The sequence below is a fragment of the Callithrix jacchus genome, chromosome 5, assembly GCF_049354715.1.
Source record: "Callithrix jacchus isolate 240 chromosome 5, calJac240_pri, whole genome shotgun sequence".
Lineage (NCBI taxonomy): Eukaryota > Metazoa > Chordata > Mammalia > Primates > Cebidae > Callithrix > Callithrix jacchus.
The window spans coordinates 107,793,844-107,865,932 of record NC_133506.1 but is presented as its reverse complement, the minus strand read 5'-3'; the positions used below and the strand labels follow the sequence as shown (position 1 = coordinate 107,865,932).

The following is a 72,089-nucleotide window of genomic DNA, read 5'->3' as shown; positions in this document are numbered from 1 at the left end:
CATGGGATAATGGCACAAATTGAAGCAGCTTAGACAAATGAAATTAGGGTTGCAGTCTCCATTATCAGAGTTGAGCATAAATGGATGGGCTTCTTGATGAGTTAGTGAGCTCTTCATTCCTGGAAGGATTTAAACAGACATAAGAAGACTGACTTCTATTTATTTCTTAAGGATATAGTGGTGACTAAGACAGGCATTGTCTCTGCATTCGTGGATCAAAGAATCTGATGAGGAAGTCATACAGTTAACAACGTGACTTTACATATGCAGTCCTCCCTCATTATCTGTGGGGGATTGGTGTTTTTATAAAAAGTAGAAATTTGGATGGGAAGAATGCCTTATGGAGATGAAGGCAGAGATAAAACTGAAGCATCTGCACACAAAGAATTCCAGTAAACTATGAGAAGCTAGTGAGAGGCAAGAAAGGTGTATTAGCCCATTCTCACATTGCTATAAGGAACTACCCGAGACTGAGTAATATATAAAGAAAAGAGTTTTAATTGGCTCATGGTTCCACAGGCTGTACAGGAAGCATGGCTGGGGAGGCCTCAGGAAACTTACAGTCATGGCAGAAGGTGAAGGGGAAGCAGGCACACCTTCACATGGCCACAGAAGAAAGAGAGAGAGCGCAAGCGAAGCAGGAGATGCTAGACACTTTTAAACAACCAGATCTCATGCAAGATCTATCATGTGGTCTATCATGAGATCCACCACATGAGAGGGCTATTATGAGACAGCACTGGGGGGTGGTGCTAAACAATAGAAACCACCCCAGTATCCAATCACCTCCCACCAGGCCCCGTCTCCAACACGGAATTATAATTCAACATGAGATTTGGGTGGGGACATGAAGCCAAACCATGTAAAAGGGATTCCCCTACAGGTTCCAGAGGGAGCATAGTAATACTGATACCTTGGTCTCAGACTTCTGCCCTCCAGAACTGTGGGATAATACATTTCTATTGTTTAAGCCTCCCAATTCATCGGACTTTTTTTACATCAGCCCTAGAATACTAACAGAGAGAATCAGGGAGATAATCAAATCCAGGGTTGGGGATGGAGTCCAGAGGAGCAAGGATGAAAACTGAGGCTTGGGGCTTCATGGCCAGAGCTGACAGGGCATGTGAACAGATTGAGGGCAAAGAGAGGAGATCCTGGGGGATGGCCAAAGCATGTCTTCTGCTCAGTTTGGGTGTCTGCCAGGGCTGGAGCCTGAGGCTGATGGGGAAGCAGACTCAAATGATAGAGGAGCTTTGAAAATCCACCTGGATGACTCATGCAGGTGGCTGGCTGTTGAGTTTACCTGGGTAAACCAATCGCCCCTGTTTGCCTAGGACCAAGGAGTTTCCTGGGATACGGACTTCAGTGCAAACACTAGCAAAGCCTCAGGAAAATTACTATATTTGTCACCTTACTTGTGTAACCCCAAAGAGTACAGCTTCTTTGAAACAATGTAAAATCCTAAGGGTGGTTTTCAGGATAGCCTGCCAAAGGGTGATCATGTTGGCCACACCCTGATCACACCAAGGTGCTGATGGATCTGACTAGGCACAACAAGGGTGTCACGATGGTGTCTGTATGTCCCTAACCTTATACAAATCTCAGAACGGAAGCCAGACCAGAGTCTCCCTTAATGGAGAACCTGTACTGTGGTGAGTGGTGCCCCCCAAAAGATAGGTCCTTGTCCTTGTCCCTAGAACCTGTATTACCTTACATGGTAAAAGTTGTGATAAAATTAGAATCTTGAGATGGGGAGTTTATTCTAGATTACCGTGAAGACCATAGATTCCACTGTAGGTATTCTGATAAAAAGAAACAGAGGGAGGTTTGATACAGACACACAGAGGGGAAGGTGGCATGACGATGGAGGTGGGAATTGGAGCAATGCAGCCACAGGGCCAGGAATGCTAGGGCAGCCAGTCCTACAAGAAGCAAGGAAGGGTTGGTTCATTCTCCAGAGGCTCCAGCGGGAGTGTGGCCCTGCTAATACCTTGATTTCAGACTTCTAACCTCTAGACCTGTGAGAGAATCAAGTCATGATGTTTTAAGCCACCAAATCTATAGCAGGTTGTTATAGCAGCTACAGGAAACTGAGGCAGCACCCGCAGACTGAGCTTTCAGAGAGCCAGACAAGAGAATCCAAGCTTGGGTCCCCATCTAGTCATGGCTATGTCTCCACCTGACAAACTGTTACCCAGAGTCTCTCACAAACGACAGGAAGCTGGTTGGGGGCATTGTGTGTGTGTGTGGGGGGCAAGTGGGTGGGTGAGGGCCTGCTTCATGCCTGCTGAGCCTCAGCGTTAATTCACCAGTGAAGCCGACAGCAACTTGCTGCTGCACTTGAGAATCATGGGCACTTCTTCCCCGTAGTCAGGAATTAGACTTCACCAAGCAGCTGGTGTTTTGTGGAAAAAATAGGCACGCAGGGCCCTGGCAATATGATAGGCAGAAAAACTGGTGGCAGAGGAGGGAGGCGGGAATGCCTTGGCGATGGAGTTGGTGCTAATTCATTCAAACAGCCTCTCCCATTGGCGCAGCCTTTTCCAGCTTGTAAGGTGTTTACAGGCCTTTCCTCATCTGCTCCTGGCAAAAGCCCTGGGAGAGAGGCCAGGAGGGGGTGCTGATGTATTGGAAAGACAAGGTTCTGATGATCAGAGAAGGCATGGGCACCCGGGCCTCCCAGCTGGTGAGCCAGGGAGGCAGAACCAGCTGCCTCCAATTTAGTGCTCATTCCTCAGCTTCAAGGGGGCTAGGAAACTGCTCCGGCAGGTTCCATCAGGTGGTTCCCCTGTTTTGCTCTTGCAATGACTGTGAAGAGCTATCTCAGGTTGGGCTCTCTGGAAAGCACACAGTGGGCATTGCAAGATGTTTTTTTTGGGAATATTTTGGGGGCCAATGGCTGTGGAAGGGAGGGAGAGAGAGAGAAGTTGAGCTGCAATGCAATCTTCAGTGGTGGCCTCAGCCAGCCCCACAGAGAGCTCTGCAACTAGGATGACCCTCGACAGCTATTTCAAGGTGAGGCTGGAAGGCTGGGTCTTTTTACCCCTGCGTTGATCAGTCACTGGAGGTGGACTTCCCCAGAAGGAGGGCATGATCTTGGGTGAGGGACCCTCCTCAGCTGAGCAAGCCCTGGAAGAGGATGCCAGGTGAGGGCTCTCTGCCGGAAGGACTTCTAGCAGCTGGAGGTGCGTCCTTCATTTCTGCAGGGGGCCCTGGTGGTGTACCACATTATCTGCTACAGGGCCTTTGAGAAGGCTGGGGGTGACTAGGGGGAGTCAGTACCCTCCTGAGGCTGTTCTTGGAATATTGAGGGGGTTTGGAGGAGGCCCAGGGAGTGATATTTCCCAATATTGCATCATAGAGAAGGTGGTATATACTACAAGAATATTGCAAATAACCATAGGGAAAGATTTTGAACATGCCCACAGCAAACATATTTCAAGTAGTTAAGACTTGGTGATATTTTTTCTTTTTTGAGATGGAATCTTGCTCTGTCACCCAGGCTGCCATGCAGTGGCACAATCTCAGCTCACGCCAACCTCCACCTCCCTGGTTCAAGCAATTCCCCTGCCTCAGTCTCCCCAGTAGCTGGGATTACAGGCACACACCACCAAGCCCGGCTGATTTTTTTGTGTTTTTAGTAGAGACTGGGTTTCATTATGTTGGCCAGACTAGTCTCAAACTCCTGACCTCAGACAATCCACCTGCCTCAGCCTCCCAAAATGCTGGGATTACAGACATGAACCACCACTCCCAGCCAAGACTTGGTGACATTTCTAGGGGAAAATTGTCTCAGAGTTCCAGCCCACTTTTTGTTCAAACCACAGATGGTTCCTAGGCTGGGGGCATTATCTTCAGACCTGATAAATTACCTGGCAATAGTTCTGAATTAAGCAACCTTGGGGCACAGGGCTTAGAGAGACACTGGTGAACTGCTGCATGTGTCTCTCTTGGTACATGGAAGGTGTATGGGCTTTGAGGTCACAGACACGATTTTAAGTCTTAGTTCTGCTGGTTGCTAGCTGTGTGACCTTGGACAAGTTACTTGACCTCTCTGAACTTCAGTTTCCTGCCTCTGTGAAATAGGGACAATAACACCTACCCATAGGGCTGTCGGGAGGGTTAACTGGAGTAATGAACAGAATGTGCTTGTCATGGAAAAGGTCCTCAGTGCATTTAGCTTTTCTCCTGTTATTGCATCTCATAAAACTGTTTACTGTAGTTAATTGAAAGAAATATATGCATATGTATGTTTCTATGTACACACACACACACACACACACACACACACACACACTCTTTATTATTGTGCTTGGTAGGCACTCACTGTGCTCCCAGCCTTATACTAACAGATCTTTGGGAGTGAAGAGGAAGAGAATATTTGATCTATTCTCAAACAGCTTACAGTCTAGTGAAAGTGAAACAATATACTTAGGAAAAATATATACTTATTTAATTTAATCTCACAGCAGCAGTGTGCAAAAGACATATTTAACCCTTTTACAGATGGGAAACCTGAGGCTCACCACTTTCCTGAGGTCACAAGGCAGATCAGTGGTGATGGGACAGGAACTGGGACTCAGGTCTTCCCAGTCCCGTGAGCTTCTCAGGGGCACCTAGGACCCTGACACTCCTGGGCTTGTCAATTTCCACTAAGTGTTCGGAGTGAAGCTGTCATTGCTGAGGAAGAGACTGAATGGAGCTGGCTGGGTGAATGGGGTAATCCAGGCTGGGGATGAGGGAAGGGGAGCCAAGCGGTGATCTGTGGGAGGCTGCAGGGACCCCTCGTTGAGTAGGAACTGGGCACTGTCTGTGTGCGTGGTGTCAAACGCATTGTCCTTGCCTGTCTCTGAGCCTGGTGTATGAAGATAGGACTCTGCAATGTCTGAGGTTCCTTCTGAGATCTGAAAGGAGAGGGCTGACATCCTGGGATGTGGCAAACGTGGATTACTATGCCTGCAAAGATGTTGCGGCTGGGATTTGTAGGTGGGGATTGCGGGAAATGTTTTAAATTACCTTTTAAAAACCATCTTAAGTGTGCAATTCAGGGATACAAATTGCATTTACAATGTTGTGCAACCATCACCACTATCTATTTCCAAAACTTTGTCATCACTGCACACAGAAATTCTGTACCCATAACTCTTGGTTTCCACTGCTCTTCAGTCTCTGGTAATCTCTAATCTATCTTCTGTTTCTCTGAATTTGTCTATTCCAGATACCCCATAAAAGAGGAATCACATAATATTTGTCCTCTTCTGTCTGGCTTATTTCACCTAGCCTGTTTTTGAGGTCTGACCATAACCTGTATCCTTGTAATGGCTGAATGCGCCTTTTATGACTGTGCACACCATTTTTTTATTCATCTATTGCTGGATGCCTGGGTCATTTCTACCTCTCAGCTGTTGTTAATAATGCTTCTATGAACATTGATAAACAAGTGTGTGTTTGAGTTCCTGTCTTCAGTTCTTTTGGGTATGTGCCTAGGAGTGTAATTGCTGGTTCACATGCTAATTCTGTTTTGCTTTTTGAGAAACAGCCAAACTATTTTCCACAGCAACTGCATCACTTTACCTCCCAACCAGCAATGCACAAAGATTCCAATTTCTCCACATCCTCACCAACATGTGTTTCCTTTTTATAAATTAAAGCCATCCAACATCCTAATAGTTGTGCCGTGATACCTCATCATGGTTTTCATTCGTATTCCCCCAATGACTAACCATGTTGAACACATTTTCAAGTGCTTATAGTTCATTTATATATCTTCTTTGGAGAAATACCTATTCAAATCCTTTGCCTAATTTAAAATTAGGTTCTTCGATTTTTTGTCATTGAGGTTAAAATTCCTTACATGTTCTAGATATCAAACGCTTATAAGATATTTGATTTGTAATTATTTTTGCCCATTCTGTAGGATGTCTTTTCACTTTCTTGATAGCATCTTTTGATGCACAGAAGTTTTAAATTTTGTTGAGGTCGAATTTGTCTATTATTTTCTTTTCTTGCTCGTGCTTTGGTGCTATATCTAAGAATTTTTTGCCAAATCCAAGGTCATGAAGATTTACCTCTACATTTTCTTCTAAGAATTTTACAGTTTTAGCTCTTAGATTTAGATCTTTGATCTACTTTGAGTTAATTTTTGTATATGCTTGGAGAGTAAGGGAAATTCCTTTTAAACAAGTCTTTTGTTTAATGTGGTAATGCTGTTTTTTCAATGAAAAGAAAAACTGATATTTACAAGCTAAAATTAAAGGCAAAAACAAACACAAGGAGAGCTGAAGTGAAGCAGATAGACAGGGTCAGAAGCATTCAGAGGGTCTTAGACACAAATGCAGAGTTAGGTTTTCAGTGTCTGAAGCAAGAGATTTTTATCGGCTTTGTTTCTATACTAACCAAGATATGGGGTGGGATGCTGAACTTGGGGCTCTAAACCAGTGCCTCTCAGACTTTAATATGCACACGATCACATGGGCATCTTGTGGATGTGCAGATTCTGATTCGGTAGGTCTCTGTTAGGGCCTGAGATTCTGCATTTTCTTTTTTGGTTAACTTTATTTTATTGTGGTAAGAAGATTTAACATGAGATCTACACTCTTAAATTTTTAAGCATACAGTAAGGATAGTATTGTTGACTATAGGTATAATGTCATACTTTGGGTCTCTAGAATGTTTTCATCTTACTTAATGGACACTTTATGCCATTGATTAATAACTCCCCACTTCCCTCTTTCCCCAGCCCTTGGAAACACCATTCCACTCTTTGATTCTATGAGTGTGACTAATTTAGATACCTCATATTCATGGAATCATGCAGTACGGTTGGCCTGCTATCTGCAGGTTTCACATCCAATTCAACCAACTGTGTATTGAAAATACTCTATTTGAAAAAAAACCAACAATAATACAAATACAATATAAAAAGATAAATAACAATATAATAAAAGGCAGTCCAAATAAAATTGTAGTGCAACAATGTTTTACATAGCATTTACAATGCATTAGGTGTGATAAGTAATTTAGAGATGATTTAAAGTATACGGGAGGATGTGCATAGGTTATAGGTAAGTACTACACCTTGTTGTATCAGGGACTTGGGAATCTGTGGATTTTGGTATCCAAGGATGTCCTGGAACCAATCCCCCATAGATACGGAGGGAGGTCTGTATCTGCCTTTGTGGAACTGGCTTGTTTCCCTTAGTGTAATGTCCTAAAGGTTCATTTATGTCATCACCTCACATCTATTAGGGTGGTTATTATCAAAGAAAAAGACTAAGAATATTGGTGAGGATACGGAGAAATTGGAATTCTTGCACACTGTTGGTGGGAGAGCAGAATGGTGCAGCTGCTATGGAAAACAGTATAGAGATTCCTAAAAAATTAAAAATAGGACTATCATATGCTCCAGCAATCTTATTTCTGGGTATGTATCCAAAAGAACTGAAATCAGGATCTCAAAGAGATATGAGCACTCCTATGCTTATTGCAGCATTATTCACATTAGGCAAGGCATGGGAACAACCTAAATGTCCATTGACAGATAGATGGAGAAACAAAATGTGGTATATATATATATACAAGGGAATATTTATTCATCCTCTGCAGTGTTTGGAATTCTGCCCTTCTAGCAAGTTCTCAGGTGGTATGGGTGCTGCTGGCCCGCGGAGCATCCTGGCTACTTCAGGTGTCGGTGGTGAGGTTTGTGGCCTGGTCTATGTGCCCAACCGTCTGCTTCCCTCCTACCGTCTGTCCCAGTGATGAGTGGAATAATGGCCAGGACTGGGCTGGCCTGTGAGGGAAGCAGAGAGGCCCCCAACATAGGTTGTGGGTGAGGAGTCCACTTTACAGCCTGGACACTGGCTTAGCAGTAACCAGAGGAACTGAGTGAGGCAGCTGGGGTGCAAAATTTAAGGAGGAACTCATTTTGGGGGTTGTACAAGTGCAGGGTCAGCATGTATGTGACTGAGACAGTAAGGGCCTCCTTAAATTCTATGCCCTAGGCATCTCCCTTGCCTCATCCAGGTTCCAGCCCTGGGCTCACGATCTATCTGGGGGGCCTCTCCTGGCCCACATGGGACAGAAGGAGCAGATCTAGCTTGAGGACCTCAAATCCTTGAGGATTTTGTGGGAATGAGTATGGGAGTTCATATAAAGGATTCCCCAGTGGTCACAACCAGACCAGCATAATTGTAAAATGAAAACTCAAACACTGTTAAGAACTTTAAGACAATGGCAGCAGAGAATTCAACCAAGCACATGGTCTTCTGATGGGGGGGCCGGGGGGTCCCATGACGCTGCACAGGGTGGAGACCCTAGGCAGACCTGTAATGAGAGAATGGATGGCTTTGTCAGGCAGTGAGCTCCCTGGCTGTGGAATGATGAGGAGGCCCTCCAGCATCAAAAGAGAACTGCACTCAAGGTCACAGTCTGCAGGCTGCATTGCATTTGGAGGGCTGCTTCTCTGAGGCTCTGAGCTGGCAACCTTCTGACCCCCATCCTTTGGGCTGCCAGGGCCAACCCTGGGAGGAGCCCTTGGCCTCAGTTCTTCAAAGCCACAGCAGGAAGCTGGAGTCAGCTTCACATTTCCCCAGTGCAGTTGGAGTGCAGCTTTGCCTGGGGGCTCTGTCTTTACTCAGAGCCTCTCCAAGCAGGAGAAAGGTCTTGCAAGATCCTCCAGCAGAAGAAGAAGGGAAGTTTTTCCCGGGAAGCCTGGGGAGAGTTTCTGATGTGATAGAGTCTTGCAAAAGTGACCCGCTTGCAAGACAGACATAGCTGTCAAGGGCAGGGAGAAGTCATAGCTTCTGGCCAGCAGACAGACAGCAGCCTTCCCGGACCTGTCAGCTCTGGCTAGAGGGAGATCTCTACCCTGGTTCTGGCAGCCTGGCCTGGGGTTCTGTTTGACCCCTGTTGTCCCCACCCTATACCCTCCTGAGGGACTCAGGACTGAGGAATGGCACAGTTTAGGTGTCATGGTTCAGGATACTGCTGGTCAGGGTTGGAGGGTGGCTGCTGCATTGGCCAGGGGTAGGAGCCAGGTGACACGTGGCCTCGGCCTAGATTCCCTCAGACTCCCCAGGCCACGGGGTGTTCCTACCTGGCCTGGACTCTATAGCCTCCTCCCTAATCTCAGGTCCCACCTGGATGCTTCCTGCTTCAGCTCTATTTCCAACCTGCTGGACTCCAAGAGAGCTCCTGCAGATGGATGAAGGGACTGTGGCTCCTGATAACCTCTGGGCAGCACCCCAAAGTTAAGAAGCGCTTTCAATGCACTGTCCCATCTTCTCTTTGCCATAGCTTTCTGAATGAGATGGGGATCCTTGTTTTATCAATAAGACCACTAAGAAGCAGAAAGGTTCAGACTCTGCCCAAGTCAATCCAAAAAAGAGCATGGCCAAGGGTTGAACTGAGATCAGTCCAGCTCTGAAACCCAAGCTCATTGTACTGCCTCAACCAGCAGTTCTCAAACGGGATCATGCTCCATAGAGACTTAGAGAGCATGGAAAAACACAGGTAGCCACCCCCCCACCCACATCTTAGTCTATGACAAAATACCATAGACTAGCAGCTTATAAACAAGGGAAATGTATTTCTCATAGTTCTAGAGTCTGGGAAGTCCAAGATCAAGGTGATTACAGATTCGGTGGCTGGTGAGGCTGGTTCCTGAGCAACAATGTCTTCTTGTTGCATCCTCACATGGTGGAAGGGGCTAGCTAGCTCTCTGGGGTCTCTCTCTTTTTTTGTTTTTGAGATGGAGTTTTGCTCTTGTTGCTCAGGCAGGAGTGCAATGTCTTGATCTTGGCTTACAGCAACCTCTGCCTCCTGGGTTCAAGTGATTCTCCTGTCTCAGCCTCCCAAGTAGCTGGGATTACAGGCATCCACCACCACACCAGGCTAATTTTTTTATTTTTAGTAGACGGGGTTTCACCAAGTTAGCAAGGCTGATCTCGAACTCCTGACCTCAGGCGATTTGCCTGCCTCAGCCTCCCAAAGTGCTGGGACTACAGGCATGAGCCACTGCACCCGGCCTCTTGGGGTCTCTTTTAGAAGGACACTAATTCCTTTCGTGAGGGTGGAGCCCTCCTGACTTAATCACCCCCAAAGGCCCTGTCTTGTAATAGCCTTGGAGATCAGGTTTCAACATGTGAGTTTTGGGGGCAGCAAATATTCAGATCGTACCGCGACCCTTAGCTTCTGATTCAGTAGGTCTGGGGTGGGGATGGAGAATTTGCTTTTCTAACAAGTTCACAGGGGATGTGGATGCTGCTGGTCACGGGGGTCAGATTCTGAGAACTCCAACCTAGAAACAGTTCCCTTGTATTCAGGAGCTAGACCCAGTTCTGCAGGAACTACATACCCATCAGGATGCAAACCCACTGCAGAGTTTGGCATTGTCAAAATGGCAGAGCCAGGTTGAACTTGTGTCACACTAACTGTGTGCCAGATGCTCTAAGAAAATGAAGCAGGAAATTAGAGACTTGGAGAGACCAATGGGGAAACAGGAGGATTTCATTTAACGTGAACACGGGCTCAGTGGAATGGCTTCCTAAGACTGAGCACAGCACAAAGAAACTGAAGATCTTTTAGGCATCTTTGTGATACAGGATGATGAAGCAGGAAGTAATTTTACAGAACCAAGAACAAAGAACAGCTAATCAACCTGTAACATGTCTTGTGATGTACGTTACATTTGAAAAATAGCATTTTGAGAAACACATTTTTTGGATGTACCTTTTTTGGGTATTATTTTGCCCTGTTGACCTTGCAGCTGGTTCAGCAAGAAAAACAGGAGTCTTGAGATGCCTGGGAACTTTGCTGAGAATGTGGGGAGAATAGATAAGGTAGATTTTACAGTGAGGTAGTTCATTTTAAGTAGAGCTGGGGGTTAGGTTTTATATTGAACACAACACAGTAAATTGGCTTTATTGTACAGCAATTGCAAATTATTAATTTCTGTCTTCAGCGCCAGTTCATTTAATCCTTGTAGCAACACTGTGAAGTGGGAAGCCTCATTGTCCCCATTTTAAAAATGAGGAAGGCTGGGCGTGGTGGCTCACACCTGTAATCCCAGCACTTTGGGAGGCTGAGGCAGGCAGATCGCCTGAGGTCAGGAGTTCGAGATCAGCCTTGCTAACTTGGTGAAACCCCATCTACTAAAAATACAAAAAATTAGCTGAGCATGGTGGCACATACCTGTAATCCCAGCTACTCAGGAGGCTGAGGCAGGAGAATTGCCTGAACCCAGGAGGCGGAGGTTGCTGTGAGCCGAGATTGTGCCATTGTACTCCAGCCTGGGTAACAAGAGCAAAACTCCATAAAAAAAAAAAAAAAAAAAAAAAAAGATGAGGCAATACAGCTACAGAGAAAAAACTGCCCAAGGTCACACAGCCAGCAGACAGCAGATTTGGGCTTGAAACCTGGGCAGTCTGGCTCCTGACCTACACCAGCCCCACAGTCTTACAGACGTGGGTGTGAGTCCCTGCTCCATCATGTATCACCCCTATGACCTTGAACATGTTTTCTGGCATTTCCCAGCCTCAGTATCCAGGCTTGTGCAATGGGAAAAAGAGTGGTGCCTGCTCTTCGGGATTCTAAGGATTAGAAATCATGAATCAAAGGCCCTGGGAGAAGGGTGTGCCATACAGTGTTGGTGCTCACTAGACAGTAATGACTATTATTGAGATTGCTGCAAAGCACCTGCCTTCATCCTTGGGCACAAATCTCTCAGCCACGGATGTGGGGAAACCAGGATTTTCTTTCCTCTTGTCTCCCTCCCCATCCTCCAGCTCCCCGAACCCTGAGGCCTTCAGTGTTCCTTCTGAATGGGATGCCCCCTTTCAAGCAGAGCTGGGAGCTCTTGGTAGGGGTGCAGCATGGCCACTAGGGAAGTCAGTGTCCCCTTTAGAGGCTGGGAATCTACCATTTCTGGCTAGACTCAAACATGGCAGCTTTGGAAGTAAGTGCATTTTGCCCCGGATATAGGGACATAAACGATTTGGCTTCAGATGGGAGGCAGTTCAAAATCATAAATCACAGACAATCACAGAGGAGCCCTGTTTCCTTGTTAGGCAGGGAAACAGACTCTAACAGTCCTCGTTTTCATTTATGGGGTTTTAGGAGGATTTTCTAACTGCTGCCCTGGGGGAGAATGGAGAGGGGGCCAGCCCCTGGGCCCATGCCAGAGAACCAACTGTGGAGCCCTCAGCAAGTGGGCAGCCCTGCCCCTGCAGTTTGGGGTGAAGGAGGCTCTTCCCATGTCCCTTACCGACTGGTGTGTGTGTGAAACATTACACTTAACCATGTGCTTCTGGGCTTCCTCGATAGCCTAATGGGGCATGTCTTGGTCATGGGTAGCTTTTACAATTATATTCCTTGGGAGCATAAGAGGAAGTGTGAGCCAGGAGCAGTGGCTCATACCTGTAATCCCAGCACTTTGTGAGTCAGAGGCAGGCGGATCACTTGAGGTCCGGAGTTTGAGATCAGGCTGGACAACATGGTGAAACCTTGCCTCAACTAACAATTAGCTGGGTGTGGTGGTGCATGCTTGTAATCCCAGTTACTCAGGAGGCTGAGGCAGGAATTGCTTGAACCTGGGAGGTGGAGGTTGCAGTGAGCTGAGATGGTGTCATTGCACTCCAGCCTGGGCAACAGAACAATACTCCATCTCAAAAAAAAAAAAGAGGAAGTATATATATAGACACTGGATTTTGATAGGTTGGTATTGAACTCTAGCTCAGGCTCTTCTGAGCTCTTTGATAGAACTTACCATGGGCCAGGGACCAGTCTTACTGCTTTATATAAATTGTACATTTCATATTTGTATCAACTGTATGAGATACTATCATTTTTATTTTATAATAAGGAACTGAATCACAGAGCAGTTAAGTAAATTATCCAAGGTCACACGGTTTCGTAAGTGGTTGAATCTTGAAATACTGGCTGTAGTTACTATTTATTTATGGTTGTTTAAGGTGGTTTCTGTGGCCGGGCATGGTGGCTTTCGGCTATAATCCCAGCACTTTAGAAGGCCAAGGTGGGCTGATCACCTGAGGTCGGGAGTTCGAGACCAGTCTGGCCAGCGTGGTGAAACCTCGTCTCTATTAAAAACAAAAAAATTAGCTGCGAGTGGTGGCAGGTGCCTGTAGTCCTAGCTACTCCGGATGCTGAGGCAGGAGAATTGCTTGAACCCAGGAGGCAGAGGTTGCAGTGAGCTGAGGTCGCGCCTTTGCAATCTAGCCTGGGCAACAGAGCAAGACTCCATCTTAAAAAAAAGAAAAATGTGGTTTCTGTGTATTAACTCATTTAGTCTCACGAACCCTACAAAGTAGAAATTATTCTTATCCCTACTTTACAGATAGAAATACTGAGTCTCAGAGATTGGTCTTCTACAAGTTCATAAGAGAGGCAACATGATTTGAGGGTAAAAGACAGAAGGACCTGCAGCCAGATTGACCAGGGTTCAAATTCCATTGCCACCCCTTACTACCTATGTGACCCTCAGCAACTTACTTAACTTCTCTGACCCTCAATAAAGGAGGAATAGTGATACAGGATAGTAGGGGCTAAATGATAACAGTATCCACTACTTACAAGTAGAGATATCCTCTACTGTCATACTTAGTTCCTTACAATTTTAACCTGTTAAACTGTTACAATAACCTCATGATTCTATTACTAGTCACATATTTATGGATGAAACAAAGAGAAGTTATGTAACTTGCCTAAATTCACACAGCTAGAAAATAGCAGACGACATGATAGTATATCTAGAAGACCCCATCGTCTCCTGAAACTGGTAAGCAACTTCAGCAAAGAATCAGGATACAAAATTAATGTGCAAAAATCACAAGCATTCCTATACACCAATAACAGACTGAAAAAGAGCCAAATCAAGAACAAACTGCCATTCACAATTGCCACAAAGAGAATAAAATACCTAGGAATACAACTAACAAGCAATGTAAAGGACCTCTTCAAGGAGAACTACAAACCACTCCTCAATGAAATAAGAGAGGTCACAAACAGATGGAGAAACTTTCCATGTTCATGGTTAGGAAGAATCAATATCTTGAAAATGGCCATACTGCCCAAAGTAATTTACAGACTCAACACTATCCCCATCAAGCTACTAATGACCTTCTTCACAGAACTGGAAAAAACCACCTTAAACTTCATATGGAACCAAAAGAGAGGCCGCATAGCCAAGTCAATTCTAAATAAAAAGAACACAGCGGGAGGCATCACACTACCGGACTTCAAACTACAGTAATCAAAACAGCATGGTACTGGTACCAAAACAGAGATATAGACCAATGGAACAGAACAGAAGCATCAGAGTCAACACAACATATCTACAACCATACAATCTTGGATAAACCTGACAAAAACAAACAATGGGGAAAGGATTCCCTGTTTAATAAATGGTGTTGGGAAAACTGGCTAGCTATGTGCAGAAAGCAGAAACTGGACCCCTTCCTGACACCTTACACTAAAATTAACTCCAGATGGATTAAACACTTAAACATAAGACCCAACACCATGAAAACCCTAGAAGAAAATCTAGGCAAAACCATTCAGGACATAGGAGTAGGCAAGGACTTCATGACCAAAACATCAAAAGCATTGGCAACAAAAGCCAAAATAGACAAATTGGACCTAATCAAACTCCACAGCTTCTGCACGGCAAAAGAAACAGTCATTAGAGTGAATCAGCAACCAACAGAATGGGAAAAAATTTTTGCAGTTTACCCATCTGACAAAGGGCTGATATCCAGAATTTACAAAGAACTCAAACAGATTTACAAGAAAAAAACAAACAGGCCCATTCAAAAATGGGCAAAGGATATGAACAGACACTTTACAAAAGAAGACATACATGAGGCCAACAAACATGAAAAAATGCTCATCATCACTGGTCATTAGAGAGATGCAAATCAAAACTACATTGAGATACCATCTCACGCCATTTAGAATGGTGATCATTAAAAAATCTGGACACAACAGATGCTGGAGAGGATGTGGAGAAATAGGAACAATTTTACACTGCTGGTGGGAGTGTAAATTAGTTCAACCATTGTGGAAGACAGTGTGGCGATTCCTCAAGGACCTAGAAATAGAAATTCCATTTGACCCAGCAATCCCATTACTGGGTATATATCCAAAGGACTATAAATTGTTCTACAAAAAGACACATGCACACAAATGTTCATTGCAGCACTGTTTACAATAGCAAGACCTGGAATCAACCCAAATGCCCATCGATGATAGATTGGACAGGGAAAATGTGGCACATATGCACCATGGAATATTATGCAACCATCAAAAATGATGAGTTTGTGTTATTTGTAGGGACGTGGATGAATCTGGAGAACATCATTCTTAGCAAACTGACACAAGAACAGAAAACGAAATACCACATATTCTCACTCATAGGCGGGTGTTGAACAATGAGAACACATGGACACAGGGAGGGGAGCACTACACACTGGGGTCTATTGGGGGGAATAGGGGAGGGACAGTGTGGGGGGGAGCTGGGGAGGGATAGCATGGGGAGAAATGCCAGATGTGGGTGAAGGGGAGGAAGGCAGCAAATCACACTGTGTGTGCCTATGCAACTATCTTGCATGTTCTGCACATGTACCCCAAAACCTAAAATGCAATAATAATAATAATAATAAAAAAGAAAATAGCAGAGCTCAGATTAGATGATGGGTAGTTAGCTTGGGCAGTCTGGCTCCAGAGATGGTGCCCTTAAGGATTGCATTAAACTGACAACATATGTAACCAGTTTATAGAATGAACTGGAATTGTTAGGCTGCTGGCAGAATTTACCCCGTTAATTTTCTCTCTTGAATAATTTTTTTCTGTTTCCAGATGAAATCTTCAGCAGATCTTTAGCTTTTCTGTACACTCCTAGGAATTAGTAAATAGCTCATTTTCCCTCCAGTCATTATAAAGTCCCATTTTCTGTATTATTGAAGCTTTAATCTCACATCCAATTCAAAACAACTTTCTCTTCCCAACCACCTCTTAGCTTGGGCCCCCCCTTGGGCTGGGACACCTGCCTTGGGGAAAAGCGGTTATGATTGGGCTTCTTGATGCTTTCCACCACTGAGTTTCTGCACCTCCTCCTTCACTACCTCTTCTCTGTGGGTTTCCCCAGGTCTGGATCTGAGGGAGGAAAGAGAGGCAAGGGGTTGAGCCATGTGATCAGTGGAGTTACCACCTAGAGCTGGTGCCCTCTTGGGGTGGTACATTTCAAAAGCGGATTCTTTCACTTACTATTTGGAGGGTTTCGTGGGTACCTCTAAGGGCAGTTCCCTGGCATAGGTGGTCCCAGCTTAAGAGGCCCCTCTCAGCCCCTGGCTTCCTGCTGTCTCCGCATAGAACTATGGGTCTCTGGGTGGAGGCCCCTTCAAGACAAACTCCTCCTGGTGAAAAGGTTCCATGCTTTTGTCTGCCCTCATGGAAGGGAAACTCCTGCAGCCACCTCTTCTTGCTGTGTTATTCCTTTAGTCATCCCTTAAGCCTTTTCTGGTATCAGTGAGGTACAAGTCCTTGCAGCCCTGAGATTCAAATGACTTGAACCAAGCTTGTGAAGGGGGAAGCACCTCCTTTCTCCATGAGAAGAGAGAATAGCTCAGGACTCCAGAAACCCCCTCTCGAAAAGCATCTTCCTGCTCCATCCTCTCCTCATTAATTTTCAAGCCTTTCTTTCCATGCCTTCAAGGTGGGTGATGGATGAAGGGTGCCAGGTGGGAATTTTTTTGGGTGTCCCCCTTCTGCAAGTCTTTCAGAGATGATACCACAGATCTACAGTGTATGTGGACACCAAACACCCTGTGCTCTCAGCTTTGCACCTGTGGAAGTGGTTTTCAAAGACAGCCACTAGTAATTCCTCTGTTCATGCATGCACAGGCCACTGCTCCCATCAAAAGAGGGTTTGTTCCTCCTCCCTTGGCCTTTGGGCTGGCCTTACAACCTGCTTTGATCAATAGAATGTGGTATAAGTACTGTCATGCCAATTCTGGGCCTGGCCCTTAAGATACTGTTTGCTTTCCCTCCTGGAACCCTGTTGCCAAGCTGTAAGGAAGTCAGGCCATGATGCTGAGGAAAGAGGCCATGCTGAGAGGCACTGGGGAATGAGATGCCCCATGGAGAGGCTGCAAGGGAGGAGGGCAGAAGTGTGCCAGCTGATGGTTGGCTCCAATATGTGAGAGACCTTCTCAGACCTTCTGCCCATCAGCCAGCTGAATGCAGCCACACAAGCAATCGAGCTGGTGAACACAGAGCAGATCTGCCCAGTCAACCCCGAGAGTCATGAGAAATAATAAATCATTGTGGTTTAAAGCCCATAAATTCTAGACTATTTGTGATGCAGCTATTAATAGGTAACTGAACCTGGAGCTACTGCTGAAACTGAGATGCCAGGACACCTTCCCTGTTAGCATCCCCCACAATCAATAGGATACACGTTAGGAGGGATGCCGGGAACAGGTGATGATACTGGTGTCATTATTAATAGCTGATATTATAAAGACCTGTGTTGCAATTCTGACCTTGTCAATTAGTGGAGTCTTTTTTTTAGCCTAATGTTTTTTTTAATCTGTGATATAGGAACTTCTTCCATTCCTACATGGGATTGTGGTGAGAATTAGTGGAAATATATTAAACATGGTATAGACATAAATCAAAGCCATTTTTGGTTGGTTATTCATCTTCTTAACAATGGGGAGCCATAGTAGGTTTTAGAGGAAGGGAGGGCTGATGTCCAAGCTACTTGTCACTGTTTAGTTTTCCCTGAGCGGTCCGACAGGCTTACAAACACGTCCTGGAGAAACAGGCAGGGAAGAGAGAGGTGATGTGAGAGAGCAGAATGACAGAGGTCCTTGGGCCGCTCCCCTCTGCTGGGGACACTGGTGAGAATTTGGTTAAATTCTGGAGAGCACTTTTTGCTATGAAATGGGTCTGTAGTCTCTTGGTGGATGAGTCCTAGTTCTTTAGCCTCTCCCAGGAAGCAGGCTTCTGCCTTTGGGCACATTTCCTGACCCATTATAGAAGAAGTGTTCTGCCAGGGCCCTCACTGCATGCAGGTATCCGGGGGATGGATGCACAGAGCGCCTTGCCTGAGCCTCACTTCCCAGGCCCCACAGCAAATGGCTGCAAATGAGGCCCTGCAGGCGCAGCTAGTGGCCAGGATGACACTCAAGTGCTCTGTGGCAATGATGCTGCAAGATATTAATAAGTGAGGTTGGAAGTTTGCTGGATGGGGCCTACACCCTGCATGAAGGCTGACAGAGCAGGGGTATTGCCGTCTTGGACAAGCACTGTCATTTGAAGTTCACCTTGATCAAAAACTGCCTAAATCCAAAAGGCATCAGCCTAATGTCTAAGGACAGCATGACCATAAACCACAAATAACATCTCCGACCAGAAACATTCCAAACCCCTCCCCAACCAGAGACATGCCAGCCCCAAGATAACCTCCCCTCTGACTAGAGTCATTCCAACCCTGCCATAAAACTTCTCTTCCACACAGAAACGTTCTAAGCTTGTGATTAGCCCCCTCACCCTAAAACCGCTATGTATTCTTAGTCTGTAAGAGAGAATGCTCCTGAAAAAAATTGGCCAGAAGCTCCTCACAGGTTTATTTTCTCAGGTTTATTTCTTTAAAATAAACCTGTCTTTGATTGTTGAGCCACATTTCATGTTTCTTTCCTCTTTCCTTAACTCTTATTTTTTTGCATTTTAAGTTTTGTGGTACATGTGAAGAACATGCAAGATAGTTGCAAAGGTACACACGTGCATAGGTACACACGTGCATAGGTACACAGTGTGATTTGCTGCCTTCCTCCATTTCACCTATATCTGGCATTTCTCCTCATGCTATCTCTCCCCAACTCCCCCCCCCACTGTCCCTCCCCTATTCCCCCCAAGAGACCACAGTGTGTAGTGCTCCCCTCCCTGTGTCCATGTGTTCTCATTGTTCATCACCCACCTATGAGTGAGAACATGTGGTATTTGATTTTCTGTTCTTGTGTCAGTTTGCTGAGAATGATGTTCTCCAGGTTCATCCATGTCCCTACAAACGACACGAACTCATTATTTTTGATGCCTACATAATATTCCATGGTGCATATGTGCCACATTTTCCCTGTCCAGTCTATTATCAATGGGCATTTGGGTTGGTTCCAGGTCTTTGCTATTGCAAACAGTGCTGCAATGAACATTCGTGTGCATGTGTCCTTATAGTAGAACGATTTATAGTCCTTTGGATATATACCTAGTAATGGGATTGCTGGGTCCTTGAGGAATCGCCACACTGTCTTCCACAATGGTTGAACTAGTTTACACTCCCACCAGCAGTGTAAAAGTGTTCCTATTTCTCCACATCCTCTCCAGCATCTGTTGTCTCCAGATTTTTTAATGATCGCCATTCTAACTGGCGTGAGATGGTATCTCAATGTAGTTTTGATTTGCATCTCTCTAATGACCAGTGATGATGAGCATTTTTTCATATGTTTGTTGGCCTCATGTATGTCTTCTTTTGTAAAGTGTTCATATCCTTTGCCCATTTTTAAATGGGCCTGTTTGTTTTTTTCTTGTAAATCTGTTTGAGTTCTTTGTAAATTCTGGATATCAGCCCTTTGTCAGATGGGTAAATTGCAAAAATTTTTTTCCCATTCTGCTGGTTGCCGATTCACTCTAATGACTGTTTCTTTTGCCGTGCAGAAGCTGTGGAGTTTGATTAGGTCCCATTTGTCTATTTTGGCTTTTGTTGCCAATGCTTTTGGTGTTTTGGTCATGAAGTCCTTGCCTACTCCTATGTCCTGAATGGTTTTGCCTAGATTTTCTTCTAGGGTTTTCATGGTGTTGGGTCTTATGTTTAAGTGTTTAATCCATCTGGAGTTAATTTTAGTGTAAGGTGTCAGGAAGGGGTCCAGTTTCTGCTTTCTGCACATGGCTAGCCAGTTTTCCCAACACCATTTATTAAACAGGGAATCGTTTCCCCATAACTTGTTTTTGTCAGGTTTATCCAAGATTGTATGGTTGTAGATATGTTTTGTTGCCTCCAATACCTCTGTTCTGTTCCATTGGTCTATATCTCTGTTTTGGTACCAGTACCATGCTGTTTTGATTACTGTAGCCTTGTAGTATAGTTTGAAATCCGGTAGTGTGATGTCTCCCGCTGTGTTCTTTTTACTTAGAATTGACTTGGCTATGCGGGCTCTCTTTTGGTTCCATATGAAGTTCAAGGTGGTTTTTTACAGTTCTGTGAAGAAAGTCAATGGTAGCTTGATGGGGATAGCATTGATTCTGTAAATTACTTTGGGCAGTATAGCCATTTTCACGATATTAATTCTTCCTAACCATGAACATGAAATGTTTCTCCATTTGTTTGTGTCTTCTCTTATTTCGTTGAGCAGTGGTTTGTAGTTTTCCTTGTAGAGGTCCCTTATGTTTCTTGTGAGTTGTATTCCTAGGTATTTTATTCTTTTTGTAGCAATTGTGAATGGCAGTTCGTTCTTGATTTGGCTTTCTTTAAGTCTGTTATTGGTGTAGAGGAAGGCTTGTGATTTTTGCATATTGATTTTATATCCTGAGACTTTGCTGAAGTTGCTTATCAGTTTCAGGAGTTTTGGGGCTGAGGCGATGGGGTCTTCTAGGTATACTATCATGTCGTCTGCAAATAGAGACAATTTGGCTTCCACCTTTTCTATTTGAATACACTTTATTTCTTTTTCTTGCCTGATTTCTCTGGCTAGAACTTCCAGTACTATATTGAATAGGAGTGGTGAAAGAGAGCATCTTTGTCTAGTGCCGGATTTCAAAGGGAATGCTTCCAGTTTTTGCCCATTCAGTATGATATTGGCTGTTGGTTTGTCATAAATAGCTTTTATTACTTTGAGATACGTTCCATTGATACCGAGTTTATTGATGGTTTTTAGCATAAAGGGCTGTTGAATTTTGTCGAATGCTTTCTCTGCGTCAATTGAGATAACCATGTGGTTTTTGTTTTTGGTTCTGTTTATGTGGTGAATTATGTTTATAGGCTTGCGTATGTTGAACCAGCCTTGCATCCCCAGGATGAATCCTACTTGATCATGATGGATAAGTTTTTTGATTTGCTGTTGCAATCGGCTTGCCAGTATTTTATTGAAGATTTTTGCATCTATATTCATCATGGATATTGGCCTGAAGTTTTCTTTTCTTGTTGGGTCTCTGCCGGGTTTTGCTATTAGGATGATATTGGTCTCATAAAATGAATTGGGAAGGATTCCCTCTTTTTGGATTATTTGGAATAGTTTCAGAAGAAATGGTACCAGCTCCTCTTTGTGTGTCTGGTAGAATTCGGCTGTGAACCCATCTGGACATGGGCTTTTTTTGTGTGGTAGGCTCTTAATTGCTGCCTCGACTTCTGACCTTGTTATTGGCCTATTCATAGTTTCAGCTTCCTCCTGGTTTAGGCTTGGGAGGACACAGGAGTCCAGGAATTTATTCATTTCTTCCAGGTTTACTAGTTTATGTGAATAGTATTGTTTGTAATATTCTCTGATGATGGTTTGAATTTCTGTGGAATCTGTGGTGATTTCCCCTTTATCATTTTTTATTGCATCTATTTGGTTATTGTCTCTTTTCTTTTTAATTAATCTGGCTAGTGGTCTGTCTATTTCGTTGATCTTTTCAAAAAATCAGCTCCTGGATTTACTGATTTTTTGAAGGGGTTTTCGTGTCTCTATCTCCTTCAGTTCTGCTCTGATCTTAGTGATTTTTTGTCTTCTGCTAGGTTTTGAGTTTTTTTGATCTTGCTCCTCTAGCTCTTTCAATTTTGATGATAGGGTGTCAATTTTGGATCTCTCCACTCTTCTCATGTGGGCACTATTGCTATATATTTTCCTCTAGAGACTGCTTTAAATGTGTCCCAGAGATTCTGGTATGTTGTGCCTTTGTTCTCATTGGTTTCGAAGAACTTCTTTATTTCTGCCTTCATTTCATTGTTTATCCAGTCAACATTCAAGATCCAGTTATTCAGTTTCCATGAACCTGTGAGGTTCTGAGTTAGTTTCTGAATTCTGAGTTCTAAGTTGATTGCACTATGGTCTGAGAGACTGTTTGTTATGATTTCAGTTGTTTTGCATTTGCCGAGGAGTGATTTACTTCCAATTATGTGGTCAATGTTACAGCAGGTGTGATGTAGTGCTCAGAAGAATGTATATTCTGCGGATTTGGGGTGGAGAGTTCTGTAAATGTCTATCAGGTTTGCTTGTTCCAGGTCTGAGTTCAGGTCCTGGATATCGTTGTTAATTTTCTGTTTGGTTGATCTGTCTAATATTGATAGTGGAGTGTTAAAGTCTCCCACTATGATTGTGTGGGAGTCTAAGTCTCTTTGTAAGTCTAAGAACTTGCTTTATATATCTGGGTACTCCTGTATTGGGTACATATATATTTAGGATTGTTAGCTCTTGTTGTATCGATCCTTTTACCATTATGTAATGTCTTTTTTTTGTCTCTTTTGATCTTTGTTGCTTTAAAGTCTATTTTATCAGAGATGAGAATTGCTACTCCTGTTTTTTTTGCTCTCCATTTGCTTGGTAAATCTTCCTTCATCCCTTTATTTTGAGCCATTGTGTATCCTTGCATGTGAGATGGGTTTCCTGTATACAGCACACTGATGGGTTTTGGATTTCTATCCAATTTGCCAGTCTGTGTCTGTTGATTGGTGCATTTAGCCCATTTACATTTAGGGTTAATATTGTTATGTGTAAATTTGATCCTGCCATTTTAATGCTAGCTGGTTGTTTTGCCCATTAGTTGATGCAGATTCTTCATTTTGTTGATGCTCTTTAGCATTTGGTTTGTTTTTGGAGTGGCTGGTACTGGTTGTTCCTTCTATGTGTAGTGCCTCTTTCAGGAGCTCTTGTAAAGCAGGCCTGGTGGTGACAAAATCTCTGAGTACTTGCTTGTTTGCAAAGGATTTTATTTTTCCTTCACTTATGAAGCTCAGTTTGGCTGGATATAAAATTCTGGGTTGAAAGTTCTTTTCTTTAAGGATGTTGAATATTGGCCTCCACTCTCTTCTGGCCTGTAGAGTTTGTGCTGAGAGATCTTCTGTGAGTCTGATGGGCTTCCCTTTGTGGGTGACCCAACCTTTCTCTCTGGCTGCCCTTAGCATTTTCTCCTTCATTTTAACCCTGTTGAATCTGACAATTATGTGCCTTAGGGTTGCTCTTCTTGTGGAATATCTTTGTGGTGTTCTCTGTATTTCTTGGACTTGAATATTGGCCTGCCTTCTAGGTTGGGGAAGATTTCCTAGATAACATCCTGAAGAGTATTTTCCAGCTTGGATTCATTTTCTTCGTTACATTCAGGTACACCTATCAAACGTAGATTTGGTCTCTTCACATAGTCCCACATTTCTTGGAGACTTTGTTCATTCCTTTTTGCGCTTTTTTCTCTAATCTTGCCTTCTCGTTTTATTTCATTGAGTTGATCTTCGACCTCTGATATCTTTTCTTCTGCTTGGCCAATTCAGCTGTTGAAACTTGTGCATGCTTCGCAAAGTTCTCATGTTGTGTTTTTCAGCTCCATCAATTCACTTATATTCCTCTCTAAGTTGTCCATTCTTGTTCTCACTTTCTCAAATCTTTTTTCAAGGTTCTTAGTTTTTTTGCATTGAGTTAGAACATGTTCTTTTAGCTCATGGAAGTTTCTCATTACCCACCTTATGAATTTTGATTCTGTCCTTTCATCACACTCCTTGTCCATCCCGCTTTGTTCCCTTGCTTGTGAGGAGTTGTGGTCCCTTGTAGGAGGCAAGGTGTTCTGGTTTTGGGTGTTTTCCTCCTTTTTGCACTGGTTTTTTCCCATCTTTGTGGATTTATCCACCTGTTGTCTGTGTAGTTGCTGATTTTCCTATTGGTTTCCTAGTGGACGTCCAGACTGTTGATGATGAAGTTATTTCTGTTTCTTAGTTTTCCTTCTAACAGTCTGGACCCTCTGTTGTAGGATTGCTGAGGTCCACTCCAGGCCCTGCCTGCCTGGGGAACACCTGCAGCAGCTGCAGACAAGTAAGGGTTGCTACTGGCTTCTTCTTCTGCTATCTTTGTCCCAGAATGATGCCCGCCAAATGTCAGTCTGATCAGTCCTTTGTGAGGTGACTCTTTGGATATATGGGGGTCAGGGAGCTACTTGAGGAGACAGTCTGTACTTTATAGGAGCTCCCATGTTGCTCTGTGGGCTCCATTGTTTATTCAGAGTTGCTAGGCAAGTATGTTTAAGTCTGCTGCAGCAGAACTCATAAAACCCCCCTTTTTTCCCCAGGTGTTCTGTCCCGGGGAGTTAGCACTTTATTTATGAGTATCTGTTGCACTGTCCTGCCCAGCAAGGAGGCAGTCTTGTCGCTGCCTGCCTGCAGAGGCTTTATGAGCTGCTCTGGGGTCTGCCCTGCTGCGTGGGCTCCACCCTACTGCCGTGGGCTCTGCTGTGTGTATTTTCCTGCAGTCCTGTTTATATGGGTGTGGTTAGAACTGCCATGGCAATGGTGGCCCACCTCTGTAATTGTGGACTCTCTCTGTTATGGCGGGTTGCCTCGGCAATGGCAGGCTGTGTCAGCAATTGCAGACTACCTCCATAGGGGTGGAGTGCCTCGGTAATGACGGATGCCCTCCCCCACCGAGCTGCACTATCCTGGGTTCAGCTGTGCTTGCCGTGAAACTCTCAATCCGGAGCATTTCCAATTGAAGTTTTTGTTTGTTTGTTTGTTTGTTTTTGTGGGGATGGGACCTGCCAAGGCTGATCATCTGGCTCCCTGCCTCAGAACCCTTTTTTTCATAAGTTGAATGGTTGACTCTCTCCCAGGGGTTCCAGTCGCCTGCTGAAAGGGCGCCAGGATCTGTGTGATTTCCTGTGCAGTGACCCACTGCACCGGCTGAAACAACATCGCTGCCTGGGAATCTCCTGGCCTGGCTTTATGTTTCAGTCCCGTTTAATCAGATGAATGTGCTAATCTGCCTTCCCGGATCTCTAATTGCCAGTTTAACAGGACCACCAGAGCAGTGTATTTTGTATGGGGAGCCACTGCGCTTCAGTGCCAGTCGAAACAGCTGCGCCGGCTGAAAACAGTTGTGCCGGCCAAAACAGCCACACTGGCCAAAATAGCCGTGCTGGTGACCCGTGGGGCTCCTCCACCTGGGAATCTCCAATAAAGATCTGTCTGGAAATGTGGCGTCCACTCACCCTCTGCATTTTCACTGGGAGCTGCAATCCTGAGCTGGTCCTACAGCGCCATCTTCTCTGTTCCCTTTCTTTAACTCTTACAAAGGCTTTTCTCCTAGTCTGGGGCCAGTAGCTGTTCCTTTGTTTGCTCAGGAAGTAGCTCTGAGGCCACATAACTTCTCTGTGAGTCAGTATGTAGATTTAGGGCACAAGGTCAGCACTTTAGGGGAGCTGCTGGCAGAATGGACCCTGGGAGTACGGGGCAGGGGCAGGGCAAAGAGCCTTGGACAAGAGTCTGAAACAGGTTGGGTCCTGATAGTTTTTTGCTTATGGTATGGCATTGGGAAAGTTACTTCTGTTTTTGGAGCCTCGGTTTTCACATCTGAAAATTAGGAATGAATATGTCACTTTGCCAGTCCTCACAATGGGGCTATTGTGAGGACTGTTTGAGATAATGGAACTGGTGATTCCTCTATACTTTCTTAGCTAAGGGACTTGAGCTGGTTAATTCAGCTCTCAGCTTCTCAGTTTCTTTATCTGTGAAATGGGCACAACACAATGTTTTTTTTTTTTTTCTTTTTTGCCTGTTTGTCATGAGGTTTAAAGGATCTTTTAGTTGCAAATGACAAAAACCCTCTAATGATCTTCAGCAACAAGGAAAATTGTTGCAATCAGCAGGGGTTTGGGGCACCCTCCAGAGCACTCCACCCTTGATGTGACCTGGCTCCAAAACTCTCTGGTCAACATTTAAAGCTCACCTGGGGTGAAGTGTTCCTGTTTGGACCAATGGTCTCTGGCTAGGGAGACAGAGTCACATCAAAGACACGTGGCTGCTGTGAGTCTACCCACATGGCAGAGTAGACAGACATGTGCTGCTCATCCCCCAGAGCTCTGGGGACCAGTGTCTGGTGGCCTGCAGAGAATGGCAGTGGTAGATGAGTCCTAGTCCTCCAGCCTCTCCCAGGAAGCAGGCTTCACTATGGTCATTGTGACTGTGATGATAAAGAAAGGAGAGCCCAAAGTTCTTCCCATCCTGGGGCTGCCCTCCAGAGGAGTTGTAGTTACAGGTATCTGTCTCTCCTCTGTTGTCCAGGCCCTTGTCCTGCAGTCTCCCAACCAGATCCTGAGGGCAGCCTGTGGTTCACTCAAGGTTTTCAGGAACATCAAAGCCCAGCTCCACGATCATCTGCAGCACACGGGAGAGGCTGTAGAGCGGCACTCCTCACAAGCTAAGTACATGTCAGTCTATAAGGCACAGTATCAGATCTTCATTCATTTTGATTTTGTTCCTCAGGCATTTTTTTTTTTTTTTTTTTTTTACAAATGTTGATCTCAGCTTTATTTGTAATAGGATAAAATGCCTTAGTGTTTCACAGTAGAAAACTGGGAAATGACAACCTTTTTATATATAGTATTCTGAAGCCATTAAAAGTGATGTTTCTGAAAAGCTTCTAATAACACTGAAAAATGCTTATGTGATAATCTTAGGTTATAACCTAACTTAATTAAAATATTTTAAAAAGGACAAAAATTCAACATTTTGTGTGATTGTACATACATTAAAATATGTCTAGAAAATACTGCCAGAGGAAATAAAAACTTTCATTGCCTCAAATTGCCCCAAAGCCCAGGGCACTGCCCATGGCCAGGGAGGGTGAGTCCTGGAAGCACAGAGACTGCTGACTCCCAGCCCAGCAGCAGTTGTACCCTCAGCCCCCAGTGCCTGGTTTCCCCTTTCACGTGAATCCAGGTCCCAGCATCTTGTGATTGACAGGAGCAGCCCTGGCCCACTTGGGGACTGGCCTTTCCTCTTGGAAGACTGGAAGATGCTCATGGATGCTGGCTGTGAGGCAACCTGAGGGCTCTGCAGATCTCCTGTGGGGCTCACACGGGGGCCAGAGCCTCAGCCTCTGAAACCTGAAAATGGAGTTGGTGGGATGGGTGGGACAGAGAAGAAAGTTCTTGGGATGTCCTGGTTAGTCACCCTGATCCTGGGAAATGCACACTCATGGCTGAATCAGGGAGAATCAAGTCTCTTGGCCAGAAATACAAGCCATTATGGTCAGAGAAGCACTAAGCGCACACAAATACACATATATGTGCACCCACAATCACAAATACTTACATGCACACTACACACATATGTACATGCATGCTAACTCATTACACATGAACATGGGTGCACACAACACACCTGTCCACATACATTTATGTACAGATGCCGAAATGCACAGGTATTCAATCTGATCTCCCTGAATAGGTTAAATCTCTCTTCTTATGGGGTTTTTAGTGTCGGGAACTTTTACTTAATAGCACTTAGTGGTTGCTATTTGTGTAATTAGTTGTTGAGTGTCTCTTCTACTAGAACAGGGGTCAGCAAGCCATAGCCAGCTTTGGCCTGAAGACTGATTTTGTAAATAAAATGTTATTGGAGAAGATCAGGTGCCTATAGGGTCATATTGCTGTAGATGTGAGTAACTGATCAAGATTCAACATATTTTGATTCATTTGGATGATGAACTTAACAGAGAGCTTCCCTACAGTCTCAAGACTTGCATTTTTAGATATTTAAGACCTTTTGGGAGCCAGGAAGTGGCAGTTTCTTTGTTATAGGGAAATATTTTTTTTAAAAAAATGCTTAAGGAGTTAATGTGAAATATTGTGTTTTTACCAAGTGAAGGCCAAAGGATGTACAAAGAGCCTCTGTGTAACTTTAGGGATGAGTGGTGGAAGCATTCAGTAACTGCAAAGCATGCTGCCACAGATCTCAGGAGAATCTGCATGTGGGCAGGGAGTGCCACTTTCTCACAGTGGAGGGGAGTGACTGTTCTGCCTTTCTTTCAATACATTAAAATTGTAATTTGAATTTTATGAGGTCTCTACATTTGTTGATCTGCAAGTTTCTTCACGTTTTATTGTTGCAAGATATCTACATGCAAACATTCTTTTTTTAAAATTTTTTTAAATTGCATTTTAGGTTTTGGGGTACATGTGCAGAACATGCAAGATAGTTGCATAGGTACACACATGGCAGTGTGATTTGCTGCCTTCCTCCCCTTCACCCATATCTGGCATTTCTCCCCATGCTATCTCTCCCAACTCCCCACCCCCACTGTCCCTCCCTATTCCCCCAACCGACCCCAGTGTGTAGTGCTCCCCTCCCTGTGTCCATGTGTTCTCATTGTTCAACACCCGCCTATGAGTGAGAACATGTGATATTTCATTTTCTGTTCTTGTGTCAGTTTGCTGAGAATGATGTTCTCCAGGTTCATCCATGTCCCTACAAACGACATGAACTCATCGTTTTTGATGGTTGCATAATATTCCATGGTGTATATGTGCCACATTTTCCCTGTCCAGTCTATTATCAATGGGCATTTGGGTTGATTCCAGGTCTTTGCTATTGTAAACAGTGCTGCAATGAACATTCGTGTGCATGTGTTCTTATAGTAGAATGATTTATAATCCTTCGGATATATACCCAGTAATGGGATTGCTGGGTCAAATGGAATTTCTATTTCTAGGTCCTTGAGGAATCACCACACTGTCTTCCACAATGGTTGAACTAATTTACACTCCCACCAGGAGTGTAAAAGTGTTCCTATTTCTCCACATCCTTTCCAGCATCTGTTGTCTCCAGATTTTTTAATGATAGCCATTCTAACTGGCGTGAGATGGTATCTCAATGTAGTTTTGATTCGCATTTTTTAATGACTAGTGATGATGAGCATTTTTTCATATGTTTGTTGGCCTCATGTATGTTTTCTTTTGTAAAGTGTCTGTTCATATCTTTTGTTCACTTTTGAATGGGCCTGTTTGTTTTTTCTTGTAAATCTGTTTGAGTTCTTTGTAAATTCTGGATATTAGCCCTTTGTCAGATGGGTAAACTGCAAAATTTTTTTCCCATTCTGTTGGTTGCCGATTCACTCTAATGACTGTTTCTTTTACCATGCAGAAGCTGTGGAGGTCCCATTTGATTAGGTCCCATTTGTCTATTTTGGCTTTTGTTGCCAATGCTTTTGGTGTTTTGGTCATGAAGTCCTTGCCTACTCCTATGTCCTGAATGATTTTGCCTAGATTTTCTTCTACGGTTTTTATGGTGTTAGGTCTTATGTTTAAGTCTTTAATGCATCTGGAGTTAATGTTAATGTAAGGTTAATGTAACATTACATTAAGTTAATGTTAATGTAAGGGGTCCAGTTTCTGCTTTCTGCACATAGCTAGCCAGTTTTCCCAACACCATTTATTAAACAGGGAATTGTTTCCCCATTGCTTGTTTTTGTCAGGTTTATCCAAGATTGTATGGTTGTAGATATGTTGTGTTGCCTCTGATGCCTCTGTTCTGTTCCATTGGTCTATATCTCTGTTTTGGTACCAGTACCATGCTGTTTTGATTACTGTAGCCTTGTAGCATGGTTTGAAGTCTGGTAGTGTGATGCCTCCCGCTGTGTTCTTTTTACTTAGAATTGACTTGGCTATGTGGGCTTTCTTTTGGTTCTGTATGAAGTTTAAGGTGTTTTTTTCCAGTTCTGTGGAGAAGGTCATTGGTAGCTTGATGGGGATAGTGTTGAATCTGTAAATCACTTTGGGCAGTATGGCCATTTTCAAGATATTGATTTTTCCTAACCATGAACATGAAATGTTTCTTCATCTGTTTGTGTTCTCTCTTATTTCGTTGAGCAGTGGTTTGTAGTTCTCCTTGAAGAGGTCCTTTACGTTCCTTGTTGGTTGTATTCCTAGGTATTTTATTCTCTTTGGGCAATTGAAAATGGCAGTTTGTTATTGATTTGGCTCTCTTTAAGTCTGTTATTGGTGTATAGGAATGCTTGTGATTTTTGCACACTGATTTTGTATCCTGAGACTTTGCTGAAGTTTCTTATTAGTTTCAGGAGATTTTGGGCTGAGACGATGGGGTCTTCTAGATATACTATCATGTCATCTGCAAATAAAGATAATTTGGCTTCCACCTTTCCTATTTGAATACCCTTTATTTCTTTTTCTTGCCTGATTGCTCTGGCTAGAACTTCCAGTACTATATTGTATAAAAGTGGTGAGAGAGGGCATCCCTGTCTAGTGCTGGATTTCAAAGGGAATGCTTCCAGTTTTTGCCCATTCCATATGATATTGGCTGTTGGTTTGTCATAAATAACTTTTATTATTTTGAGATACATTCCATTAATACCGAGTTTATTGAGGGTTTTTAGCATAAAAAACTGTTGAATTTTGTCGAATGCCTTCTCTGCATCAATTGAGATAACCATGTGGTTTTTGTTTTTGGTTCTGTTTATGTGGTGAATTATGTTTATAGACTTGCGTATGTTGAACCAGCCTTGCATCCCCGGGATGAATCCTACTTGATCATGATGGATAAGTTTTTTGATTTGCTGTTGCAATCGGCTTGCCAGTATTTTATTGAAGATTTTTGCATCTATATTCATCATGGATATTGGCCTGAAGTTTTCTTTTCTTGTTGAGTCTCTGCCGGATTTTGGTATCAGAATGATGTTGGTCTCATAAAGTGATTTGGGAAGGATTCCCTCTTTTTGGATTATTTGGAATAGTTTCAGGAGGTATGGTAACAGTTCTTCTTTGTGTGTCTGGTAGAATCCGGCTGTGAACCCATCTGGACGTGGGCTTTTTTTGTGTGGTAGGCTCTTAATTGCTGCCTCAACTTCAGATCTTGTTATTGGTCTATTCATGGTTTCGACTTCGTTGTGGTTTAGGCTTGGGAGGATGCAAGTGTCCAGGAATTTATCCATTTCTTCCAGGTTTACTAGTTTATGTGCATAGAGTTGTTTGTAAAATTCTCTGATGATGGTTTGAATTTCTGTGGCATCTGTGGTGATTTCCCCTTTATCGTTTTTTATTGCATCTATTTGGTTATACTCTCTCTTTTTTTAATTAATCTGGCTAGTGGTATATTTTGTTGATCTTTTCAAAAAACCAGGTCTTGTATTTATTGATTTTTTGAAGGGTTTTTTTGTGTCTCTATCTCCTTCAGTTCTGCTCTGATCTTAGTGATTTTTTGTCTTCTGCTAGGTTTTGAGTTTTTTTTTTATCTTGCTCCTCTAGCTCTTTCAATTTTGATGATAGGGTGTCAATTTTGGATCTCTCCACTCTTCTCATGTGGGCACTTATTGCTATATATTTTCCTCTAGAGACTGCTTTAAATGTGTCCCAGAGATTCTGGTATGTTTTGTCTTTGTTCTCGTTGGTTTTGAAGAACTTCTTTATTTCTGCCTTCATTTCATTGTTTATCCAGTCAACATTCAAGAGCCAGTTATTCAGTTTTCTTGAAGCTGTGTGGTTCTGAGTTAGTTTCTGAATTCTGAGTTCTAAGTTGATTGCACTATGGTCTGAGAGACTGTTTGTTATGATTTCAGTTGTTTTGCATTTGCCGAGGAGTGATTTACTTCCAATTATGTGGTCAATGTTACAGCAGGTGTGATGTAGTGCTCAGAAGAATGTATATTCTGCGGATTTGGGGTGGAGAGTTTTGTAAATTTCTATCAGGCTTGCTTGTTTCAGGTCTGAGTTCAGGTACTGGATATCCTTGTTAATTTTCTGTCTGGTTGATCTGTCTAATATTGACAGTGGAGTCTTAACTTTTCCCACTATGATTGTGTGGGAGTCTAAGTCTCTTTGTAAGTCATTAAGAACTTGCCTTATGTATCTGGGTGCTCCTGTATTGGGTCTGTGTATATTTAGGATTATTAGCTCTTCTTGTATCGATCCTTTTACCATTACATAATGTCCTTCTTTGTCTCTTTTGATCTTTGTTGCTTTACAGTCTATTTTATCAGAGACAAGAATTGCTACTCCTGCTTCTTTTTGCTCTTCATTTGCTTGGTAAATCTTCCTCCATCTCTTTATTTTGAGCCTTTGTGTATCCTTGCATGTGAGATAGGTTTCCTGGATACAGCACACCAATGCATTTTGGCTTTTTATCCAATTTGCTAGTCTGTGTCTTTTGATTGGTGCATTTAGCCCATTTACATTTAGGGTTAATATTGTTATGCATGAATTTGATCCTGCCATTTTGATGCTAGCTGTCTTTTTTGCCCATTAGTTGATGCATATTCTTCATTTTGTTGATGCTCTTTAGCATTTGGTATGTTTTTGGAGTGGCTGGTACTGATTGTTCCTTTCTATGTGTATTGCCTCTTTCAGGAGCTCTTGTAAAGCAGGCCTGGTGGTGACAAAAATCTCTGAGTACTTGCTTGTTGGCAAAGGATTTTATTTCTATTTCACTCATGAAGCTTAGTTTGGCTGGATATAAAATTCTGGGTTGAAAGTTCTTTTCTTTAAGGATGTTGAATATTGGTACCCACTCTCTTCTGGCTTGTAAGGTTTCTGCCAAGAGATCTGCTGTGAGTCTGATGGGCTTCCCTTTGTGGGTAATCTGACCTTTCTCTCTGGCTGCCCTTAGCATTTTCTCCTTCATTTCAGCCCTGGTGAATCTGACGATTCTGTGCCTTGGGGTTGCTCTTCTTGAGGATTATCTTTGTGGTGTTCTCTGTATTTCCTGGACTTGAATATTGGCCTGCCTTGCTAGGTTGGGGAAGATTTCCTGGATAATATCCTGAAGAGTATTCTCCAGCTTGATTCATTCTCTTCGTCACATTCAGGTACACCTATCAAATGTAGGTTAGGTCTCTTCACATAGTCCCACATTTTTTGGAGACTTTGTTCGTTTGTTTTTGTGCTTTTTTTCTCTAATCTTGCCTTCTCGTTTTATTTCATTGAGTTGATATTCGACCTCTGATATCCTTTCTTCTGCTTGGTCAATTCAGCTGTTGAAACTTGTGCATGCTTTCCGAAGTTCTCGTGTTGTGTTTTTCATCTCCATCAATTCACTCATATTTTTCTCTAAGTTGTCCATTCTTGTTATCATTTCCTCAAATCTTTTTTCAAGTTTCTTAGTTTCTTTGCATTGAGTTAGAACATGTTCTTTTAGCTCACAGAAGTTTCTCATTTCCCACCTTCTGAATTTTGATTCTGTCATTTCATCACACTCATTTTCCATCCTGCTTTGTTCCCTTGCTTGTAAGGAGTTGTGATCCCTTGTAGGAGGTGAGGTGTTCTGGTTTCGGGTGTTTTCCTCCTTTTTGTGCTGGTTTCTTCTCATCTTTGTGGATTTATCCACCTGTCGTCTGTGTAGTTGCTGATTTTTCAGTATGGGTCTTAATGGATGTCCAGGTTGTTGATGATGAAGTTATTCCTGTTTTTTAGTTTTCCTTTTAACAGTCTGGCCCCTCTGCTGTATGACTGCTGAGGTCCACTCCAGGTTCTGTTTGCCTGGGGATCACCTACAGCAGCTGCAGAGCAGAAAGGGTTGCTACCAGTTTCTTCTTCTGCTATCTTTGTCCCAGAATAATGCCTGCCAAATGTCAGTCAGATCAGTCTTTAATATCTTTGGATATATGGAGGTCAGGGAGCTGCTTGAGGAGACAGTCTTTCTTTATAGGAACTCAAGTGTTGAGCTGTGAGCTCCGTTGTTCTTTCAGAGGTGCTAGGCAGGTATGTTTATGTCTGCTGCAGCAGAACTCATAAACCGCCTTTTTTTCCTTAGGTGCTCTGTCCTGGGCACAAACATTCTTTATATCTATATGGAGTTTCGTTCTTGTTGCCCAGGCTGGTGTGCAATGGTGCGATCTCAGCTCACTGCAAACTGTGCCTACTGGGTTCTAGCGATTCTCCTGCCTCAGTCTCCTGAGTAGCTGGGATTATAGGCATGCGCCACCATGCCTGGCTAAGTTTTTATTTTTAGTACAGATGTGGTTTCTTCATGTTGGTCAGCTGGTCTTGAACTCCTGACCTTAGATGATCCACTAGCCTTGGCCTCCCAAAATGCTGGGATTACAGGCATGGACCACTGTGCCCGGCCATAGATATCAATTTTTAGTCAATTCTTGGTGAGGTCAAAAGCAAAGGGACAGGTAGGATGAGGGGCCTAGCAGCCATGCGTGCCAAGTCAGAGGCAGGAGGAGGAGCTGGGATATGTGACTTGTAGGTGGCCTGGGGCAGGGAGTCTCAGCAGGTGGGGAGACATCAGGGCAGGCAGGCTGGCTGGCACTGCAGTTTACCATAACTTCTTTATCCTCCCACATTGCTTTTTCAGTCTCCTGGATGATGCTGTTCTACTTGACCCACCTGTGTTGTCCGTGAATCCGTCCAGGGATAGGCGGGTATGTTTAGTGGGTGGGAGCCCCTCATCTCTCCCCACCTCCATTGCTGTGGAGGGATCAGTGGCAGCTGCTGGGGTTGCACTGACCATTTTGGTTGTTGGGAACTGTGGCTGGCAGCTCTGGGTGGAGAAGACCTGCTTGCTGCAAGAGCTGCAAGATCCTTGTGCTGCGTCTCCTCCCACTCCATCTGCAAGCCTGAGGGTCTGGGCTGGTGGTCTTTCCCCAGTACCTGAGAGGCCGCCTTCTGTGGCCAATGGGAGCAGCTGGGAACTAGGACAGGGAGCACTGTGGGAACTGGGCCAGGGAGCATTGCTGGAGCTGGGTCAGGCTTCCCAAAGGGAAGGACACCTCCTGCAGGGCTGTGTGCGCTGGGCACTCCACGGCCCTTGGAGTGGAAACTCATTGCAGGCATCTGGGCCTTGTCAGTCCTGTTCGTTTCTGTCAAGCTCCTGCTATGGACATTTCCCTTTAAGTCCCTGGCATTGCAGTCAAGGGAAGCAAGGTTTCCCTGAGTCTCCAGGGGCCTTGAGGTGGATGCTGCTCCCCCATTGCTACAGGGGACCCCTTTCTCCTCCTCCTGCCCCTGGGTCTCTATCTGATTGTCCACCTCCATTGGTTCTTCCGGCTCTTCTTCCGCCCTCACCTACGTCTTCAGGATCTGCCTGGCACTTGTAGCAAAGGCAGTCGGAGAGGAAACTTGAGTCTTAGATGAGGGATCCTCACAGGGCTGAGGCATGCGAAGTTGCATGCAGATAAGCATGAGTTTCTCCCTTTGCGGGGGGCCTCCAGACCAGAGGAGGCAGGTCCCACAGTAGGGCACTTGAGTTCGGGATGAAATTCCAGCTGGCTGGAAAACAAGGCCCAAGACCTTGCTGAGGGTTCAAGACGAATTAGGAACAGTGTAGGGCTTCTGGGGCAGGCACACGCACAGGAGCCGTGGGATGAACCCGGCCAGCCGAAAAGTCCTCATGGACAAGAGGAGACCATTGCAGTTGCCACTGCTGCTGGGGCCTGTGGTGGAACCAGGAACGAAATCTGCTTAGGAAATTTCCCATATTGCACAAGTTGTGCACAGACAAAAATCACAGTCAGAAATGGAGAGGGTACTCCTGAGTCACCCAGTAGTCTGTGGCTGGGCAGGCATTGGGCAACTGGGCTCTTATGACATCTCAATGGGGCTGGTGACAGAGCAGGGTGTGTACAGGAGCCCAGCCAGGGCACCTACAAGTGGAGTCAAAGGGCAAAGGGCGGGGCTCCCTGGGGCTCCCCATCCATCCAGCTGAACCCTCCTGCTCCTGGGGGCAGGTGTGTGGCCCTGGATGGGCCCTGCTGTGGGGCATATGGGGCTCATCTGCCAGAGCCCTTCCCACCTGGTGCCTGGTCCAGGTGCTGGCTGGCACCCAGTGGCCATGTCTTGGCTGACCTTGTCCCCTGGGTTACAGGGTCAGACCCTGCTGGAAGCAGAGTGCAAGACTAGCCAGATCCTGCCAGGCTCCCCTAGGGCCTCCTCAGTGCTTCTGTGCTGCCTGCAGCCAGGTCTGCCTTCTCTGTTGTGGTCCTGGCCTCGCCGGGCAGATTTCAGTCATGCCCCGGCTTGACTGGCTGCTTCCCCTTACCACTTCCCTTCCTGGAGGGCAGGGTCTCCACTTCTTTTTACAAATTTGCCTGAGAACTTTCCTCAGGTCTTTTGGGTGATCATGACCCAGCCAGGCTTTGAACCCAAGCTGTGTGATTCCACAGCTGGCACTCTGACCTGTGTGCCTCCTCATTGTGGATACAGCATGTATTCCTAATTTTCCTGTAGTCCTAGGGTACTTAGCACCATGGCATATCTGTAATAAGCACAAGCATACATAGAAGGAGGTCTTCAACACATAAGTTGACCATGGCCCACTCTGGGCTCCAGTCCTCAGGCATTTTTAACTCTCATTAGTGATTAAAACTTTAATCCTTCCCAATGTCACACAATCTTTACAAGGCAAGGCCAAGACTTTAACACAAACCTTTTAATTCCTGATTCCTGATTCCTGATTACCAGATTCTGATTTGATTTCTGATTGCCAGACCAGTGCTCAGAAGTAGAAGTTGCTTATCTGGTCACAAAGAAAGCTCACATATGCAATAGCTGCAAAAATCCACAGGATCACTGCTCATTTGCCCCCATAACTTCCCTGCTGCCTGTCCCTCTCTCCATCTATTCAGCCTCCGTCCATCCATCCATCCATCCAGTCATCCATCCATTCATCACAAAATTAGAGCATCTGGCCCTGTGCTGAGCAATCAGGAGAGAAAGATGAATTAGTGTGGTTCCCACTCTCAAGGAGATACACATATGAACAGACAAATCAGAGCTCAGGATAGAGTCATGAGCTAATAGAGGGTGGCACTGAGGCAAGGGAAGACCATGGAAGCTTGAAAGGATTGATGGAAGAGATAGTGCTTTGTGCTGGAGACATCAAGGAGCCACTAAAGTGTTTATGAAGAGAAGCTTAGTGTTTTATGGTGGGACAAAGAGCAGGATGAATTGGGGTGGGATATGACGGTCTCTGTTCCTGTGCTCAACCATTTGCTCCCTCTCCCTGTAAGAGGACTACATACCTTTACCCGTTGTTCTGCGACTTGCAATGTTCCCATAGGTATTGATGTCGGGATGATCTTGTGATCTGTTTTGGCCAATTAAATGAGAGTAGAGTGACATATGTCAATTCTGAGACAAAGCTTCAAAAGGCTGTGTTAGTTATCTACTGCTGCATAACGAATTACTGTTAAACTTCGTGGCTCAAGGCAATAAATATTTATGGTTTCTCTGAGAAAGGAGTCTGGGAGGAGCTTAGCTGACTGGTTCTGGCTCACTCAACCTTGAGGTTTCAGCCAAGATATTGGTTGGGCCACAGTTATCTGAAGACTTGAGTGGGGCTGGAGGATCTACTTCCAACGTGGCTCCCTCACACACCCGGCAAGGTAGTACTGGCTGTCGGCAGGAGGTCTCAATTTCTTACCACAAAGTCTCCTCTATAAAGATGCTGAGTGTCCTAGTGATATGGTAGCTGGCCTGCCCCAGAGCAATGATCCAAGATCCAAGAAAGAGCCAAAGTGCTTCTATGACCTAGTTTCAGAGACTGCACACCAACAGTTCTGCTATGGTCTGGTAGTTATAAGCAGGTCACTAACTTTACTTATACTCAGGGGAAGAGAATTGAACTCCACCTTTTGAAGCAAGGAGTGAAAAACATTTGTAAACAGATTTTAAAACCACCACAGAGGCATTGGGTTTTTGTGCTGCTCTCTCACCTTTTCTCACTAGGAAAATGGTATGTCTCAGAAAGGGACTGTTGCTCCAGCCTGAATCCTGGATCCTGCAAGGGTGGGAAAGTTGCAGCTAGATCTTCCTGTTGGAAGATTCTAAAATTGAGAGGTTGTTTGTTACTGCAGCGTAACCAACTGAAAACTGCCTGCTACAAGGTAGTAGGTCTGAAGCCAGGGAGACTGGCTGAGATTTGGTTTGGCCTGAAGCAGGGGAAGAGGACGTGGAAGGTCCCCTTCCAAGTCACAGAGAGGGCTTTGCGACTGAGGGACCATGGGGAGAGGAAGTTGCCAAGAGAACTCCAGGAATACTTGCCTAATTGTATGAGGCTCACTCTGAAGGCAGTAGGATGTTTTTTAAAAAGACCAAAGAGCCCCCCTGGAGCAACTAGAAGAGGCTTCATGGAGGGGGCATTTGGTGGAAGGGGGTCTTTAAGGCTGGGTTGGGGGATCTACTGCCAGAGAGCCTGCTGCAGCCTGGACAAGCCGAGCTCTGGCTTGGCTCGGAATGACGTCCCCAGGATTTGTTCAGCCATTGACTCAAAAGCTAGCATTTATTTAGGACCTACTATGTGCTAGGAACATTCCTAAGCTTTGGAAATATTAAGATAGTCAGAAAAACAAGCCAAAGTTATCAAGAAGTTTAAAGTCTGGTCGATGAGAGAGGCAATAAACAAGTGACTGGTGTTGGGATCTCCCTTGTCACCATGTCTGTCCCACTAGGTGAGGATCTTTCTCCACCTTTCTCTGCCAAGACATCTGCAGGAATCTTTCAGGACATCTGCTGCTCACCTGTCAGCTGCGATCTGAGTTTGACCTGAAGGGCAAACTTCCCGCTCCATGCCCCGACTTGCCCATCTTTGTGTGTCAGCCTTGTCACGTGTTGCTGCACGGGCCGTGCTTTGTGTGGACAGAGGTGTTACAGGTAAAGACAACCTTGAGAGCAATCCAGGGAGGACCAGGCTTTTGGAAACAAAATGTTTTGGCGGCAGGGCCTGGTGTGTTCTCCATGTCTGATGTGTGACCTTCACGCTCCCAGTGACGACTGCTGTAGCTGTCGCCACAAAATCCAATTTCAAATGATATTCATTTTAATATCACTGTCTCCATCTCTGTCTAATTTTTATTCCTATAGTTTCTTCATGCTTCCATTGACAACATCTCAGTTCTCCAGGATGGCCATAAAATAGAGTCAAGGTACATCAGATTTCCTTCCCAGGGGTGATAAGTGCAGTAGAACAGAAATCCCTTTCGTAAAGGAAAACATGTTTTCATTTTTATTGTTGAAAAATGTATGCAAAATTTCCTTGAAACAAGATACTTGTTATTAGCCAGTAACTTTTATTATGAGGTTCTTTTTTTCTTTCTTAGCAAAGTAGAAACTAATAAAAATGTTCCCAAGGTTGGACAAAGACTGATCAGAGGTCAAGGAAAGATTTATCATTAGTTTGTCTCTGGCTGGGCAAAAGGAGGAGGTTCCTGGGAGTTCATTCCTTTGTGTGGTGTCCAGAGACCTGGAATTGTGTGTGGAGCCCAAGCCCTAATCTAGGCTCTACCACTGACTAGCTGCAGGGCCTTGGGCAATTCCATTGCCTGGGCTGGGCCTCAGTTTCTCTCCTGTAAAATGAGGGTGTCCTGCAAATGAACACACTCAGACATTGCTGGTGGTAGTGAGAAGTAGTACAGCCACTTTGCAGAGCAATTTGGCAATCCCCAGCCACACTGAAAATGCAATCAAACCCAAGACCCAGCAATTCCACGTCTAGGTTTCCACCCCAGAGAAACCCCCCAGGCGTGTGCAAGGCTATTTACTGGAGCACCAATGAATGACAAAAAAAACTGGAAACAACTTAGATTTCAGGCAATCAGAAGAGTAACTGAATAAAATGGAGTCCATTCATATAATAAAATGAAAAGCAATGAAAGGAATGTGCTAGATTCACGCAGCAATATGGATAAATCTCAAGACTTTCATGTTGAATGAGAAAAGTGTGTTGCAGAAAGCAGTGAAGAAGGTCATGTAAAAATTCTACCCCTTATGCTGATCAACACACAGAAAGCAATACAGCATATTTATCAGAGGTTCCTGTGTCTATGCCGAAGTTTAAAAATGGAACCGGAAGTGTGCACATTTAATTCATGATCATGTTTGCCATGGCAGGAGAAAAGAAAGTAGAATTAGGAATGAGGAAGAAAGAGACTTTGAATCTAGCTGTCATGTCATATATATATATATGATTTAAATTTTATAATTTTTTTTTGAGACAGAGTTTCACTCTTGTTGCCCAGGCTGGAGTGCAGTGGCATGATCTTGGCTCGCCGCAATCTCTGCCTCCTGGGTTCAAGAGATTCTCTTTCCTCAGCCTCCTGAGTAGCTGGGATTACAGTCATGCACCACCACACCCAGCTAATTTTGTATTTTTAGTAGAGACGAGGTTTCACCATGTTGGTCAGGCTGGTCTCGAACTCCCACCTTCAGGTGATCAGCCAACCTCAACCTCTCAAAGTGCTGAGATTACAGGTGAGAGCACTGTGCCTGGCCTAAATTTTACAAATTTCTAAAAAAAAAAAGACAAGGCAAATAACATGAACAAATTGTCAGTTCTGCATGGTGGATAAATAGGCATGTGGGGTGCTGATTGAATGTTTTTCCTGTATCTTTAAAATTTCTCAACAAAATAAAAAATGAAATCATACTCATAAAAATAAGCCGGAAAGGGCTTATTAGAAGGAAAAAGGTGATTCAGTCCTTTGGGCTCAACTTGCTGGGCCTCTAGGGCTAAGGAGTGTGAGCTGAGGGTTCCACATCTCTTGGGATTTCCTCCCTGGGAAACTCTACCCACAGTATCTCTTATTCATCAGCCCAAACCAGGGAAGCCTGTGAGCAGTTGGTGTTGCTAAAATGTAGTATGTGAAGAGGAGAGGGTGGGAATGTAACAGGAAAATGAGGCTAGGACCCACTCACAAGAGACTGAGGTGGCAGATGGAACAATCGGGGTTGAAAGCGTCATTGGAGTTTTCCAAGGTGAAAGAGGTGATGGGGAGGAGACACTCTAAGGTGTAGGCATGGCACAGGTAAATGAATAAAGGTGTGATGGATATGGGCATTAGGGAGCAGGAAGCTGGCTCAGAGCAGCTAGAGAATGGAATGGGTAAGGAAGGAGGTGAAGCTGGACATGCGTGTTTGGGCCAGGTTATGCAAAGGCTGTGAGTACCATGCCCAACAGGGCAGGACTCCATGCTAAGGGCCAGGGAAGCAGCAGGTCTTATAAGCCCCCCTCTGGCAGCTGGCAAGGAGGCTGGGCGAGAGGAGGCACTGGAGGCAGGGGTGCAGGAAGTTCCCACTGTCCGGGTGAGCATCCATGGGCAAGGCTGATCTGAATTGCAGCAGCGCCAGTGAGGAGAAGGAGTGAAACTGGCTGGCAGGCGTGGCAACAATAATAAACACTTGCTTTTGGGCAGGCCCACAGCTTAGCACTTTACACAAGTGGATTTTTAAAATCCTCCCAACATCCCTAGGAAGGAAGGATCATGTCTGTCATCTCCGTTTTACAAATAAGGAAACTGAGGCTAAGGGAAGTTAAGAAACTTGGCCGGGCGCGGTGGCTCATGCCTATAATCCCAGCACTTTGGGGGGCCGAGGTGGGTGGATCACAAGGTCAAGAGATTGAGACCATTCTAGTCAACATGGTGAAACCCTGTCTCTACTAAAAATACAAAAATTAGCTGGGCATGGTGGTGTGTGCCTGTAGTCCCAGCTACTTGGGAGGCTGAGGCAGGGGAATTGCTTGAACCCAGGAGGCAGAGGTTTCAGTGAGCCAAGATCGTGCCATTGCACTCCAGCCTGAGCAACAAAAGCAAAACTCTGTCTCAAAAAAAAAAAAAAGAAAGAAACAAAAAAGAAACTTGTCTGGGGCTTCTCCACTGGACAGTGTCAAAGCCAGGCTTTTCACCCAAGCGGTCTCCATTGGAGACCAAGCCTAGACCACTGCACCATGCTACCTCTAGGATAAGCTCTGGGTAGGAACTGTGAAGTCCCCTTTGGAAAAAGATCAACTAATGAGTTGACGGTCTAGCCTTTGAAGGGGGCTTTACCATTTTCAAGGGGCTTTCATCCCAGCCTTGGCTCCAAAACCACTCTGTGAGTTGCACTAGGCAGATATCAGAATTCCCACTTTAGAGACAAGAAAACTGAGTCTTAGGTGGATTAAAAGACTCACCAAGCCCCCAGCTAGTGACCCTGCTGAGCAGCCTACTGAACTTCCAGCTTCCTGGAGTGACCATCCGTGCCCACTTTGGGCTGATCTTACACTGCTGTCATTTTAGGTGGGTCTTGCACTGTTGTCTCTTCCCCTCCTTCGCCTTGAAGCATCACAGAAGGCCTTGTGGTGTCTTCGTGACTCCACCTCATCCTGGTGCCCTTCACATCCCCAGTTTCACAGGAACGCCTTCCTTAGCACACAGAATCCCTGGAGCCTTCTATTGTCTCCTTGCAGATGCCTAGTGATGAAAGCGCCAGTCAGGCCTTTTGTTGGCCTCTGAGGCCACCTTTCCTCTAGGAGGCCTATTAGAGCAGTGCTTGCGGATATTTTTATGGCTCATATTTTAAATATTACATCCAAATTAAATGTGTGCTGATTTAATTAGAATATGGAAGCTGAGGGATTTCTTTATTGCTCCCGCTGCTGGGTCCTGGGTGAGTGGCTTCTCTTTGGAAACCGCTGTGTTCGCTGTGAACAGATGTGGGGCAGGCGGGGCCATCCTTTGTCTGCCTGTAGGTTAAATGCCCTTAGGAAGTAGAAGGTGAGAACTGGAGTGTCCTTGAGACCGTCAAGTCCTTGTCCCTCCTTGCAGAGAAGACAGGCTGAGCCCCAGAGAGGGCCAGCAAGCCACTTAAGGTCACACAGACAGGGCCAGATGGCTTCAACCATTCTAGCATCTCCTAGACAACCCAGAGAAGGGTGTTGTCTAGTGAATAAGAATCTCCCCTCAGATGCTGCGAGGCACAGCAGAGCTGTGAGTCAGGACCCAAGGAACAGTTTGAGGCTCAAGAGACTCCCGGTAGCAACACCTCTAGATATGGCTTTAGGCACAGTGCTTTTGGGGCTCTGTTCCTCTCCAGCTCTCAGTTCTGTCTTCTCCTGAGCTGTTTTTAGCCTTAGGCTTTACTGGTAGCAAGACTAGGGCAGCAGCAGCAGACTTTATATTCTCTTGTCTTGAAATATTTGGGCAAAAGGACAATTTTTTAAACCTTCCTGAAGCCTCAACTGAACCCTCCAATGGGGCATACCTCAGTCCTGCATCCTTTCTGGAACCGAGGCAACCATACAGCTGAGATCTAGGGAATGGCATATTGCCAGATGAAAATAAAAGGCTGTGATCACAAGAAGCCAGGAGGTGGGGTGGGGAGGAATGATAGCACACCCCAAAACAAGAAGGGCCACTGGGAAGCAGGCCAGCATCGTCTTCAATGCACATGCTATGGGAAGGCAGTGGTTCAAATCCAAGTGTGACAACTTACAAGCTGTGCAGCCCCGAGCAAGCCAATCGATATCGCATGCCCCATAATGCTCATCTAAAAAATGGGGAAGCTAATCTTCACCTTGTAGGGAATTTGTGGGAATTCGAGATATTAATATTACGTATAGAAGACACTTGACAAATGCCTGGTCTTGAGGAAGTCTGATGATGACAACAGGTGATGAGTTCTGATGATGATGATGACAGTGATGATGAAGACCTTGGGCTGTAGGTCTGCAAGTGCACACTCTGGTATCCTTGGTACCCGAAGGACTGGCTCACATGCTTTTGCATATCGAAATCAATCAGTAAGTTAAAGAATAAAAATAGCTAACAAGAAAAAATCAAGTGTATCTTTTGGCATAAAATGGAATTGGCAAAGGCTCCAAGAGAAAGTTTTCATTCAAATGCCACTGTTCAATCTGAATATTTAAAAATATCTTCCTACTGAGCATATCCAGTTTCTGTTTCTTGGAATGGAAAGCAGATAACAAAAGTCAACAAACAACTGCCTTCCTTGGCGCGTAACAACTACCACTGACTCACTGTCCCAGGCAAATGTGCTGTGGTTCTTCCCTTCTCAGATGAAAGACTCTGTGCACCTTGAGGGTAATGCTCTTGGGACCAGTCAATCCTGGAACCAACGAACAATTCTTCTCCTTGGGAGAGCCCATGATAATGTGCTCAGCCTCCAGATGTCAATCTTGGGCTGTCAATCTTTGGTGGGAAGGAACCTCCCACCAAACCTCCCACCACGCCTGACTTGGACCTCATGGCAGTCAGTGGGTGAGCAGGTCTGAATTTCCAGCACTCTTGCCTCCCTCACTCCTTCGGTTTTCATGGCGCCTCTATGACTACATGTGCTTTACAAGTGAGAATGTTGTGGTTCAGACAGGAAATTCAAGTCATTTAAGGTCACACAGCAAGAGCATATCTGGGCCTATCACCTCCATCTCCTGCTTCCCAGCCATTCCTACTGTTGGTGTCACATAAATGGACATTTGGAAATTAAATTGACTATGGAACTGGAGCTATTTAGGAGTAAATAATCCACATCTCAAACATATATGGCCCAAGCAATGTGTTAATTAAAACACAGATTAATGACACCCTTGTAGAGCTTACCTGCTTCTCAGGAAAAACAGTTCCCCATCTCCTCTTGCCAACAAAATCGCAAGAGATTGCAGAGGTCCCATTCTTAAGCAAGATCTCGATGCTATCACCCTCTTCACTGTGATTCCCAGGGCTTTACATCTACTTTCTGGGCCTTTGCCTCCTTTTTCCTTGCATCATGACATTCACACATGTCTTCCCTTCGGTGCTGAAATGTGAGCCTCCTGAGGACAGAGGTTCTGTCTTCTGCCTTTCCACACCCCACGTGGCACCTTGCAGAGCACACGTGTGCAACACCTGCTCTGTGCACTTTCAACAAAAGGATGTTCAGGTGGTGATGACTTCCCCATCAAACAGACCTCACTGCAGCAGAGGACTTGCATTATCTGAGACAGGAATGTCCTTCCTGAAAGGGAACAGGCTTTGCTGAGTCATGAAGAATATCACCAATATTCTTTGGGACCTCAGCTCTCTGACTGATTCATAGGCATCTCCATAGGTCACTACAGGGAGGGATCTTGGATGTCAGGCTGAGCTGGAGTAACAGGATTGGAGCACGGTTGTTGGAGCCACTGAATGGGTCTGACCCAGTGGGCAAACATCATGCAAGACTCCAGTCTTAACATTCATAAAAAGCACCTACCATGTGCCAGGCATGGGGCTTAACGCAGTAACAACTTCAAGGGATTCACTGTCTAATAAAAAAGACCAACTCATAATCAAGTGAGGCCATAAGAACAGCTTCAAAACAGGTCTGTAGGAACAGAGAGGAAAGGGAAAAGTGGTTTCTGATATAAAGATCCTCAGGGAGAAGCTGAGTTTTCCCCCTGGGTAAAGATGGCCAGGCATGGTGGCTCGAGCCTGTAATCCAAGCACTTTGGAGGCCAAGGCGGGAGGATCACCTGAGGTCAGGAGTTCGAGACCAGCCCAACCAACATGGTGAAACCCTGTCTTTAAAAATAATAATAATAATTAAAAAAAAAAGAAGGCCTGAGGAGGTAACTAGATACTGTATTTCACACAAGCGGCTTGTTCTTCTACTTCATTGTGATGGTTGGTACGGTCCTCTTCTGTGAATCCTTCTCACCGCCTAGACCATGAGTCCCCTAAGGGTGAAAATGCTGTCTTTTGCTCCTCTTTCCTATTCTTCCCAAGAATAGGTCTTCTAGGCTGGGCACAGTGGCTCACGCCTGTAATCCCAGCACTTTGGGAGGCCAAGACAGGTGGATCACCTGAGGTCAGGAGTTTGAGACCAGCCTGACCAACATGGTGAAACCTCGTATTTAGTAAAAGTACAAAAATTAGCCGGGCGTGGTGGTGCATGCCTGTGATCCCAGCTACTCAGGAGACTGAGGCAGGAGAATCGCTTGAATCCAGGAAGTGGAGGCTACAGTGAACCAAGATCACACCATTGCACTCCAGCCTGGGCAACGAGAATGAAACTCTGTCTCAATTAAAAAAAAAAAAAGAAAGGAAGAAGAGGTCTTCTAAACCTCATAGGTGGGAGCTGAATAATAAGAACTCATGGACACAGGGAGGGGAACATCACACACTGGGGCCTGTCGGTGGGTAGGGGGCCAGGGGAGAGATAGCATTAGGAGAAAGACCTAATGTAGATGATGGGTTGGTGGGTGCAGCAAACCACCATGGCATGTTTATACCTGTGTAACAAACCTGTATGTTCTTCATGTGTACCTCAGAACTTAAAGTATGATAAAAAAGATGACATACATGCTTAGCACAGTATTTCTCGAATATAAATCTCAATAAATGTCACCTATTGTTATTAAAAAAAAGAAGAAGAGATCTTCTAAACTGCTAGTAAGAACTTCACCTTTGTTTCTATTCTTAATTCCCCAAGGCTTGGCCTAGGATTTGGCTTCCTACCTTCCCCCTCACGCCTGACTCTGACATGGGGCACACTGTATGCTTGATCTTCATAGATGTGAGGTTTGGGAATGACTGATGGATAGAGGGGGTCTTAGCCAAGCCCAGGCAGCTTCATTCACTGAATGATGCAAGGCAAGGAGGCTGCCTTCATCTGGAGATGACTTGTGCTGAGAACTGGCAGTGGATGTGGGGACTGTGAACATGAGCAGCGTGGTTGGGGCAGATGCCTGGTACAACTCTTAATTTTTTCTCTTCATTCCCCTCTTGGTCTTTAGGCCAACATCTAAAGCTGGGGCCAGGATTGAGTAATCCCACCACACAGACATTACATCTTTCAAATTGCTTGAGGTAGAAACACTTCAGTTTCTAAAATTGTTTTATTTTAGGATGAAGTCTTGCATTGTTGCCTGGGCTGGAATGCAGTGGCATGGTCTCAGCTCACTGCAACCTCTGCCTCCTGGGTTCAAGCAATTCTCCTGCCTCAGCCTCCTGAGTAGCTGGGATTACAGGCACGTGCCATCACGTCCAGCTAATTTTTTATATTCTTAGTAGAAACAGGGTTTCACTATGTTGGCTAGACTGATCTCAAACTCCTGACCTTGTGATCCACCTGCCTCAGCCTCCCAAAGTGCTGGGATTACAGGTGTGAGCCACCACACCTGGCCAACACTTTAGTTTTAATTGCAGAAATTGATAACCTCTTGGAGACAATATTCTCTAGCCAATTAGGCTATCTTTCCTCTAATTTCTATGCTATCTTCCCCAACTCTAATGGGGGTGTATTCGATACAGATTCCTGTGGTCCAGGAAGTGTACATTGCCCTTGTTACTCCATCTTTGCTTTGATGAAATGCTAGATGACATTTGCAGAAAGATGAATCATGCCACAGCCAAAAGAACACTTCTGAGAAAATCACTGTCAAAAGGATAATTGTAGTGTAGAAGGTCTCCAGTCTCCTCAGACCATTCTCTTTTTCTTATCTTCATAAGACAGGAAGAGCTCAAAGAGACTTTAAATCATTGATTGCTGAACAATGGGTCATGTACTGAGAAGGTGGAGTCTTTATAAATTGCAGTGGCCTCTGGCCCCTGAGCTTTGCACGGTTTGTGTGCGGGTGCTAGGATAAAATCCTAGACTTCTTACTCTGTAATTTATGACTTACTTTATCTTACATCAACCTGATCTCCATGTGCCATCTCTTTTGTGCCACTTCTAGGAATGCAGAGTCTAGTAAAATATGCAGATGTAGCATGGGTGCGGTGGCTTGCACCTGTAATCCCAGCACTTTGGGAGGCCGAAGAGGACACATTGCCTGAGCTCAGGAGTTTGAGACCAGCCTGGGCAACACAGTGAAACCCTGTCTCTACTAAAACACAAAAAATTAGCCAGCATGGCAGTGTGTGCCTGTATTCCCAGCTACTTGTGAGGTTGAGGCAGTAGAATTGCTTAAACTCGGGAGGCGGAGGTTGCTGTGAGCCATCAAGCCACTGCACTCTAGCCCGGGTGACAGAGCAAGACTCCATCTCAAAAAAAATGCAGATGTAGAAGAAAATTATAATTGAGAGTTCAGTGCAATGGTAGAGAGCAGCACAGTGAATTGCAGGGATGTAGAGTTGGGGGTGATTTATTTCATTTGAGGTAACAGAGGATAACAGTTTTCCTGGTAAAGTAAACTCAATTCATGGGTAATCAAGGAAGGCTTCCTAAAGGAGGTGACACTTAGGCGAGTCTCAAAGAATTTGTAACCAGTAAGCGCTATGACAAATGAAGAGGGGTGTGTGTGTGTGTGTGTGTGTGTGTGTGTGATTTCAAAAAATAGCATGCATGAAGGTCCAGAACTATAAAGAGGCTTGCAGTGTGGGAGAAATTACAAGTCAGACCCTGTGGCTGCAGTATGCGATTCTTGTCGAAGCATGGCTGGAAAGGGGAGAGTTAGAAGACGACGGGGTAAATCAGAGATCCAAGTAAAACATCTGGGAAATAATACATGCTTTCAGGACATAAGACATCTTGTGCAACCCGATGTAATCCTGTGCTGGAGACAACATTCAGAAATGAGAAAGCAGAGCTGACTTGGAGCCTTGAAGGACAGGCTTTGTTTCAGCACCATGGCCAGTGGCTAGCACATGCATGGGATCTGAGGCAAAGCTCATTCTCTAAATCTGAGCTGCACCCTAAAATCTCAAAGCCCTGTGGAGTAGGAAGTGGAAGTGGCTGAAGGGTTGATACTCAGACTCTGGTTATAATGAAGAGTGTGTTTGTGTTCAGTTATTTGTGGATTAGTGCAGAAGGTGATCTTAAAAAGTTAATGCACTTTGGGAGGCTGAGGCAGGTGGATCACAAGGTCAGGAGTTCAAGACCAGCCTGACCAACATGGTGAAACCCCATCTCTACTAAAAATACAAAAATTGGCCAGGTACGGTGGCTCATGCCTGTAATCCCAGCTACTTGGGAGGCTGAGGTAGGAGAATCACTTGAACCTAGGAGGTGGAGGTTGCAGTGAGCTGAGATCATGCCATTGCACTCCAGCCTGGGCAGCAAGAGTGAGACTCCATCTCAAAAAATAAATAAATAAATAAATAAATAAAATAAATAAAGTCAATGCTGTGATTCAAAATTGGGTAGAGTTAGCAGACAGTTTTCCTGAATTCATTTCTGAATTTCCTGATTCATTCTTTCTGAAGCACAGAAGAGCCAAATTTGAACTTCTATTGTATCCCATGATGAAAACGTTCTCTTTCATGGATGTGATTTAATTACCGTATTGGTTATATGAACCAGCTCAGAGACTAGAATCCTTGGTCTCAGCTTGAAACTAAAGCCTCTCAAAAGAAAACTGCTCATTACAGTCTAAAAGCCAGGATGTACAATTGAAAATTCTCAATTTATTGAGGATACAATGCATTTGAACATTTTTTGATATACGGTAAAAATAATAACTATTCCAACATCCTTTGCTTCACACACCTTCCATTTTTGGCAAGTCTAAAGAAGTATTTCTTATCTTTCTTCTGCCTGAGTTAGGCTCTGCCCTTTTCCTTCTCACCTATGAGCATACACAGGCCTGAGTATGTAACTGAATAATTATTCAGCAATCTCTCAACTTTTTAATTCATCAGTTTTATGGCCTCTATGACAGTGGTGGGCGTGGTGGTTCATGCCTGTAATCCCAGCACTTTGGGAGACTGAGGCAGGTGGATCATGAGGTCAAGAGATTGAGACCATCCTAGCCAACATGGTGAAACCCTGTCTCTACTAAAAACACAAAAATTAGGTGGGCATGGTGATGTGCGCCTGTAGTCCCAGTTACTTGGAGGCTGAGGCAGGAGAATCGCTTGAACCTGGGAAGTGAAGGTTGCAGTTGAACTCCAGTCTGGCAATAGAGTGAGACTCTGTCTTAAAAAATAAAAAAGAAAAAGAAAAGAAAGTAAAACTTGTTGGAGAGGAGTAGAGGTTTGCTTGGATTAGACAGGACTGGTGGAAATAAGTGGGTTCTAACCTGAGATCCACAAGAAGGCTTCCTTCCATGGATCATGGATTCTCAGAAATTATTTGTAAATCATAAGCAAAAAGAAGAAAGAGCTAAAAACAGAACTGCCATTCAAACTAGCCATCCCATTACTGGGTATATTCCCAGAGGAATATAAATCATTCTACCAAAGACACATGAACTTGTATGTTCATTGCAGTGGTGTTCACAATAGCAAAGACATGGAATCAACCTAGATGTCCATCAGTGATGGACTGGATAAAGAAAATGTGGCATGTATACACCAGAGAATACTATGAAGCTATAAAAAAGAACAAAATCATGTCCTTTACAGCAGTGTGGACTCAGCTGCAGTCCATTATCCTAAGCAAATAAGCACAGAAACAGAAAATCAAAAACTGCATGTTTTCACTTAGAAGTGGGAGGCAAATACTGAGTATATATAGACACAAAGAGGGGAACAATAGACCCTGGGACCACTTGAGGGTGGAGGGTGGGAGGTAGGTGAGGGTTGAGAAAACTACCTATGGCACTATGCTTGCTATCTATGTTGCTGATGAAATCATTTGCATACAAAACTCCAGCAACATGCAATTTACCCATGTAGTAAAACTGTACACATACCTCCTGAACTGAAAATAAAAATTAAAAAAAAGAAAAAAATTACAAAATGGGTTGTGTGTGAGAGAGAGTGTAGGGTGGGTATCCATGATAATGTTTCACGTAAGCAAGAACATAACTTTCTTTTGATGCTCTAAGAGGCTCATAACTCCTCCAAATGAGATAATAACTCCAGGATAGAGAAGCATAGATTTAGAGAACTCAACCGTCTCTGGCTAAAGTTGCTACCCACATCCCTACCCAACTCCTCATTCAATAAGTAAGCTCTGAGGTGAGCTAGACTGTGAGCCATGTGTGGGAAAAGTCTGTGTATATTTCCTGCTGTTATAGCCCAGAACCTAGAATTGCACTTGGCTTGTAGAGTAACTTTAAATAAATTCATGGGCTTGAGTGGTACGGTGGGGGCAAGTAAGCAGTTTTCAGGGATTCCCATGCAGGAAAAAAGGAAGAAAACCCTAAGATTCCTAAGGGTTTTGTAGAGGCTGGAGCTGCTCCGATATGGTCCCAAGTGAGCAGGTCAGCAGTGCTGCTGCATAGAGTGGCAACGGCCCTGGGCTTCATCCATTAATAATGGTGATATCAGACCCATATCCAGGCCCACAGCAGTGCAAAGCACTCTCACATCAAATACTTGATTTTTCCACAAATCCTGGGAGATAGGCAAGGCCCTTAGATTAACATATGAGAGAAAAAGAGTAATAATTCTGATGGTGGTGGTAGGGATGTTGGTGAGTGATTTATTCACAGGTCTTCTCCTCACATCAGTCAGCTCTTTCCTGGAACTCCAGAAAGAAGGAGCTTCCTCCATATGCTTCTTTCCTGCTGTCTAAAGAAAAGTTCATATCATCCAAATCAGGTCACCTGAGTGGGACAACCTGGAAAGATAATGATATATGTGTCTCTATGTTGTATCAGGAGGTAGGGGTGGGCAAGGTGGGGGAGGGAGAGCTGAGCGTTACTACTAACTCTGTTGTATTCTCTTTCTTTCAAGGAGTCTTAGGAAAGCTGAGGATGGAAGTTCACTGCCATGTAGACCCCGGGAAGAGGGGAAGAAGAAGAGCAGCAAGAGGTTAGAGAGGTCTGTCTGCGGAAGAGGCCAGGCTCAGCCCTGACTGGGGCCTCAGTCACCTGACAGGGTAAGGACGAAAGGGGCAAGTGTGAATATGTAATATGCTTTTCCTGTGTGCGAGTCCTTATGACATGGTTTGCATCAGATGTTTCATTCATTCATCTCAAAGACGCTGCAGGGTACATGCTACCATATCCTTTGTAGAGAAAATAGCCAAGAGGGCATGAAGCAGCTTGTCCTTCCACAAACAGCTCATTTCAGAGCTAGAAGAAAGGTATTGGGGACAGGGTTGAATCAGACGACCTCAGAGTTTTCTTCTATCCTGAAAGGTTTGTTCAAGGAAAGTGTAGTAGAATGAATGATGGCCCCCCAAAAGATATCCATGTCCTGATCCCCAGACCCTGGGAATATGTTTCCTTATATGGTAAAAGAGATTTTGTGGATGTAATTCAGTTAAGAATTTTAAGATGGGGAGATTATCTTGGATTATTGGGGTGGGCCCAGTATACTCACAGGATATTTAAAAGTAGAGGGCATAGAAGAGTTCATCAGAGGAAGATGTGACTGCAGAAGAAAGGCACAGAGATGCATTGCTTCTGTCTTTGAAGATGGAGGAAGGGACCACGAGCCAAGGAATGCAGGCAGCCTTTAGAATTTGAAAATGAATCTTCCTGCCAGCCTCCAGAAAGATCACCGCAGCCCTCCCAAGGCTTCTGCTTTAGCCAAGTAGGACATGTGTCAGACTTCCAATATGTCAGAACTGTGAGATAATAAATTTGAGTTGTACTGAGCCACTAGGTTTGTGGTCATTTGTTCCAGCAGCCATAGAAAACCAACAGAGATCCCAAGTGCAAGGAAGCTGGGAGTCGTGGTAGAACAGCTGTAGGTGGCTGGGGCTGGGCTGGTCAGGAATAGCCCCTCTGAGAACGTGGCATGGAGTTGAGATCTGAATGGCACACAAAAGTCAATTCTAAAAGATCCGAGAGAACAGTTTTCCAGGTAGAAGGCACAGAGCAAAGGACCTGCACTGATAGTGAGTTGGGTGATTCCAGGAACAGTGAGGTCAGTGTATAGAGACTGAGGACTCAAGGTGTGGTCCACAGACCAGCAGCATCAGCACTTGGGGGAGTGGTTACACAGGCAAATGTCCTGGTCCCATCTTACATCCATTAAATCAGAGCCTCCAGAGACAGAGTCTAGAAAGATGCTTTTTGTGCAATGATCACACTTTTTTTTTTTTTGCAAATATGACACAGAAAAGTTGAAAGTACAGTACAAAAATCTTCTGTTTTCTTGAAGCATTGGAGAGCAAAGTGCTGACTGGATACCCCACCACTGTCTAATACTTCAATGAATATTCTGTATAAACAAGGGCATCCTCCTACACAATCACAGTGCAAGCATCAAAATCAGGAGATTAACCATGGCACGTGGATGCATCTAATCCTCAGAGCCCATTCCACTTTCTCCAGTTGTTCCTATAATGTGTTTTATAGCAACAAGATCCATTACAGAATTGTGTTGCATTTAGTTCTCATGTCCCGTTAGTCTATTTTCATCTGAAGAAGTTCCTCAGTTCTTCCTTGACTTTAAAGACCTTGACACGTCTGAAGATTACAGGACAGTTATTTTGGGTCTGTCTGATGCTTCCTCATGATTAGATCCCGTTTATGCATCATTGGCGGAAATAGCACAGAAATGACGCTGCGTTCTTTCTCCTGACGTCCTATCCAGTGGCACATGATTTTAATTTGCTCCATTACTGGAGATGCTCACGCTGATCACTTAATTAAGCTGCTGCCTGCCAGACTTCTTCACCATAAAGTTACTCCTTTCCTCTTTGTAATTAATATGGATTTTGCAGAGAGGCACTTTGAAATTACATGATTATCGTATTTCTCACTACATTTTCGGGGTATTCGCTTATTTGTTTATCTCTGCATGGGCCCATGGTTTCCAATCCTATTCAATGGGTCATAATCCACCGCTATCATTGTCTAGTTTTGTACTTGAATTGTCTCATGGTTAACCAATGGGAGTTCCTTCAAGCTGCCCTTTGTGTCCTGTGACATATACCCACCATTCTTGGAGCATTTCCTTGTTTTTGGCACAGTAAGATCATCCAAGTTCCCCCTATACTCAGTCTTGGAATCAGTCATTTCTCCATTAACCCTTTTTCTTGTTAGTGGAAAATGCTACTTAGATCTGGGTGCTGGACACGTTCATTGCTATGGGGATGTTGCCGCAGTCAGGTTTTCTCAGACCACAGAGCTAAAAACATGTGTAGTACATATACACACATGGCATTTATACTTATGTCTATATCTCTAAACATTGAAAACTGTGAGTTTACCTTGATACATCCAATTCAAATTCAGCATCACAAGATTCATTCCAGTCTTCTTCTCCCTTTTGATGTTCATAACTCCCTCCCTTAATAAAAACAAGTCTGGTGTGTTGATTTTCTAGGGTTATTGTAAAATAAAACAGTGCCACAAACTGGGTAGCTTAAACAGCAGAAATAGAATTTATTGCTTCATAGTTCTGGATGGAGGCAAGGTGTCCAAGATCAGCCTGTTGACAGGGTTGGTCCCTTCTCTTGGTGTAAGAGAGAATCTACTCCATGCCTCTTCCATAGCTTCTGGTGACTGCTGGCATTTTTGTTGTTGTTGTTGTTGCCATTTCTTGGCTTGTAGACACGTCATTGCAATCTCTGTCTTCATTTTCACATGGACACTTCACTGTGTGCATGTCTTTGTGTCCAACTTTGCCCTTTTAATAAGGATATCAGTCATATCGGATTAGAGGCCCATTCCACTCTGGTATAACCTCACCTTAACTAGTAATAACTGCAGCTTCCATGACCCTATTTCCAAGTAAGGTCACATTTTGAGGTACTGGGGTTTAGACTTTTAACAGAAATTTTCAGGAGGATGCAATTCCACCAAAAACACCTGGCTTCTATTACCCTTTGTGTTTACTTAACGGTCCTCTTCAGTGTGACCGAACTTCCATCTCGCTGCCCCTTCTTCCCACATGGGCCTCTGTTTTCCTGCTTGGGATCTGACCCTCAGTGGATGCTGTTCTTTCCCTCCTTGAGCTCTGACACCCCTGCCAGTCACTCGTCTGCAGGGATGACCTTCTCTCTCACTTGGACTTGGGCCCTCCAAACAGGGCTGCCTCCATCACGGGGCTCGGGATCTGACATGCATCAGGCCACTCACCCCTCATGGGAATGTCCTTCTCAGCCAGTCTGGTGCTGTCACCCCTGCCAGGACGCTCCTCTGCAGTGGCTTCCTCCTCCCCCTCCGTGGGTGCTGACATGCCACACTATTTTCTTCCCACCACATGGGTACTCTCCTCACCCGGTTGAGGCTCAGACACCATTTGTTGGGGAGCCTCCCAGTGCCATCACTGTCCTGGCCCCAGCTCTGGGCCACCATGGCTGCTCTCCTTTCCCAGTAGAGGCCTCCCTTACTGTGCTATACCTGATGGCAGTAGGACTGAATGTCAGGAAGGAAGGGCATAGGAGAAGGCAGAGGAGTGGGAAGATGAGGAGTAGGAAGAATAAGAATTTGTGCTTCTTCAACAAACTCTCTGGGTAATTCTTATGCAGGCTAACGCCCTCAGCTTGGTGGCCAGTGGGCGATAGCACAGGCTGGGGCTAGAGAGTGGGCAGAGGCCAGATCTTGGACAGCCTTGTGGGCCTTAGTAAAGAGACTCTTTTGTTTTATTTATTGTTTAAAAAGAGTTGACAGGAGAGGCACAGTAGCTCACTCCTGTAATCCCAGAACTTTGGGAGGCTGAGATGGGCAGATCACAAGGTTAGGAGCTTGAGACAATCCTGGCCAATATGGTGAAACCCCATCTCTACTAAATATACAAAAATTAGCTGGGTGTGGTGGTGCACGCCTGTAGCCCCAGCTACTCGGAGGAGGTTGAGGTAGGAGAATCACTGGAACCCGGGAGGCAGAGGTTGCAGTGAGCTGAGATTGCACCACTGCACTCCAGCCTGGGCGACAGAGCAAGATTCTGCCAAAAAAAAGAGAGAGAGTTGACAAAAACAAGCTTATCTGGGGGAAGAAATACCATGATGAACAATATGAATTAGTGTCAAGTCTCCTCTCCCAGAAACAGGAGTCATCTGTTACCCCAGCAAATCACCACCCTCTTCTCCACGGTTCTTCCCTTCAGCATTTAGCATGCCCAAGTCTCTCCATTCTAACACAACGGAAGCGCTTTCTCATCAATCTGTCTGATTGCAACTCTGACTCTCTCCTTCTGTCTTTCCTTTCCCAGGCATGTCTCTTGCAAGCATTTCTAGATTCTTCATTGCCGTGTCCTAAAATCCTATTCGCACTTTGACTCCCATGCAATGTGGCTTCCACTCAGTTTTGTTTTTATATTACATGCCCTGAGAATAAGGGTTTTAACAAGATGAATATGACTTATGTTTTGAAAACATCCCTCTGACTATTTTGCAGGGAATGGATTTGAAAAGCCAAGAGAGGAGCGGGGTACTGTGGCTCAAGCCTGCAATCCCAGCACTTTGGGAGGCCGAGGCGGACAGATCATGAGGTCAGGAGATCGAGACCATCCTGGTCAACATGGTGAAACCCTGTCTCTGCTGAAATTAAAAAAAAAAATTAGCTGGGTATGGTGGTGCATGCCTGCAGTCCCAGCTACTTGGGAGGCTGAGACAGGGGAATTGCTTGAACCTGGGAGGAGGAGGTTGCAGTAAGGCAAGATAACACCACTGCAGTCCAGCCTGGTAACAGAGCAAGACTTCATCTCAAAAAAAAAAAAAAGAAAGAAAGAAAGAATAAAAAGAAAAAAGAAAAGCCAAGAGAGTTGGCAGGTTTCTCAGTAAGAGGGTTCAGGTGTAGACAGAGTGGCAACCGGGGACCTGGAGAAAAGGAGGCAGACTGGGGATATGTTTGGGAGGTAGGGCTGACAGGGCATTCTGGAGTAGATGGAGGGGTAATGGAAGAAGAATAGTCACAGATGACATGGGGGTCTTGGCCCAAGGAGTTGGGTGGATGGTAGTGGCAGGAGAGGACACAAAGAGGAACAAATTTAGGGATGGGGTTTTCTGAGCCTGTTTGGGTCATACTTTGAGACCCTTATCTATATGGCGATATCAAGTAGGCAGGTTGGATATCTCTAATTGGGGTTTAGAGGAGGGGTCAGGGCTGAAGATCCAAATCCACAAGTTGAATTCAAAGTCATCAGTGGCTGCCTCCTGGAGGAGCCTCTACAAGAGTGTTAAATTTGAAAAATGACTTCACTGTGACACAGCAAGGGAGGCTGGGGACAAGGTCCTGGGGAGTCATGGACACATTGGCTTCATGGTGGCCATCAGGGACAGGTGGTCTGCCAGCTGTGGACAGCTGCAGGTCACCACTTCATGACACTGGTCTGACACTGACTTGCAGAATGGAAGAAGAGCAGATATCCTCACATGAACTTGTCCTTAGGACAGCCGCTGAAACGTGGGACCACTGCCAGGCCCATCAGGACAATCCCTACATTGAAGAACAAAGTTTTCTCCAGCTTGATGGTAAGTTCAAGGCTTGACTTGGAGCCCCAGGCAGTTCCTGTCTCCAATTCAGCTTCTGCCTTACCATGCCATTAGCGGCTGCCTCCATAAGCACAGGGCACTTCATAGTTTACATATCATGCTGACAGCCATGACCCCATCTAACCATCACACCAGCTCCTGGAGGGCTGGAGAGATTTTTTTTTAATACTTATTTTACAGATGAAGAAACTAAGGCTCAGAGGTTAAACCATTTGGCCAGGATCACACATTCAGAATGTGGTTGAGTCTGAACTTCAAACCAGGACTGTCGGCGTCTAAAACCTTCTATCAGAGTTCTCTAGCTGCCGCTGCCTCTGCCTCTATCAGAGGTCATGGCCAATTGCCTTGGTTGCTGCTAAGATGTGAGAGCTCTTTGCTGGCAGTGCTTTCTCAAAAGGCCAACCAGGTGCTACTTTCTCTCCAGCCTTGGTTCTTCCCCTTGCTGAGAGATCACACTCTTTTCTAACTACCTGGCTCACTTGTGGCTTCTCTTCCTGGTGTGTCTTTAACCACTCTCTGCTGGTAAGAGCCGGATCGCTGGTTCCACAACTTCGGCTAGTTACGCACAGTCCTTCAGACTCACCTCCCCAGGGCTTCCTCAGCACTCTAGTCTCTCCACCTGACCTCTTCCAGGGAGGTCTCCCTGATTTCTCTGGCCTCCCTGCCCTTCTCCAGGGTTCTCCAGACTCAGTAACTCCAATCTTTTCTCCCTCACCTATAGTGTGCCTATGGCACATTTTACTCCACCAAGCCACATAACATGGGATTATTCCCACATGGTCCTGTCCATTGTAACTCTTCTGACCACAGTTACCTCATCTCAGCATCTTCAAGGTCAAGTTCAGCATCCCTCCTTGATCCAGGAAAATAGATTCATCTTTCTCTGAATTAGCAGAAGCAAATCAATCAAATATGGACTCTAAGTCGCAGGCTCTCACGGGACCTCAAAGGTCCCTTACTTTGGCCTTCTGTCTTATCCTATATTAAGCCTGCCCAACCCAAGTCCTACAGCCCAGATGGCTTTGAATGTGGCCCAACACACACTTGTTAACTCTCTTAAAACATTATGAGATTTTTTTTAAATGATTTTTTTCTTTTCAGCTCATCAGCTGCTATTAGTGTTAATATATTTTATGCATGGCCCAAAACAATTCTTCTTCCAATGTGGCCCAAGGAAACTAAAAGACTAGACACCCCTGTGTTATACTTTCCACTCCAACATTCTCCCAAAGTCAAGCCTTTCCTGACACCTGAGGGCTCACTAACTCTTAGGGAAAGCCATTCCTTCCTTGGATGGCTTTCTTAGAAACTTTTTCCTTTTATCCCCCCTCAAAAAGTGTCTACCAGCAACAGCCTCCCCTCTCTGCAGGCCACCCAGGTTGGGGCCAATCCTGCTCCAGGGTAGTATTCGGAGGAAAGAAGGCATGGTTCTGACCCCAAGCCTTCTCTTCTTCGGGCAAAACAACTTTCCACCCTGTATTTCAGCCCCCATGGGCTCCTCTGTCCTGGCCCCCTTCCCAAAACATGCCTCGGTTTCTTTTGTCCTAGCAACTCTTCTTGCCTTTCATACCTCAATGCAAATTCAGACGAAATGCAGCAAGTATTTATTGAGCCTTATCTCTTTGCCAGACATTGGCCTTGGAGCTGAGGATACAGCAGTAAATCTAATAGGGAGAAGTCCAGGTGGAGCTCACATCCTGGTGGTCAATTGCATTTGACAATTGGCCTCAAAACCATGGTTATACAAAAGTGCCAGGTGCTGTGCTAGGCACTGGGGGTGCAAAGATACATAGAATATTGTGCCTGCCTTGAAAGCCCCATGGCCCCATTGGCTTAAACAACCTGATTAACAGGTCTAGGATGAATCGCTCAGTCTCTCTCTTATCTCTCTCTGTCTTTTACACACACACACACACACACACACACACACAAACACACACACACCAATTGCAGGAAATCTACTGGTGTCTAGTCTGTGTAGGCAAATTTGTGCAGATTCTAGGCATCAGTGCCAGCCTGAGAAACTTGCCCCCATCTCCCATCAGCTCCCCACCCCCCATCTCCCATCAGCTCCCCACCCCCCATTGCCCTTTCGCAGAAAATTCTGGGAGCCAAGGACCTGGCAGCAGCCTCCAAGGGGTTATAAGGACAGGCCTCTTGAACTGTGTTGCTCTGGACCAGATAAATAGTTATCACCAGCCAACATGGCTAAATAATCATCAAACCACATAATTCAGAAATCACGCTCCTTGAGAGTTCCCCATTTAGTACCCGACAGAAAATGCTAATCCGCCGCACACGACTGCGTTTTATTTTTCTAGACAGGAAGCATTTTCTTCAGTCCCATAATGACTTCCCTTGACATAATAATGAAGGAATGTGAATTTAAAACAGGCTGAGAGGCTGGGCGTTCTTTGTTATCTGGGTGGGGGGCTGGTGGCTCGGAAATCGCCTGAGTAACTGCTGACTTGCCAGGCTGTGTCGTCATTGAATTCACTGCTTACAAAGACTGAAATTTACCAAATTAAATTTTAGTGAGTAATTTCTGTTCACATAAACGACAGAAATTAAACCGTTGTGGATGTGGTAGATAGGCCGTCACATGGAGCTGACATTACCCTGGGGAGTGCTGTGAAGTCAGGCAGGAGGAGATCAAGACTCGGTGAGCAGGAAACCCCTGCTTGGACTGGGGGAAGGGTGATCCTGAGCACCAGAATCAGGCAAGAGAGGTTCAAATCCTAGGTCTCACACTCCTTATTGATGTGACCCAGGGGATCCTTATCTGTGGAATGGGCATGATTAAAGGCTATTAGGGATACAAAATGGATTACCTCTATGCTGGAAATAGATGTTGGAAACATATGCTTGGTGCCACAAAGAAAAATTAGCACTGAGACAAAAGATCTTTCAGCAAAGCAATTTTTACTTCCTGGACTGCAGGAAGGGTACCCTCCCTAGCCATGGTGCCATGAGAGTACAATGAATAAAGGAAAACACACGAGTTTATCCCTTACACATTTGGGGCTGTCCTTAATGCTGTGTCTGATCTCCATTGGCTGGAGCCAGACCTCACAATCTAAACTAAAACCCGATTGGCTAACAACTTAAAACTTTTCTAAACAGGTAAAAGCAATAGAAAGCTGGGACATGCCTGTGAGCACGTCCAGCACAGATATTTTGGTTAAAGTACAAGGACGTAAAATATACTACGTGCCTATAAGCGTGGCATGTTTAACAGCTACATAGGATAGGGCTTAACAAAGAGTTATTAACTCACTTATGATTTATTCTTTAACAAGAAAGGAAACTTTAAAAAGGAACTTTTCTACTTCCTACAATCTATAAAAGCACTTGGCTCTCAGTAAAGGTCTGTGTACGTGTTGGTGGTTATTATGTAGCTTCTAGCCCGAGGACGTTGAGCAGGGAGAAAAAAGGAATAAGAAAGGAAGCTCCCTGGAGAACCCTACCTTTTGCAAAGAGGTAGGTAGCTAAAGCTGGTGACTTTCTAACGCATCATGTAGCACAGACAGGATGCATGGGGCCCAATGCACCCGTGGAAATCAATTTCGCTGGACACAACCGAAGAGCCAGTTTGTCCAGGGGACTGATGGTCAGTTGGATTAACTACAGCCCGACCAGTTGCTGTGAGGCCAAAACGAGATATCTGACATTTCTGTCCTTAGTGGGGTTGAAAAAATCGTGATAAGGAACAGTCCTTTCTTATAGTACATACAGAACAAGGAGGTGGTAGATTGGATTATTGTTTAAAAACACTTACTCCCTCTTCTCCATATACGTGGGAGTTTATTTGCTCACTCCTTGGCTAGGGGTGTGGCCATGTGACCTACTTTGGAAGATTAACATACATGATGCAAGTGAGGACGTGAAACGTGTTTGTGCAGCTGGGCTCACCCACTTGCACCTCTGCTATTGCCATGAGAAGAGCTTCTCACCAGCAGATGATTCCTTTTAATCCCAAGCTCCAGGGTAAACATACAAGGAACACGCCAGAGCCCAATGTATGGCAGGGAACCCATTCCAACCAAACCCATCGCCTAAAGCAGAACCACTCAGCCAGTCTAGCTCTGATCAGACAAGTCTTAGCTGACCTCCAGATATGTAAAGGAAATACATGTGTACTGACTCTGAGATTTTGTGTGGTTGCTTGTCACACAGCAAAGGTTGACCAACACGAAGTGTGTTCATATTCACTGGCTCATTCAATCTGTAGAAAACTCCCATAGTATAGAAAGGTCAAGTTTCTCTTTTTTTAGATGAGGAAACTGAAGCTTAGAGACAATAAGTGAATTAGGAACGGCATGAAGTTAGCCAGAAAACGGAACCTGGCCTATTAGTGCTGAGGGTTTTTCCCATGTACAGTGATGGCTTCTCTACTGGGGAACTGGGAGCTGGGGAGATCCGTAGCTTCCCAAGAATAGAAAAATAAGCTTCTCCCATTTCATAATTTCACCAAAGACCAATCTGTCAGCAGGGCTGGAAGGGCTGAGTGACCTCTCAGGGACAGTTAATAATTGGCCTATGGCTCACACCACAACATTTTTTTATGATTTGGGTTGGTGTCAAAGTATCACTGGGCAGAGACAGAAAGCACTTTATCATGTATAAATTTAACAGGCAATAATGCCAGCTACTAAATAGTGTGTCATTCCCAGTGATGTTGTCAGCCTCTAATCGGTCTAATTTATATTGTCAACATGATGTAATAGTCTACCCAGTGTGGGCTTTCAAAAATACAAGATACAACCATAGGGGGACCAAAGTGACTTTCTACCATGTCTGACTCTGAAAATCAAGTTAAAATTGCCGACTACCACTTCAGAGAGTCAGAAAGAAAGCGTATAAAGTCCCCAGCACACGGCCCGATAGCTAGTAGGCATGCCACGGGGCAGCTGGTGGTGTTTTGTGCTATCATGCAGCTGCATTAGCTAGTGATGGGAACCTTGCCCTTGGAGCCACAAAGAGGAGGGATGGGTCCCAGAAATGCCCTCACCCTTCACTATCCTTCCCAGCTCCTCTCTGTGGTCACTGTGTCTTTTGTTTTGTTTTTTTAAGGAGATAGCTGTATGGTTTCCAAAGGTGCCTGCACAGGTGGTATTTATTTCCCCCTGTAGCGCCAGAAGCTATAGGAGACAAGAAGGAGGGCACTGGCACAGAGAAGGATCACCTGAGGTCAGGAGTTCAAGACCAGCCTGACCAACATAGAGAAACCTGGTCTCTACTAAAATACAAAAATTAGCCAGGCATGGTGGCGGGCACCTGTAATCCCAGCTACTCAGGAGGCTGAGGCAGGAGAATCGCTTGAACCTGGGAGGCAGAGGTTGCAATAAGCAGAGATTTTGACATTGCACTCCAGCCTGGGCAACAAGAGTGAAACTCTGTCTCAAAAAAAAAAAAAAAAAAGAGAGAAGGTGTTTAGTAAAGAAAAACTCATATATTCTCAGCATTCCATGTATAAAAATCCCCTCCTTTTCCTACCTCAGCAAATGGCAGAGCCACTACCCAGAAATCTGGGCTTCATTCCTTACTCCGCTCCTTCACTTACTCCCACATCCATCACTGTAAAATACTGCAAAGCCCTCTGTTTGTCTCAATTCCCTGCTATTACCCTTGTGCAAGCCTCTGCTCTATCAGCCTCTTCACAGCACTCCACGCTTTTGTTCACTTAACCTCCACACCATGGCCAACGTCACAGGTTTAGTTCAGAAACTAAATCATGACACTCTTCTGCATAAAATTCTTGGCACTTGGTTACAATCCAAACTCCTGACTGTGGCCTATGTCAGTCAGGGTTTATCCAGGAAAACAAAATCCATGCCAGATGGATATTAATAGAAAAACGTTAATACAGGGAGCAAGCTACTGAGGTGTGCAAGGAGCTGAAAGAGCTACAGGGAAGGCGAGATGGCCCAGAGAAGGGAGAGAACTCCTCCACCCCAGAGCTGTGGACAAGGGAAGGAGCTGGTGGGATTGGAGCACAGGAGCCAGGGTCACCTGGTAGGAGCAGGGCCTGTGGAAGGGGATGTTTGATAGAAGCTGGAGCCAGAGACAGAGCGAATCAGCCACTCTGTCCAAAGCAGGCAGCATGAACACAATCTCCTGGTGTTTCCTTTGCTTTGCCTTTTTATCTTCTCAACCTAGGAATCTCATGTCCACACATCTGTCCCAGAGAGAAACATATTTGTGTACAGGAAATGTACTGTACACAAATGGTGGACAGTCATGTTTTCTAAAACACTTTGAAATGCCACAAAGCTAGAAATGAGTCTTAGTGTTCATACACAGGAAAATGGGTACATATCCTGTGTCTTTTTTTTAATCCTAAAAGAATATTTAGATTCAGGTATACATGTGTAGCCTTGTTCCATGGGTACATTGTGTGATGCTAAGTTTGGGCTTCCAAGGATCCCATCACCCAAGTCATGAACATAGTGTCTGATAGGCAGTTTTTCAACCCTTTGTCCTCCTCCCTCCCTACCCCAGCTTTGTGTCTGTGTGTACCAAATGTTTAGCTCCTACTTATGAAGTGAGGATGTGCAATATTTAGTTCTCTGTTTCTGCATTAATTTGCTTAGGAAATGGCCTCCAGCTGCATCCATGTTGCTGCAAAGGACATGATTTCATTCATTTTTAGGGCTGTGTAGTATTCCATGGTGGATATGTACTGCATTTTTAAAGTTTAATCCACCGCACGCAGGCACCTGGATTGATTGATTTCATGTCTTTGCTATTGTGAATAGCATTGCAATGAACATACCAGTGTGTGTGTCTTTTTGGAAGAACAATGTATATTCCTTTGAGTATAAACTCAGTGATGGGATTCCTGGTTCAAATGGTAGTTCTATTTTAAGTTACTTGAGACATCTCCAAACTGCTTACCACGGAGGCTGAACTAATTTACATTCCCACCAACTGTGGTCTAATCACACACCAGACTACTGCTCTACAGGTAACATGAATGGTGTGTGTAAAAAACACAAACAATGGAACACAGCTGAGCTGGTCATGTGTGGGTTTATTGTGACATCTGTTCCCTGCCCTGGCTCCCTTTTTCCTGGCAGGGAGGCTGATCCTAACCCACTGGGTCTCCCAGCATCTGTGGGACTGGTGTGCAGCAAAGTGGGGCACTGGCAGGAGATTTGAAGGTGAGAGGAACAACCCTTGCCCTCCTCCCTCCCTTTAAACAGAGCCAAGCTGTTTAAACTTTCATCAGATACTGACAGATTGTCCTTCAAAAAGCCCATACCCATGTACATACTCCCACCCCAAGTGAGGAGAGAAATGCCCTGACCAGCACTTTATGTTTCCACATTTGAAAACTAATAGGTGGATAGTGGACCCTTGTCATTGCTGTAGGCTGTATCTCTTTGCTTACTAAAGAGATTGAAGAATGTGTCCTGTGCCATTGGCCATTTATAGTTCCCTGTGCTGTGGGTAGATTGCCTTTTCTTTTATTTCTCTTTTTCTTTGTTTTGTTTGAGATGGAGTCTTGCTCTGTCACCCAAGCTGGAGTGCAGTGGCACGATCTCGGCTCACTGAAAACTCTGCCTCCCGGGTTTAAGCGACTCTCCTGCCTCAGCCTCCCAAGTAGCTGGGATTACAGGCATGAGCCACTGTACCCAGCTTCAGGCTGTCTTTAGTTATGTAATTTTTATACATGTTAATTTTTCCCTAGTCTCATAGAAATTACAATTATTATTATTTTTTGAGACAGAGTGTTGCTCTGTTGCCCAGGCTGGAGTGGAGTGGTGTGTTCTTAGCTCACTGCAGCCTCTGCCTCATGGGTTCAAGCAATTCTCCTGTCTCCAGGCAATTCTCCTGTCAGCCTCCTGAGTAGCTGGGACTACAGGCACGTGCCACTGCGCCTGGCTAATTTTTGTATTTTTAGTAGAGACAGGGTTTCACCATGTTGGCTAGGCTGGTCTCAAACTCCTGACTTCAGGTGATCCTCCTGCCTTGGCCTTCCAAAATGCTGGGATTACAGGCATGAGCCACTGGGCCTGGTGAGATTGCCTTTTCATAACCCCTGCCTAGTCCTCTTTTCCTTACTGATGTATAGGAATTCTTTGCTTATTATCAATGTTAAAATTATTTGTTGTTTATGTTACAAACATTGCTTAGAATGCCTTCTCTCTCTCTTTTTTCCTCTTGGAACTCATAGGTTCCTGCTGTACAAATTGATTGCTATCTAGATATGTTACATAACTCTTAAGTATTTTTTCTCATTTGACCCTGGATTTTTTGTACCAATTCATTTATTCTATAGCCTCCCCTCCCCTCCCCTCCCCTCCCCTCTCCTCTCCTCTCCTCCCCTCCCCTCCCCTCCCCTCCCCTCCCCTCCCCTCCCTTTCCTTCCTCTCCCCTCTCCTCCCCTCCTCTCCCCACCCCTTCCCTTCCTTCTTCTCATTTTATTGACATGTCTTGAAGTAACTTGTTTGGAAAGGGTACCCAGGAGCCCATGTTTCCAAGGCCTCACATGCCCAAAGTAGTTTTATCCTCCCTCAGACTTGGTTCTCATCTGGCCATAATATGGTTTTTTATTTCTTTGCCTTGTAAATGATAACCCATTTTGCTTTTGTCTCTGCCCTGCCACTAGATCTTGAGACGTGGTCTTTCTTGTCTCTGAATCTCTAGAGCTCAGGACAAAAAGACTGGCAGAAAGAACAAGGGAACACTTGCTCCAAGGCCCCATAGTTTTCTTCTATAAGCACTTGCACCCCCCTGTGATGCTCTACCCGCCGTGGGATTCCCACGCAGGGAGAGGAGCCTCGTTCCTCAGGGCTCACTGTGCCCAGGGTGTCCCTGGACTCCATGTCATAGACACCGCCTGCTCCGTGGGTTCTGTATCCATGGTGCCCATGTGGCCCTGTTACTTTTCTTGCTACCTGCTCCCTTTCACCCCGGGAAATACCTATACTTGGCCTGTCTGGAGGGAATCTGTGAGGGCAAAGGGTTGGAGCCCAGGGCTAGAAAGGAAGGGGAGGAAGTTTAGTGAGGACCAGAAGGAAAGAGATTGCTTGTCACAGGTGTTTTATACCTTCACCATATAGTTAAAGCCTTCCTTTAAATGTTTGCCACCTGTGTGTATGGGGCAGCACAGCCTCTCAGGAACATTGTCTCTGTGATTTGATTCACCACCTGCCTCACCACCTCACAGTTCAGGCAGGGCTCATGCCTGCCAGGAAGCTACAGAGGAAGGACTCAGGGTGGAGGACGAGGGAAACTCAGAAGGCCAAAGGGCCTGGAAGGTGGAATTCAGGATGAGATGGTTCTGGGGAGGGGAGGTAGAGGGAGGATGACCTCTCCACAGGGAGCAGCAGGAAGAACTGAAAACTGGAACTCATTTCTCCATCTGCACACATTTAATGAGCACCAGCTGTAACGTGTCATGAGGAGACAATGGGGACATGGGAACAAGATGATCAAGAGGAAGGAGCTGCGTGCTGAGGGAGAAAGAGCTTTGAAAGTGGGATAAGAGGCTCTGGATTTGAGTCCCAACTCGACCATTTATTATCTGTGTGTCCTGGGGTAAGTCATTAAACTTCTCTGGGCTCTGTTTTCTTGTCACATTAATTGGTCTGTGTGAAAATGTGCAAAGGATGAATTTCTGTGCAAACGTGAAGACAATCTAGTAATAATATTTTAGGGGTCTCGGCACATTGGCTCACACCTGTAATCCCAGCACTTTGGGAGGCTGAAGTGGGCAGATCACGAGGTCAGGAGCTTGAGCCAGCCTGACCAACATGTGAAACCCAGTCTCTACTAAAAATACAAAAATTAGCCAGGCGTGGTGGCATGTGCCTGTAATCCCAGCTACTCAGGAGGCTGAGGCAGGAGAATCACTTGAATCAGGGAGGTGGAGGTCGCAGCGAGCTGAGATCATGCCACTGCACTCCAGCCTGGGAAACAGAGCGAGACTCTGTTTCAAAAAAAAAGAAAAATTTTAGTGAATGTTCTACATGCTGCAGACTATATTTGTACTCATCATCTCATTTAATCTTCCCAATGCCCCATGTGGAGGTTATCACCATCCTCGTTGAAGGTGAGAACACTGGAATACAAAGAGGGTGATGACTTGACTGAGGTAACCTGGCTACTCATGGCAGAACCTCCTGGAAGGAGAACAGTCTCCTGAATCTCACTCCCGCACTCTTTTTTTTTTGAGACAGAGTGGCACTCTGTTGCCCCGGCTGGAGTGCAGTGGCATGATCTTGTCTCACTACAACCTCCACCTCCCATATTCAAGCAATTTTCCTGCCTCAGCCTCCAGAGTAGCTGGGATTACAGGCACATGCCACAACATCCAGCTAATTTTTGTATTTTTAGGAGAGATGGGGTTTCACCATATTGGCCAGGCTGGTCTCGAACTCCTGACCTCAAGTGATCCACCCTCCTCGGCCTCCCAAAATGCTGGGATTACAGGCGTGAGCCACCGCGTGAGCTTCTGTCCTGCACTCTTTAACTCCATGAGCCTCTCTTCTACAGGGTGGTGATCAGCATCTGGTTATCTGGAAAGTCCTGGATGTTTGGCATTTAATAGACAAAGCAGTACCTTTGTTTTCCATTTTTTATTGGGATGCTTTGTTGCTGGGCACACGTGGTCTTCATTTCCAGTACTATATTCTGTGCAAAAGGGCATCACCAGGAGAAATAATTTAGCATGCCTGGGTCTTGGTTGCCCTAATAATTCTCATGGCCTCCTTTCTCTGGGCTCGCTAGAGTAATTACAAGGCCTCTCTGAGACCACAAAGCTCACCTGTGGGGTCACAGAGCTTTTGCAGGGCCACAGAGCCTCCGAAAGGATAAAGAACTGCTTCAACCCAAACCCAGTGGCTCAGAGCTGATGGGAATTATAAAATCACCTGCTCCACTTGTTTTTCCTTTCAGATAGGGAAACTGAGCCTCAGAGAGGAAAAGCTGCCTTATCGAAAGTCACCCAGCAACCAAAACCAGATGAGAAACTGGCCAGGACATACCTCCCATCTTCCCACTGGTTGGTCACTGGGCGTCTTTGGTCATGATCATGACATAAGATCCTTGGAGGCGACTGCAGCTTTGCAGTTCTCCTGGTTTAAATCAAGGGCAGGCACATCTTTTCTCTGAAGGGTCAGACAGAAAATCATCTAGATTTGCAGGCTGTGCAGTCTCTGTCACAAATACTCATCTTTGTCCTTGTCATGCAAAAGAAGCCATGGTCAAAATGTAAATGAATGGGTGTGGTGGTGTGTCAATAAAACTTTATTTGCAAAGACAGGAAGTAGGCTGTCTTTGTAAAGGAAGGCAGACAAGCAGGCCATAGTTTGCCTATCCCAGTTTAAAGATTAGAATTTTTCCAGAATCTGGTCTGGAGCCTCTGAAAGAGTCATCTTCTGCTTCCCCCTCCCTTAGGCTTTCTCCTGTAATGTTGGCATTGCCCATTTTCTTGTTTGCATCTGCCACTTGGCTGGGAGCCCCTGGAAGGCAGAGTCCATGCCTTGTTCACTGTATGTCCCTGGAGCACCACAGTGGACCTGTGATTGAGTACTTGCTCAGTAAAACGTTGTTAAATAAATGCACAAATGAATGAGTTCGTGAATTTCAGCAGTGGAAAGTCTAGAGGACTGAGTCCAGCCTTTTGGTCGAAAGAAGGGGAGGCTGGCGTGAGGTGACCCTTGCCATGGAGAATCAGAAGATCCGTTAGTTGAAAGTTCCTGCACCCAGAGCTCTTTGGTCCTGGCTTGTCTGGAAGGGAGTCAAGGCTGTGATGCCATTTAGATGCATTATGGCTGGGGAACAGGAGGCTTGATCCTGTCCTGACACCCACCCCTCCTACCTGCGTGCTTCTGGAAGAGCTATGCATAACAGGAACACAACGAGAATGGAAATGAAAGCCTGTTAGGGGTTGAATTGTATTCCCTGCCATAAATATATGTGTGTATGTGTATGTGTGTGTGTACATATATGTATATGTGTGTGTGTGTGTGTGTGTCTGTGTATCTATAAATGTATGTGTTGGAACCGTAACCACTAGAACCTCGGAATGTGACTTTATTTGGAGATAGGGTCTTCATAGATGTTATCAAGTTAAAATGAGGTTATCAGGGTGAACCCTAATCCAGTATTACTGGTGTCTATCTACATGCTCAGGAGAGAGGCCTGGAACAGACCCATCCTTCATAGCCCTCAGATGGAACCAATCCTGATGACATCTAGATTTCAGACTTCCAGCTTCCAAAACTGTGAGACAAATGCATAGTGTTGAAGTCATGGGGTGTGGTGCTTTGATGCAGAAGTCCCAGGAAACCAATGTAAAGCTCTGACTTTAAAGGAGCTGCACAAGCAGCTCATTCCCATGCCCTGACCTGATGCAGAGATCTGGCCCACCACCAGGCTCATATTGCCCTGCTCTTTTTTTTTTTGGATACAGAATTTTGCTCCTGTTGCCCAGGCTGGAGTGCAATGGCACGATCTCGGCTCACCGCAACCTCCACCTCCTAGGTTCAAGCAAGTCTCCTGCCTCAGCCTTCTGAGAAGCTGGGATTACAGGCATGTGCCACTACACCCAGCTAATTTTGTATTTTTAGTAGAGAAGGGGTTTCTCCATGTTGGTCAGGCTGGTCTCAAATTCCTGACCTCAGGTTATCCTCCTGCCTTGGCCTTCCAAAGTTCTGGGATTACAGGTGTGAACTACTTGCTCTGCTCTTAAGGCATTTATTAGAAAGTTTTCTTTCTATATTATTAAACAGTTTTCAAGGAACTGTTGAAAAGGGTGGCTCCATCTCTGCATTCATTGATTGACTCGATGAGCCTTTGTTGCTCTGTCCCAGGTCCTGAAACTTCATAGAGCGTGTCGGGGTTGGGTGATCCCAGAGGCTGGGAGCCCAGGGAAAGGAGCTGAGGCAAGGATTTACTGATATGATGTGAATTGGACTTTGGTGGGGGTGGGGGAGGGAGGGCGTGTGGGTGGAGAGCCCAGGATAAATGCAGGACCCATGTGCTAGGAGAAGCCTGTCCCCTCTAACCCAGACCCTGGCACTCCCCTTCCGTCCCTTCATTCCTAATTAAATGGAGGTGGCACAGGCCTCATGTGTATTTCAGTCCCAGTGATATTAATTTCACTGAGTTCCTAGGCCATGATGGCTCTATGAATTCTGCCTTTCCTGAGCTAATGGGGTGGCATAAATAACTCCAGGGGAAGCATGTGGCCTGGCAGCTCCTAAGTCAGGCTGAAGTTAATCAATCCTCTGCTCCAAGTGTAGCTGAAGGCTCAGATGTTAGGTCAGAGGTTGTGTCTGTCTATGGGCTAATTTTCCCCCAACAGATGCCACTCCAGAAAGTCTAGATGCCTTCAGAAGAAGGCAGGTCTAGGTCAGAAGAAGGCCAACAGTGGGAAGTTAAGAATCTGTCCTCTGATGTTCTTTTTGGTGCAGAGACAGATGGAAATTCAGCCAGCTTATGAGTGAGTTAAGGTGGCTGACACTGTGTCTTGTGATCCCTCCAGGCTCCTGAGAGAGGCTGCTTCAATCTTCCACTGCAGGGGGTAGAGGGGGCGGGGGGGGCAGGGGCCCTGTCAGAGGAGTGCTGCCCATCTGTCTGTTGTCTGTGCGTGGCCTTTCAGGCAATGACTGACTTGCTCAGGCCCTATCAGAGCCTCCATCTCCTCCAAGAGGAGGGATGCACAGGGTTTAAAGCATACCCCTGCAGGCAGACTGCTTTAGTTCAGATGCTGGCTTCATCTCTTCCTTGCTCTGAGGCTTTGAGCACGTTGCCTAGCCCTTAATCCTCCACTTCTTCATCTGTAAGATAGGTGGGGAATAATGAGGGCAATGATCTAGGCTGGCCCTACCCAATGACAGGGCTTATCGTATGGACTTAATGAGTGACCTCATGTAAGGTCTTGGGGCAGGGCCTTGCACATCAGAAGTGCTTACCAAGTATTAGCTATTATTAGATCTCTATCCTCGGGGGACCTCCTTTGTCCTGGTTTCTTGGGAAGCATCCACAGTAGCTCATGGCTTCCCTGGCCTTCCCCCCACTCCCCAGCATCCTAGGGGAAGGGCAGGACTGAGAAGTAGGTGCACAGGGATCCTCCCTATTTCTGGGGCTCTGAGGCTCCTGTCAGCTTGACTGAGTTTTTCCATGCACCAGCACAGGCAGGAGGTCAACCTTCCGCTCCTCAGATGCTCTGTTGATGGTGGGTCACTGCCAGCCTGCACTGTGACAGGCAGTGGGCCGAGCCTTCTGGGTTAGGTCATCTCTCAAACTGCCTGCTGGGCTCCATGCTTTCAGGACTCTGAAGACAGCGGAGAGGGGGCTTCTGGCACCTCCTCGCTGGTGCAGAGCGCTTTATAATCTACACAGCCTTTTTACCCTCTTTTGAGAACTTGAATCTCTCCAGAGCCCAGGGAGACTGGCGTTTCACAGACTAAGATGCCGAGATTTGCAGAGGGTGTGTGACTTGCCTGAGGGCACACAGTTAGGAGAGCGAGACCTGTCCCAGCTTATTCAGCCTTCCCCACTCTGGAGAGACTTGGCCCCAGGCTCTAAGTCTTAACCAACCAGCTTCTCCCAGTGAGTATTGTGCCTCCTCAGCCTCAGAGAGCTGAGCTCAGGCTGTTTGCTGGGGAAAGGGAGCAGGAGACCTCCTTTAGACTATGAGGGGATAGGCCCCATCACCCAGCAGCTCCAAATGGGAGCACGAAGTCTGGTTCCAAGAGGCCCCATCACAGACTTATTTTCAGAAGTCATTGAGATAAACCCAACTCCCAGAGATGGAGGCTCAATTCATTAAGCTTAGATGATTAATTACAGGGCAATTAAATATTTGATTAAATTAATGCTAAGGTGTTTAAACATTGTTTTGCAAAGAATGTTTGCTCATTAATTAGAATGGCTAGCGGCATGAAGGAAGCAGGGGCGGGGGCTCGGGGGAGACAAGGAAGCCTGGAACGCAACAGGTCTGAGCCTCTCCCCTGGAGAGGCAGGAGTCATCTCTGCCTGCAGCTTCCACACCTGCCTTTGGCACCTCTGTGCTCTCATCTGTGGGGTGGGCCAGGAGAGGCTGGGACCTGTTGGGAGGGTTGGAGAGAGCATTCACAAGGGCT

The 72,089-nt window shown here is 45.2% G+C and overlaps 1 long non-coding RNA gene across 1 annotated transcript; it reads left to right on the top strand.

Annotated features, from left to right (window-relative positions):
- Positions 1-37,875: 37,875 nt before the first annotated feature.
- LOC144582835 (uncharacterized) lies at positions 37,876-56,082 on the top strand. Its single transcript, XR_013536282.1, has 3 exons — positions 37,876-38,628; positions 51,330-51,474; positions 55,892-56,082. It is a non-coding gene; the product is annotated as an uncharacterized LOC144582835 (long non-coding RNA).
- Positions 56,083-72,089: the final 16,007 nt, after the last annotated feature.